Genomic DNA, 72,089 nt, shown 5'->3' on the forward strand with positions numbered 1-72,089 from the left:
GCCCCTGCCGAATGGCGGGGTTGATAAGAATGAGATACTCCTAGCTTTCAAATCACATTTCTGGTCATCTGCCATCAGGATTCAGGAAGTCATCTAGACATAATGTCTTTCCTGTCTCGCCAAATTTACATTCTTATCCAGAAGTGGCCTTGTAGCTCTGAGTAAAAACCACCGAATACAATAGGCAGAAGCTTTGACCTAGATCATTCAATTTTACAAGATTATACAAAAATATATTTCCAAAAGAGTAAGAAACTCACAAGAGGATATGAGTCACAAGCATATAATATGAGTCACAAGCATATTATGAACATTAGCAAAATCTATAATGATTATTTTCATTAGCATAGCACAAAACATATGTAAATAATAAAATAGCTATACACAAAAAAAAGAATAATTACGGTATTTTGAATAATAGTTTTTTTTTACATAAATGTCACAAAATAATTGTTGAGACCAATAAAACATAATTAAATTTTTTTTCTTTGCACATTTCACTGTGATAAATTAGACTGAGTCTCTACGAGGTGACCCAAGATGCGGCAGTCACAACCCTTCCCACACACGAAGGTCATAGTCACATGAATTTGAAGGTTAACGGAGATGTTACCTTCAAATTTGTGTGACCATTAGTCACCAGAGGGATGAGGAGGTGATGTGAAAACTCAGCCTGAGGCTACATGCACACGCAAACCGCGGATCCGCAAAAAACGGAAGCCGCCTGTGTGCCTTCCGCAATTTGCCAAACGGAACGGGCGGCCCATTGTAGAAATGCCTATTCTTGTCCGCAAAATGGACAAGAATAGGACATGTTATATTCTTTTTGCGGGGCCACGGAACGGAGCAAAGGATGCGGACAGCACAGTGAATGGGTCCGCACCTGAGCCGCAAAAACTGCGGCTTGGATGCGGACCCGAAAAAACGGTCGTGTGCATGAGACCTAAGGTTCTGTTCACATGGCCACTGTGTTCTGTTTGTTTTTGAAGTCAAGAAAAATTGCAGCATGCCTCTCAACCATCATGTATCCAGTGGAACAGTCCATGATTTCAGCATCTGTCCCACAATCCTGTGATGGAGGAGGTATGTCCTAATTTGGACTGTATTTGCATCCTGAGGACACAGATACAGTTGAATGCAATGGTGAAGCAGGCAGCCGTCAGCTCCCTGCTCCACCATTCACCGGCCAGTGCTTTTCCCTGCACAAGACATGATGCAGTAATTACTCTGTAAGGGAGGGAGACAGTAAGGGAGCATTCTACAGTGTGGGGGCACCAAAGGCTTATAACTACTGTGTAGGGGCACAAAGGGGGCATAGATACTGGGTAGGGGCTATAAGGTAATAACTACTATGTAGGGTCACTAAGGGGGCATAACTACTATGTGGGCTACAAAGGGGCATGACTACTGTGTGAGGGTACAAAGGGGCATTAATATTATGTGGGCAGGAAGGGAGCATCACTACTGTATGGGGGCACTAAGGGCTTATTAACTACTGTGTAGGACACTAAGGGAGCATAACTAATGTGCAGGGCACTAAGGGAGCATCACTAATTTGGGTTACAAAGATGGCATAACTACTGTGTGGGCACAAAGGGGGAATAACTACTTTGTGAGAGCACCAAGGGAGCATCCCTACTGTTCGGGGCCTTCAGGAAGCAATATACTGTATAGTGTGGAGGTGCAGCAAGCCCCTGAGAAGCTGGTTCAGAGGAGGAGTGTGGTAGTAGTTCTTATGAGGAGTTGTGTCACAGTGTACTCCTTCAGGCCATTGCTCCCTGGGGCCTAGTGCAGTGGAAAGGTGGTTGGAAAAATTAGGCCAGATGTAAACGTCTACAAGTCTCTCTTTACTTAGTTCAGAATACAACCTATGGCACATCCAGCAGTATTAAGTACAAAGTGCATTTTCTGGAACCAGATGATGAGGTATGGTGGCCCGCTGTGTGGCAATTAAATGGTACTTGCAGGCAATTGTGGATATAGGTGTCCACTGTGTGATAATGGTTTTAGGTTATTATGGCCTGGTGGTTCTATGTGATGGGTGTCTGAGCAGTAGTCCCTTACCAGCGGCAGGGTATGTAAAGCGGTGAATTTGCTGATCTAGGCACACTAAGGCTTCTTGTAAGCAGTGTTCTTGATTCTGTGAATATCTCTGGAGTAGTGGTCTCACAGGAGAACTGGTTATAGTCCCTTGGAGAAGGTGCTCAAGCATGTTCTTCCTTCTTCCACACTCTCTACTCTGGAATTTCCCCTCCTGCCAGGAAGTAGGACCAGCCCACTCCTACCGAGAGGGGAGGAACAGGGTGGTTAGCCCTGTTCCTGCCAACCATACCTTCTGTTGCTGAAATATTGGGTAAAAACATGGCGTAACATCACAATACATAATAAAACATCACAGATACCCCCAGGTGTGGTGTAATGCAGAGGCACTTTTCAAAACTACTTTTCAAAAGTTGGGAGGTATGATTCAGTCTGCAGTGTCATTCTTACCATCAAAAACACAGGAACCTTAATGGAGACCTCCAAAATATATAGAAATAGGAACTCACTCACACCAAATATGGACTCCTAAATATACCAATTGCAACAACCAGGCTTCTGTACCCCAGAGCCCATAAATGGAGTAAATGACACTAAGAAAATCAGTTAGCACTCAAGGTATATTAAACCTGGCAATATTTATTAGATAGACAAAAAGAATCGTAGATAGGTCCGACAACTTAGGACAAGGACAACCCTATGTAGTAGATGGAAGGCTCACACCTCAGCGTTGCACTAGAAGAGTAGTACATACACCACGGGCTGCTGCGCTGGAGAACTGGTGACCTAGACGTGGCTGACTGTATAGGATCAGTACAGAAGAAGCAAGAATCAGTGAACTGCTCATATCGGTGAACAGACTTCAGCAGAAGGTAGGTAAGTATACTGCAGGGGCAGACACAGGCAGCAGAGGGCCCCTGTGCAAAGAATGTGCCTGGGCCCCCTCCCCAAACCACACATACAGACGTAAATATATACAATAGATACAGTGACCCCTTTAAGGCTACACGGTACTTTTGGCCAACAAGGTGTCCTGCAACCAAGGATCACAGCAGACACAATGCTGCAATGCATCGAGTTAAAATGAATGGGGTCGCATTGTGAACTTGAAGTTTCTTGAAATCACAATTGAAAAGTTGCAAGAAATTCAGCAGGTTGGATTTTTTTGTGACCGTCAGGTCAAGACCTCCTTTACTTTTACTAGTTGTGATGTATCGTAGTATCGCTGCAATCTTTGTCTGCATAATGTGTGTTGCAGCCACAGCCACCTTGTGGTGCCAGCCTAAGGGCCCATTTCGACGGCTGTGCTTTACCGTCCGCAAATTGCGGATCCACAAAACACGGAGACTGGCCATGTGCGTCCTATGATAGAAAATGCCTATTCTTTTCGCCAATTGCAGACAAAAATAGGACATGTATCGTTTTTGCGGGGCTGCGGAAAGGACGTGGATGTGGACAACACACAATGTGACGCACGCATCTTCTGCGTACCCGTTGAAATGATTGAATCCACACCCATTCTGCAAAATTGCAGAACAGATGCGGACTCCTTCATACGGCCATCTGAATGAGCCCTAACACACATACTGGACTGCCATACATGCAACCGCTCTTTTTCACACATCCTCACACATACAGGCACTGTCATATACACGGTCACACATCCTCACACATGCAGGCACTGTCAAATATGCAGGCGCACACACACACACACACACACACACTTGTACACATGCAAGCACTGTCACATACACACGGTCATACATCCTCACACATGCAGGCACTGTCACATACACACTTGTACACATGCAGGCACTGTCACATACACATTGGTCATACATCCTAACACATACAGGCCCTCACATACACTTGTACACATGCAGGCACTGTCACATACACACACTGTCATACATGCAGGCACTCTCACATACACACTTGTACACATGCAGGCACTGTCACATACACACAGTCATACATCCTCACACATGCAGGCACTCACATACACACTTGTACACATGCAGGCATGGTCACATACACACACTGTCACACATGCAGGCACTGTCACATACACACTGTCATACATGCAGGCACTGTCACATTCACACACTGTCATACATGCAGGCACTGTCACATACACACACTGTCATACATGCAGGCACTGTCACATACACACACTGTCATACATGCAGGCACTGTCACATACACACACTGTCATACATGCAGGCACTCTTACACTACATTACATACAGATCCCTTCCTGGCTGTATTGCTGTTTCTCGTGTCCTCAGCCAGGCTCCTCCCCTTCTTGCAGCAGGGCTCGGTCTCCACACAGCAGCAGTGGGTCCTTCCTTCCTCACTGATTAGCAGTGCTGGCCCATTGGAGGAGAGCCTGTCAGTGCTTTTGAGTGACAGTTTTCAGACCAATCAGCTCTCCTGGTTAGTAAGCTTGGGTCCACAAGGTCCTATTTTCAAGAAAATCGCGTAAAAATGCTGTGTTTTTTTGCCGCGATTTTGTAAAAATCAGACCCTGTGGACACAGCCTTACTGACCAGGAGTGCTGATTACACTAAAACCTGTTAACTGTCCTATGAATTAGTCCTGAGCTGCACATTATCTTTTAGTCTGAAGTTCAGGAAGGGGGCCCCACTCACCAATAGACCAGTCCAAGCTGTATGGGCCCCCTCGCACGCTGGGCCCCTGTGCAGCTGAACCAGCTGCACAGGAGGTATGTCCGCCCCTGGTATACTGTATATACTTGTTATTTTATTGGTAGGGAATGACCAACAAAACAAAAAACATATACTTACCTACCTTCTGTTACCTACCTTCACACCAATTCTTGCTTCCTCTGTACTAAATATTTGCTAAAAATATATAAAAAGGATCAAAATAAAATAATCTCAACCAATGCTAGATCTAATTAACATGTAATATAAAACAGCATCTAAGAAGTCATAAAAGGCGCATGAATGTTATCTCACTATGAATGCTGTTTCAATATATAATGTCACGATAGACTTCAATGTATACAATAGTCCTGTTGATGTTAATTAAATTCTCAGATAGTGGACTTGGTAGGTCGTTCACTAGTGATGAGCGAAGCGAGCTTTGAATGCTACATCCGACGTCGCTTTGCTCAAAACTTTGGATTAAGGTTGGTTTCACACGGGCGTTGTGGATTGGGGCCGGATGCGTTCAGAGTGCGTTCAGTAAAACTCGCACTATTTTGCAAGTAAGTTCAGTCAGTTTTGTCTGCGATTGCGATCAGTTGTTCAGTTTTTTCCGCGCGGGTGCAATGCGTTTTGATGCGTTTTTCACGCGCGTGATAAAAAACGGAATGTTTACAAACAACATCTCTTAGCAACCATCAGTGAAAAACGCATCGCACTTGCTTGCGGATGCAATGCGTTTTTCACGCAGCCCCATTCACTTCTATGGGGCCAGGGCTGCGTGGAAAACGCAGAATATAGAACATGCTGCGATTTTCACGCAACGCAGAACTGATGCGTGAAAAACAACGCTCATGTACAAAGCACCATAGAAATGAATTGGTCAGGATTCAGTGCAGGTGCTATGCGTTCACGTCACGCATTGCACCCGCGCGGAAAACTCGCTCGTGTGAAAGGGACCTAATGCTGTATGGAGAGCCATCTCCATACAGTATTAGGCCGAGTTCACACGAACGTGTGTGACCCGTGCCTGTGCTGCGGCCCGCAAATAGCGGGCCGCAATGCACGTTCGCCGGCCGTAGGTCTGCCGCATCGGATCGCGGACCCATTCACTTTAATGGGTCCGCGATCCGGCCGTTCCGCTAAAAGATAGGACTTGTTCTATCTTTTTCCGGAACGGAAGTACGGGACGTAACCCCACGGAGGCACTCCGTAGTGCTTCCGAGGGGTCCCATCCCGTGCGGCCGTTCCGCGATTCCGGATTTGCGGACCCATTCAAGTGAATGAGTCCGCATCCGTGATGCGGAATTCACACGGAACTGTGGCCGTGTATTGCGGCCCGCGATTTGCGGGCCGCAATCCGGCCACGGATCACACACGTTCGTGTGAACTTAGCCTTAGAATGTGTGGGCTGCAATGAGCCGAAGTCACTTATTTGCGAACTCGCGCGAGACTTGTTTGAATAACTTTGGTAGTAGATTTTTAAAGTGGAAAACCACTTTAAAACTTGGAACCAAACTCACTCTCCTGGGACAACCAGACTTGTATCTCAGGCTAGCCCTGATCCGACACACCCCATGACGGTGGTATTGGTTACCTACCGTCCGACCCCTGTAATCCTCCCCTATTCCTCAACTTACCCCCTTCCCCCATTTCCCCGATAAATTACCTCCCCCCAGTGTTCTATCCCCAACATTCCTCAATGAAACTCAGACACCGGGTTTGGAATAAATCGGCCACAGCAGCCGTTTTTATTAACATACAAAACATATAAAAACCATGAACATATATTAAATAACAATTCCCTCCGAGGGGAGGTCCTTGAAGCCCCAAACAACTGCAAATACCCCACCGGGGTGAGCCATCTTGCCTCCAGCCGTTGCCCACCAGCTCAGAAGCACCACTGAATGGCCCCTTTTAAATCCGCCACCACTGGGAGTCCAGCCTCAACCATGGAGCCCTCCCAGCACCCTCCTCTGTGAATATAACCAACTTCAAGGACCTCCCCCCGCCACCGACGCAGAGACTTGACCCCTTAAGTCTGCGCGTCCCTCCATAACCTCAAAGCTACTTCGATACCCTCCTATATCGCTAGGTTCCACATATCCAAACCGACTGCATTTAAGTGCACACCGTCAGACCTCCAAAAACCCCCCACTCCTTTCTCAAGCTCCACGTGCCTCACCGCCACCGCCCCATTCCTGGCCATGAATCGACCCATTGCCCGGTTCACCTTGACTCTCGCCCTGTTCACGCCCTCCACTGAACGGGCACCCCTCCACACCATCCTCGGGACCTATGTCGGACCAGACTGTTACCATTCGTGGGAACAACGCCCATATCCTCAGCAGGTCAAATTTAATGTCCTGCAATAACTCGCGGAAAGGCCGTGCCGCCAGATCATTACCGCCCACATGCAGTACTAACACCTCGGGTGCCCTATCCTGCCTCACAAACCGGTGTATCTCTGGCAATACCCCTGCCCAAACCATGCCCCTGCGCCCCAGCCATCTTTCCACCGCCACGGACCTTGAAAACCCCAACTGCTGACCGTCCGGCCGAACCGCTGCCCGGACGGCCCCCAGAAGACATAAGAATGTCCGAGGATCCACACTAGAGCTGGCACAGCACCTGCAATGAGAAAAACAAAACCAAGAACAATCCAGCAATAACAACTCAGATGTCCCAACAAACCGCCCTTTTATTTGACCCTCGACTGTTCCCTTACAAACTATTCAAGCGAATGTAGGATTTAAAACGAATAGACTCCCATCGCCCAATCCGTTTTATGATCTTGTCGCCAAACCCCCACCTCGCTGCCTCCGTAGCCGCCCCAATTCTAAAGGAATGACTCGAGTACCCCTCATGACCCAACCCCAGTCGAACCAAACATTTTGAAAAAACTGCCGAAAACTGGAAACGAGACATAAAAGAGTCGTCCCTATGTACTAACAACGGCAATGCCCCGCTCCTCCTATCCCCCCAGTAATCCCGCAGACATTGAACCGGGCACATAGCACAACCCGGAACGCAAAGCAGCACTACTCTCCGCCCCCTTCCCTCTGCATCTGTCTTAGAGCGGCGAATGAGGAATTCCAACCTATCGTGGAACAACTCCACATCCCCCTTTTGTAACCCCCCTGCTCGCCGGACAAACCAACTCCCCCAAATGTAAAGCCCCAAAAAACGCCAATGAAAAGGCCAATCTAAATAACCGCTCCTCTGAGGCGGAACTACAAACCTCCCCTAACCGCTCCCCCAGCTTCAACAATAACCCAAAGGACACTGGTCTCCTGCTATCTTCCCCGGCCCGCGCCCGACGCCACCCTTTCAGCGCCTGCACCACCAAAAAGGACTTTGTCACATCTGGCTACTTCCTACACTTAAACCCAAAAGCCAGCCCGGCCATGCAACTGTTCATCTTCGCCACCGACCAACCCTCCTCTCTACAGTGGCCCACAAACAATAGCATCGGAACCTCCAACTCACCGTCCCCAACCCCCAACTTACTGCACCAATCCTCCCAGTACTGCCACGCTTTCAAGTACGTCGCCCACGTGCCGGGCGCCAGCGATGCCTGAATGAGACCCATTACGGTTCTTCCAGTACCTCCCATAGACAACTCGGGCACTCCCTCCAGAATTCTTCCGCCTCTGGGGCCAGCTGCCGGAAACGGTCCCACTGTGAACAAGAAAGAGCGTCAGCTATGCCGTTGTCAACCCCTGGCACACGAACCGCCACCACCCATGCATTGAGTGACAGACACTCCAACAACAGCCGTTGCAGTAACCGCACAAACAAAACAGACGAGGCTGACAACCTATTTATCGCCTGCACCACCCCCAGGTTATCACAGTGGAACCGCACCTTTTTGTCCCGTAAAACCTCTCCCCACAATATCACCGCCACTATTATGGGAAAAAGTTCCAACAATGCCAAATTTTTTACCCAACCTTTTTCAACCCAGGTGTCCGGCCACCTTCCCGCACACCATTGCCCCCCGCAGTAAACCCCAAAACCCCCACTCCCCACCGCATCTGAAAACACACCACATCACCCATGAATAGAGAGCGACCGTTATAATTTTCCAGAAATGAACTCCACACTTTCAAGTCTGCTCTCAATTCCTTCCCTAAACGAATGTAGTGATGTGGTGAAACAACTCCCGCCATTGCCATTGCCAACCTTCTACAAAATACCCTCCCCATGGGCATAATCCGGCCCGCGAAGTTGAGCTTTACAAGAAGTGACTGAAGCTCCCGCAACTGTAATTTTTTTAAACGACACGCCCTCGCTACGTCTCCTTTCAAATCAACTAATTTATCTAAGGGCAATCTACATTCCATCCTGTCTGTGTCAATCACTATTCCTAAAAAACTCAGCTCCGTAACCGGCCCAACCGTCTTATCTTTTGCCAACGGGACCCCAAAACCCCCAAACAGCGACTCCAACGTATGTAACAACAATGCGCACACTCTAGAAACCGGGGGACCAATCACAACCCGACGAATCCGCCACCGCCCACTCCAAGAACGAGCTAAACGCCTCGAAGTATGCGCACGACAGGGAACAACCCATTGGCAAACACCTATCCACGAAAAATACCCCAACAGATGTAAACAATCCGGATGTACCGGCAGTAACCGAAACGCTGCTTCAATGTCAGTCTTTGCTAGCAGCGCCCCTCTCCCAAACTTCTTAACCCACTTCACTGCCGCGTCAAATGAGGTATAAACCACCGAACACAAGGCCGGGTCTATACCGTCATTGACCGACGATCCCTTCGGAAGAGACAGATGATGAATAAGCTGAAACTTATTCATCTCCTTCTACTTGGTCAGTACAGAGAGAGATCTCTGTACTGACCACTTATATATTTATACATAGTTATTAGATCTCCCCTCAGTCATCTTTTTTTTTAAGTGAATAGCCCTAATTTTGATAATCTTTCTGGGTACTGTAGTCCACCCATTCCAGTTATGACTTTAGTTGCCCTCCTCTGAACCCTCTCCAGCTCTGCTATGTCTGCTTTGTTTACAGGAGCCCAGAACTGTACACAGTACTCCATGTGTGGTCTGACTAGCGATTTGTAAAGTGGTAGGACTATGTTCTTATCACGGGCATCTATGCCCCTTTTGAGGCAACCCATTATCTTATTGGCCTTGGCAGCAGCTGCCTGACACTGATTTCTACAGCTTAGTTTGCTGTTCACTAAACTTCCTAGGTCCTTTTCCATGTCAGTGTTACCCAGTGTTTTACCATTTAGTATGTACGGGTGACTTGCATCGTTCCTTCCCATGTGCATAACCTTACATTTGTCAGTGTTAAACCTCATCTGCCACTTCTCTGTCCAAGCCTCCAATCTATCCAGATCCATCTGTAGCCGTATACTGTCCTCTTCTGTGTTAATTATTTTACACAGTTTAGTGTCATCTGTAAAAATTAATATTTTACTGTGCAGCCGTTCTACAAGATCATTAATAAATATATTGAACAGAATAGGGCCCAATACTGACCCCTGTGGTACCCCACTAGTGACAGTGACCCAATCTGAGTGTGTACAGTAAAGTTAATAACCACCCTCTGTTTTCTATCACTTAGCAAGTTACTTACCCACATATAGACATTTTCCCCCAGTCCAAGCATTCTCATTTTATATACTAACCTTTTATGTGGTACAGTGTCAAATGCTTTGGAGAAGTCCAGATATACGACATCCATTGATTCGCGGTCAAGTCTAGAACTTACCTCCTTACAGAAACTGATTAAATTAGTTTGACATGACCGAACCCTCATGAAGCCATGCTGATATAGCCTTGTTCACTTATTTTCATTGAGGTTCTCCAAGATAGCATCTATTAGAAAACCTTCAAACAGTCTACCCACGATAGATGTTAAACTTACCAATCTATAGTTTCCGGGCTCTGTTTTTAGACCCTTTTTGAATATTGGCACTGCATTTGCTATGCGCCAATCCTGTGGAAGACTCCCTGTCAGTATAGAATCCTTAAATATCAGAAATAAGGGTCTGGCTATGACATTACTTAATTCTCTTAGGAGACGGGGGTGTATGCCATCTGGTCCCGGCGATTTGTCTATTTTAATCTTTTTAAGACGGTCTTTGTGACAGATCGCCCTATCTGTACCCCTAATAATTGAGTCTCCCACTACCAGCACCTGTCTGTCCTGCCCTGCTCTCCTGGTCCCCTGCTTACTGGAGCTGACATTCCCCTGACTGGCAGAGGAAGTGTCCGGCTTCAGCAGTGCTCTCCCTAAACTGACATCCCCCTTAACTGCCAACCTTGCAAACTTGTAGTTATGGCTGGACTGGGGGGCAGAGCCTTTAGAGGAGGCCATCATGACGGGGGGGTTTGGTTCAGGGAGACCCCAGGTAGAAAGTGATAGGCTGGGTTTAAAGGGGTGGGTTTTGAGGGGCTTTGGTAAAGGGGGGATTGGTTGCTTTAAGTTTAAGGGGAGTGGTCAAGGGGTTAAATAGTTATAGCCAAGGGAGAAAAGAGGCCATTTTAAGTTTTGGTAAAAGAGCTACGTGGTACCTGAGATGGAGCAGCTTGAAGCGACCATTAGCCAGCTGAGGGCAGCAGCGGAGGTCTGCGGTGCAGGATGGATCCAGGAGCAGGTGCAGCAGATGCTTCAGGGTGGCGGCTGAGGCTCCAGCCTTGCCTCAGCCCATATCAAACCGGCCGCGGCGGGCCAGGCCGCCGACACGCTACAGCCCACAGTCCTCACAGCCCCCACGGGCTCAGCGCCGCATACGTAGCCCCTCCAGGGACCCTCCATGCTGGGGGTCGGCGGGGACCGCTTCCTCCCGTACTCCCCGGCGTGGGAGTAATCCGAATTGTAGGCGGAGCCTGCGAGGTGGCCGGGCCAGGTCACCTCGGTCTTCAGAACGGACGGCGTGGGATCTGGACCAGTTGCTGGGGTCGCCAGCCCAGGACCGGAGGATAAGGCCCCCCAGCATGTACAGGACGTCGGGAGGAACGGGGCTGCTGCAGCTCCAGCGGTATCCGGCAGCAGGCCCCTGTCACCAGCATCCATGCTGCAGGGAAGAAGAAGCTCTGCCCCCTCAGAGCAAGCCCGGGAAGATAGAAGATCTAACGTCTCTAGCCTGGGCCTGGCTAGGGGACTGGATGAAGAGGCGGCGACGCGGAGGATCGGTCTGCTGGAGTGAGGATCTGCGGCTGATGGGGACACAGCACCCAGGCAGCCAAGTGAGACCTCATGGGGAACGTTAGCGCAGGTAGCGGGGGGGGGGGGGGGGGGTTTGGGGGGCCCCCGTTAGATCTTGGCAGGGGTTTAGGTCAATAATTGGGGGGGCTGGCGGGTTTGCTAGCAGGCTGGGGTATGGGGGGGACGTCCCGTTGCCTGCGTGGGGGGTGTCGGGGCCCTCGGGTGGATCGGACATGGTTGGGGGGGCCAGGTCGGGGGTAGGGTCCTCGGTTTCTTCGGTGCACACGCAGGCGGGGGGCGCGGCAGAAGAGGAGATGGTGCGACTGGACGATAGGGCGAGAGGAGAGGTCTATGTATGTTTTGAAGGCCCATTGGGGGCGCATTTAAAACAGGAGGTGAGGGAAAAGATTTGGAGGGGGGAATATGTTGAAATTTTTCAGTTTCTCCCTCTGGATAAATTTAACCTGGATAGGGTAAGAAGGGATGAGGGTAAGAAGGAAGAAGAGGAGAAGCGGAGGTATCGCTTGATACCGCGGACCTTTGCAAACTGGTTGCAGGCGTTCGCAATACTGGCAAGCGTGATAGGGGAGAAAGCGCCGGAGTGCTGTTCGGCGCTGTTCTGCTATTTAGATGCAATCGGCGAGGTGTATAGGGGGGGATAGCATGGTTGCGGTACGACAAACAGTTCAGGCAGCGGAAGGTGGTGTGTCCTGAAATAAAGTGGGACCATAAGGATATAGCCTTGTGGTTGAAGGTTACTGCGGCGGTTAGACAGGGCCAGTCCTTTCAGGGGGGATTCAGGAGGTGGAGGGCAGACCAACCTTGCATCAGCCTCAGCGAAGGGCCTTTGTTTTGCATTTAATGACGGAACCTGTAAATTCGGAGCTAAGTGTAAATTTAAACACGAGTGCTCGGTTTGTGGGGGGTGTCGCACGGAGCTGCACGGTGCTTTAGGGGCAACAGGCAAAGGCGGGGGGGAGACTTCAATAGCAAAGGGGGAGACGCCGGTACGTCTGGGAAGGATGGGCCCGTTTCTAGACAGATATCCGGATAGGGAAGCGGCAACGTTATTAAGGGAAGGGTTTTCAGTGGGGTTTAGAATCCCGTTTGTTCAGGGAGAGGCGATGTTGTTTAGAAGAAATTTGATGTCGGCGTTGGAGCATCAGGAGATAGTGGCAGAGAAACTTAGTAAAGAAGTCAGTCTAGGCAGGATGGCGGGCCCATTTTTGGACCCGCCATTGCCGAATTTGCAGGTGTCACCTTTGGGGGTGGCCTAAATAGCGACCATGTGTGGTCGCTAGTCAGACCACACTTGGAGTACTGTGTACAGTTCTGGGCTCCTGTAAACAAAGCAGACATAGCAGAGCTGGAGAGGGAGAAATGCGCAGACCTTTAAAAATGCGAAAAAATAAATACCGGATCCGTTTTTCCGAATGACACTGGAGAGACGGATCCGGAATTTCAATGCATTTGTCAGACGGATCCGCTTCTGGATCTGTCTACAAATGATATCCGTTTGCATACGGATTTCCAGATCCGGCAGGCAGTTCCGGCGAAGGAACTGCCTGCCGGATCCTCACAACGCAAGTATGAAAGTACCCTTACATCCGGATGCAATCTTGATGCAGTCTGGATGCAAAGCGTTTTTCACTAATGGTTGCTAGGAGATGTCTGTAAATCATCAGTGAAATATGCATCAAAACGGATAACCGCGTGAAAAAAAAAAACAACAACCACTGAACGCAATCGCAGACTTGCATGCAAAACCATCAGTTTTCTCCTGAACAGATCTGGACACAATCCATATAGTTCGTGTGAAAGAGGCTTAAGGGCTCATGCACATGACCGTTGCCAAGTTGCGGATCGATAAAACATGGATACCATCGGAATGTCCTGCCACCTATAAAACTGTCCTATCTTTGTCCGTAAAACTGACAAGAATAGGACATGTTCTATCACGATGTGCGGTCCGCACCTTTTGCAGCCCCATTGAAGTGAATGGGTCCACATCTAACCTGCAAAAAATGCGGATCGGATGCGGACCAAAAAGACGTTTGTGTGCATGAGCCCTAAGGCATAAGGATGAGGGGAGTGGCAGGCGGAGTGGTGGCTATATAAGGCACAATTGAAGCGGTGGGCACAATTTCTGGATAAAATACTGCTAATGTTGTATATCTTAAAGGGAATGTATCATCAGAAAAATGACCTATTGTTAAAATCAAGTTTTTATGTTAAACATTTATTTTTTTACAATTTTTGACGATTTTTTTCAACTTGTCTATGTTTTTAAAAAAATCTTAAAATCTTGATGTTTTTTCACAGGCCAGTCAGCATAATATATTGAGATTTCCTGTTTGGTTAGAAATCACTTTTAGTAGCCATCTCTTTATCATCACAAACAGGATTACAATGTCAGATAACATCTCTATAACACAGAATCCACCATTCACAATAGGTGATGGTCACAGGTTATCTACTCCCCCTCCCTGCATCTCTATATGGATTAGGGCTCATGCAGACGAACGTAAGGGCTCTGTGCCCATATTGCTGACGTCTGCAATATAAGGGCACTGGCTGCGTGCTCTCCATGCTACAGATTGGGAATGGAACTTGAAATGGGTCCATGATCTGCAAGATGCGACAAAAGATAGGACATGTCCTATCTTTTGTGGCACTGATTGGAAGCCCACAGAAGCACTATGAATACAAAGCGCATAGACATGTCCTATCTTTTGCTGTATTCGAGTCAATGGGTCCACATCCGCAGCACGTTGTACACACAGCCGGTGCCCGTGCATGGAACCCTTACGTTCGTGTGCATGAGCCCTATCATAGGATCCACCATTTCCAATAGGTAATGGCCACAGCTTATATACTACCCCTCCCTGCACAATGTAAAAGATTAAACCATACAGCGCTCCATAGTGGGACCATCAAACATACAAAAACACATATGCAGGGTAAGTATTCAGCTCACCGAAGGGCGGGCACAACTCTGCTCAGTGCAAAATCACTCCGCCTTCAATGTAATCCGCGGCTTCACCCACCGGTCATCCAGAGGATTCGAGATACTTGCACCACAGCAGAAACAGAAAAAGCAGGCATCCACCAGAGCAGGATAGCAATGTAGAAGAAAATAATTTATCAAAACAATAAAATCATGTATAACGCGTTTTGGAAGTATGCTGCCTCCTTCCTCCCTGCACAATGACCTTTGCCGAGGTCATAGCGCATGTCTAGAGAACTCTCCAATACAGGTCAAGGAAGTCCTCTTCAGTCTATTATGTCTGTGCCACATCATATCTCTAAGGTCGGGTTCACAGATTCTTACGCGGCAAATCCAGAGCGTTGTACAGTACTAGCAAAGTGAATGAAAATTTCTGGATTCTCATCCACACCGTTAAAAAAAAAAACTGAGTGGAAAAGGTGCGGCGTTGCGGATTTGAAATCCGCAGCATGTCAATTTATCCTGCAGACCTCTCCTGCGGATTTCAGCCTTTGCAATAGAGAGGGCGAAAGCTGCTGGATTGCAGTTTTGTTGCGTTTTTTTGATGCAGAAAAAACTCAGCACATTTTTTTTCTGCTGGAGGCTGCCCTAGGCTGAAGGTATAGATGGAGAAGAGTAGGGGTTCCTAAGGTGCTTCCTACCTACCCGGAGTACATTTTCTAGCCCAAGTTAGAGGTGAGTCTCTGGTTGCGCACATATATTTTTTGGTGTAGGGGCCTATCTGAATGAGGTCAACTTGTTGCGGCAGGTGGGCTCACACAACTGCATCATAATGTCAAGTAAATTCTGTGTATACTTCCATACGTTTGCTTTTGCATGACTTGAGTAAAGAAAACAGTACCGGTCAATGAACGCACTAATCTCTCTCCAGGATGTTAGATTCTTGAGAGTAGTACATGCTGTGGGACCTACGCTGGCTTGCAGTGTAAACACATAAATCATTCTGAAGTCAGCTTTGCTTCAGTCTGTATTGCCATTATTTGAACCACATTTATGAAACGTTGCAAGTTATTAAAGTGGCATTTATCATGTAGAGAATGTTAATACAAGGCACTTACTAATGTATTGTGATTGTCCATATTACTTCCTTTGCTGGCAGGATTCATTTTTCCATTGCATTATACAGTGCTAATTTCCATGGTTACAGACCACCCTGCAATCCATCAGTGGTGGTCGTGCTTGCACAACAGTGATGACCAGTTCGCATTGTTCGCCCGCGAACATATGCGGGCTGCCATCTTTTTTCACAAGTCCGGCGAGGCACAGGTAAGGCTACTTTCACACTTGCGTTCGGAGCGGATCCGTCTGATGTTTCATCAGACGGATCCGCTCCGATAATGCAGACGTTCGCATCCGTTCAGAACGGATGCGTCTGCATTAAAACTTAGAAAATTTTCTAAGTGTGAAAGTTGTCTGAGCGGATCCGTTCAGACTTTACATTGAAAGTCAATGGGGAACGGATCCGCTTGAAGATTGAGCCATATTGTGTCATCTTCAAGCGGATCCGTCCCCATTGACTTACATTGTAAGTCTGGACGGATCCGCTCGCCTCCGCACGGCCAGGCGGACACCCGAACGCTGCAAGCAGCGTTCAGGTGTCCGCTCACTGAGCGGAGCGGAGGCTGAACGCTGGCAGGCGGATGCATTCTCAGTGGATCCGCCTCCACTGAGAATGCATTGGGGCCAGACGGATGCGTTCGGGGCCGCTCGTGAGCCCCTTCAAACGGAGCGCACGAGCGGACACCCGAACGCTAGTGTGAAAGTAGCCTAAGCCCTTACCTGTGCCTGTGCCGCGAGCCGGTCTGAAAACAAGTGCGGCCAGCGGGAGCAGGCAGTTCCGAGAACAGCCACCAGGGGCCTTCATCGGGTTGTTCTCGGAACTGCCTGCTCCCGGTGACCGCATTTGTTTTCAGACCGGCTCGCGGCACAGGTAAGGGCTTACCTGTGCCTCGCCGGACTTGTGAAAAAAGATGGCAGCCCGCTTATGTTCGCGGGCGAACAATGCGAACTGGCCATCACTGTTGTGCAAGCACGACCACCACTGATGGATTGCAGGGTGGTCTGTAACCATGGAAACGACCAGTGTATAATGTGATGGAAAAATGAATCCTGCCAGCAAAGGAAGCAATATGGACATTCACAATACATTAGTAAGTGCCTTGTATTAACTTTGTCTACATGATAAATGCCACTTACTGAAGTGAGACAACCCCTTTAAGTTTGGCACATCTTTATATAGGTCTAGAGATGTAACTCCAGTTTTTATGTCACAAGTCATCTGTGTCACTCTTTAGGCTACCTGCACACTATGCATACAAACCACAATGTAATACAGTACCAGCAAAATGTATAAGATAAGACCAGGGATCTTAAACTCATCTGAAAAAATGTAGAGTTGACGGGCTCTGTTGATTTCAAAGATCAAACAATACGAAATTATTGATAATAGAATACTGCACCACAGACCCATTACATCCACTGATGTCTCCTATGATGTAGATGTTCTCTTTCCTCATCTTCTCCATTCACACCAGACTGCCTTGACGACTTCCTTCTGCCACTTCTTACTTCTGTAGAGTTTGGCACACAGACATCTTAGATTCCTCACTTTTACATCATCCTTCAACCTCTTTTGCTCCAACATTGTCATCCTGCTGCCACCCCAATACTGTGTCCCATGTGCTCCCCAATGCACACAAATACTGCACTGCAAAAAAAGTGTTATCCCCAACCTCAAGAGTAATAATGCTCCCAGGTGGCTCTCAGTAATAAAAGTGCCCTCTACAGTACCCCCAATAGCAATAATGTTTCCCAGTTGTGCCCCTATTAGTAGCAATTGTGTACATATTGAAAACAACAATAACAATGCCCCTACAGTAACCCCAGTATTACTAATGCCACCATAGTGCCCTCAGTAGAAATAAGGCCCACCATAGTGCCTCCAGTAGTAGTAAGACCTCTCTATAAGGCACCCTGATAGGGCCCACAGTAGTAATAAAGTCCCTCTCCTCAGTAGTGGCCCCTTGTAAGTTCTAATGCCCTCCTGCAGTTGTAACTTCCCAGTAGTGCCCCCTGTAGTTCAGTATGTATAATGCCCCCCTGTAGTGCTTAAGCCTATATTAAGACCCCCTTTTTGTGTCCCCTGTTTTATAATGCTCCTCTAGTAGAGCTCTGGCCTGTATTAATGCCCCCCTTGTAGTGCCCCCTGTATTATAATGGCCCCGTGTAGTGCTATGGTCTGTGTTAATGTCCCCCGTTCTGTAGTGACAACATAAAAAAAAATACTGTACCCCTACCATCCTGTGGTATGAGCTGCCACGTCCCAGCACTGGTGGTCGCGATGACATAATCACAACCTCTTGCACCAGGTCTCAGGCAGCGAGATGATGCAATCCCACTGCGATCCTCGACAGGTATCACACGTTCAAGATCGCTGTGTAGCCAAATCTTTGATGTGTTAACTAGTGTTGATCGCGAATATTCTAATCGCGGATTTTTATCGTGAATATTGGCACTTCGAGAATTTTTCGAATATCTAGCATATAGTGCTATATCTTCGCAATTGCGAATATTCTAGATTTTTTTCATCAGTACCCATGCTTGCTTGTGGGCCAATGAGAAGGCTGCAATATCTTTGACTTTAGGAGTAGTATTGATCGAAAAAATTTTATCGCAAATTTTCCGATTGCCGATTTTCGCAATCAAGAAAAAAATTACTGGAGATCGTGAATTCTTGAATTTGCGAATATGTGACGAATATTTGCCCAAATATTAGCAAAATATTGCGTATTCGAATATTCTCTCCTCTTTCTGCCTGAACAGAAAATGCCATCTAGGAGGTATGGTGGCTGGTTGGATGCTGTTGATTGGCACTAGCAGGCACTTGTGGATATAGATGTCAACTGTAAGATTCAGGATTGGTATTAGTCTGGCCTAGGGGTGGTATAGGTGATGGGTGTCTGAGCAGTTGTCCCTCACCTTGCAGCAGTGTCTGTAAGGGCTCATGCACACAAACTGTGTGTGCTGCCCATGCCGCACGTTGGGGACTGCAAATTGCGGTCTATGGATGCAGGCCCATTTAACTTGAATGGATCTGCGATCTGTCCGCAACGGAAAAAATAAAAAAAATAGAGCATGTTTTATTTTTTTGTGGTGCGGAGGAACAGACCGGAATGCCATGGAAGCGCTCCGTGCCTCCACTCCATTTATGTGCATGAGCCCTAAAGCTGTATTTCACGGCTAAGGGCTCATGCACACGAACATATTTTCTTTCCGTGCCCGTTCCCTCTTTTTTTGCGGACCGTATGCGGAACCATTCATTTCAATGGGTCCGCAAAAAACGGAATTATTTCCGTTCTGCAATAAAATAGAGCATGTTCTATTATTGTCCGCATAACGGACAAGGATAGGACTGTTCTATTAGGGGCCAGCTGTTCCGTTCTGCAAAATATGGAATGCACACGAACGTCATCCGTATTTTTTTCGGATCCGTTTTTTTCGGAACGCAAAATACATACGGTCGTGTGCATGAGCCCTAACTTTGTTTTCTTATCACGCTGATGTTTTCTGGAAGCAGTGTTCTTGATTTTTCTGATCTCTCTGGAGTGTTAGGGCTCATGCACACGACCGTATGTATTTTGCGGTCCGCAAAAAACGGATCCACAAACAATACAGATGACATCCATGTGCTTTCCGTATTTTGCGCAACAGAACAGCTGGCCCTTCATAGAACAGTCTTATCCTTGTCTGTAATGCGGACAATAATAGGACATGTTCTATTTTTTTGCGGAACGGAAATACGGACATACGGAAACGGAATGCACACGGAGTAACTTCCGTTGAAGTGAATGGTTCCACATACAGTCTGCAAAAAAAAAAACGGAACGGACATGGAAAGTAAATACGCTCGTGTGCGTGAGCCCCTAGGCTTACAGGGGAGTAAGATCTGGTTCCACAGAGTAGGAACTCTAGCATGTGCTTCCTGTCTTGTTTGCTCACTAGACTGGAACTCCAACTCTTGGTAGGGGGGCTAACCACCCTGTTCCTGCCAACCATAACCTCCTCTGCTGGAACATACGGCCAAAACGTGAAAAATACATAATATTACAATACACAATTTTTATTTGCAGATACCCCCAGGTCTGGAGTACTGCACATGGAAAAAACACTTGCAGGTAGGAAACACCAGAAAAACAACTTGTTACCCTTACTGCAGACTGCTAGTATTTTATTCATAACTTCTAGTAGAAATAATAAAGGAACAGCACAACATAGAGCCATAAGAATAGATGCTCCAGAATTGTTATTACATGGGGAATGCATGAAGCTATTATAACAGGCCTGTCAGGAGAGGTGAAAGGTCCTCTTTAAGTCTGTCTTAGCTTTGTGTGCCCGCAGCAGATTTATGAAATGGTCCACCTTAGTAATATATCTTGCATGAGTGAATTGTGTTTTATAGCTTTAGGTGTAAAAGTACGTAGAACAAGGGGCTGCCTGGCGTGGGTTGGGACTAGTGTTGAGCGAAGGGAGCTTTGGATGCTACATCTGAAGTCGCTTCGTTCAAAACTTCGGAATATTACTGTATAGAGATTTGTCCCCCTACAGTATTAGAATTAGGGACGAGCGAATCGACTTCGGATGGAACATCCGAAGTCGATTCGCATAAAACTTTGTTTCAATACTGTACGGAGCGAGCGCGCCGTACAGTATTAGAGTGTATTGGCTCTGATGAGTCAAAGTTATTACTTCGCGAAGTCTCACGAGACTTCAGAAATGTATTTATACTGTACAAAACCTTGTGGTACCTTGGAACCGAACCCGAGTTCAGGAAATGTTTTTTTACAGTATAAAGGCTCGTTCACACGAATGTGTGAAGCCCGTGCCCGTGCTGTGGATCGCAAATTGCAGTCCGCAATGCACGGGCACCATCCGTGGGGCAGCCGCATGGGGATCGTGGACCCATTCACTTGAATGGGTCCGTGATCCCTCCATTCTGCGAAAAGATAGAGCATGTTCTATCTTTTTGCGGTGCAGAGGCACGGAACGGAACCCCAGGAAGCACTCCGTAGTGTTCCTGTAGTGTTCCGTTCCGTGCTTCCGTTCCGCATCTCCGGATTTGCGGACCCATTGAAGTGAACGGGTCCGCATCCGTGATGCGGAATGGCCACGGAACGGTGCCCGTGTATTGCGGATCCGCAAATGCGGTCCGCAATATGGAAACAGGCAGCACACGTTCATGTGAACGAGCCCTAAGGTCTCTTGCACACGAAGGGCTCATGCACACTAACGTTTCCATATTTCCATTTTTCCGTTCAGTTCAAAGATAGAACATGTCCTGTTATTGCCCGCAAATCATTTTCGGTGGCTCCATTCAAATCAATGGGTCCGCAAGAAAAACAGAACACATACGGAATGTACTCCGTATGTCTTCCGTATGTGTTCCGTTTTTGCGGAACCATCTATTGGAAATTTTATGGCCAGCCCAATTTTTTCTATGTAATTACTGTATGCTGTACATGCCATACAGAAAAACGGAACGGAACCGGAAACACTACTGAAACAAAAAACTGAAAAACGGATCTGTTAAAAGCGGCCCACAAAACACTGAAAAAGCCATATGTTCGTGTGCATGAGCCCGAACTTTTTTTTTCCGTTTCCGTTCTGTTTTTTTTGCGTTCTGTATAAGGACCGTATACGGAACCATTCATTTCAATGGATCTGCAAAAAAACAGAAGGTACTCCGTATGCCTTCCATTTCCGTATTTCCGTTTTTCCGTTCCCTTCAAAGTTAGAACATGTCCTATTATTGTCTGCATAACGGACAAGGATAGTACTGTTCTATCAGGGGCCAGCTGTTCCGTTCCGCAAAAAACAGAATGCACACGGAGGTCATCCGTATTTTTTGTGGATCGTTTTTTTTCGGACCGCAAAATATTGAAAAAGCCATACGGTCGTGTGCAAGAGGCCTAAATCAATTTCTGAAGTTATTACGCAAAGTCTCGTAAGACTTCGTGAATTAATAACTTCGGCTCATCGGAGCCAATACATTCTAAGAGCTCATGCACACAAACGTTTTTTGTGTTCCGCATACGGACTGTATTTTGATTCCATATACGGTCCGTATACGAAAACATTCATTTCAATGGGTCCGCAAAAGATGCGGACAGCACTCTGTGTGCTGTCTGCATCCGTTGCTCCGTTCCGTGACCCCGCAAAAATTATGAGACGTGTCCTATTCTTGTCCGTTTTGTGGACAAGAATAGGCATCTCTATATTGAGCCTCCTGTTCCGTTCCCCAAATTGCGGAAGGCACACGGGCGACATCCGTTTTTTGCGGACCGCAAAAAATGGCACGGTCGTGTGCATGAGCCCTAATACTGTACAGAGACGGATCTCCGTACAGTATTATTCCAAAGCTTTGAACAAAGCGACTTCGGATGAACCATCCGAAGCTCGCTTCGCTCAACACTAGTTGTGACATTTGCATAGGTCACACATAGTAAATGAGCCATAATCCAGGTCTAATCTCAGTTTTAGCTCCTGTAAAAAGCGGAGAGGATCACGAAATTTCGCAAAAATTGACCAAATGTTGCAGAAAACAGCACAGTTGCCATTGCATTCGACTTTTTTAAGTCACAAAACTGAGATGTCTAATTTGGGAGATGCTCCCTTCTGTTTGAAAACCTGTACCCACGTGCAGATCTGTCTCTTTTTTCATGGGACCAGCGCTCCACCCACTCATCTCAGGTGCTTTGATTTCTAATTAGCAGGAGACTGCATAAAGGGTAACCCCACCTGAGTGCAGGTTGATGTTTTGAGGCTACATGGAAAGGTGAGTGTGTGGTCTTAGGGCTAAGTGTTGTCCTGATTCAGCAGTAGAAAGTGAGCTGGTTGTGCTGCCCTATCCACATTCACCAACCGTTGCCTCTTTCATACGGCTGTAGTGCTCCAGTAGCCGTATTGCGGGCCCGCAATACACGGACCATCAGCCGTGTGCATTCCTTATCACAGATGCGGATTTATTCACTTGAATTGGTCTGCAAATCTGGAGATGTGGTGCGGAATGGAAGCACTACGGAGTGCTTCTGTGGTGTTCTGTGCTTCCGTTCCGCAAAAATATAGAAACTTGTTCTATCTTTTTGTGGAACAGACAGATCGTGGACCCCATTCAAGTAAATGGGTCCATGATCCGCAAGCGGCTGCCCCACGGTCGGTGCCTGTGCATTGTGGACTGCAATTAGCGGTCTGCAGCATGGGACCGGCCAGCGCACGTCCGTGTGAAAGAGGACTTAATGTTGGTAACTCCACCTTCTGCACGCCGTGTAGAATGGTAGAGGGGTTTTTCAGTAACTGATTTGACAGGTTACTTCATTGAAACAGGTTTGAAGGTGTTTTTATTTTTGTATTTTATTTTTTGGACTTCAATGGCAAAGCAGAGAAACCTTAACCTAAAACTTTTCTAATACTCTTGTAAAAAGTCCTCTAAAACCTCCACCAAAAACGACTGGTTTTCAGCTACTAATCTGCTACTTTATTATAATTTTTTCTGTTGCTGATTTTGTTGTGTGAACTTGGCCTGAGTGTTTGCGATCCGTTTTATAGTATGGGGTGGGTTGCCATGTGCAGCTGTGCCACATTAATACGAGGACCTGCCTGAAAGAGGTCCCTGTGATGTGAGGAGTGGGCTTATGCACTTTTGATCAAAACTTAAGTTCCATCCACATGTCCCTATGTGTTTTGCGGATTCGCAAAACACGGACACCGGAAATGTCCCTGGCTCACTCATAGAAAATGCTCTTTGAATTTTATTTTTATTTTTGCGAATTTGGAAGTGCTGATCTGTGATTACGGACCCGTTTTGCAAATGTGTACTTTATTTATTGGTCCAATGTGCAGCTATCTCAATTGTGCTTGGCAGCAATAGCTCAAGGCCAGGGATGAGCGAACTTGTGTTTTCAAGTTCAGCGTACAAGGTTTGGGTTATCTAAGAATTCTATTTTGGATTCTGCTACCACGGACCACAAGTTATGGTCCGTGTTAGCGGAATCCATAACAGGATTCTTGGGGTACTTTCACACTTGCGTTAAACTTTTCCGATATGGAGTTCCGTCCTAGGGGCTCAATACCGGAAAAAACGGATCAGTTTCGAGGCTCCCACAAGCGGCCCCAAACGGATCAGTTCAGCCCCAATGCATTCTGAATGGATAAGGATCTGTTCAGAATGCATCAGTTTGGCTCCGTTCCGCTCTGGAGGCGGACACCAAAACGCTGCTTGCAGCGTTTTGGTGTCCGCCTGGCGATGCGGAGCCAAACGGATCCGTTCTGACTTACAATGTAAGTCAATGGGGACAGATCCGTTTACATTGACACAAATATGGTGCAATTGTAAACGGATCCGTCCCCTTTTGACTTTCAATGTAAGTCAGGACGGATCCGTTTGACTTGCACTTAGACTATTTTTTTTTTTTGGAGAGAATAATGCGGACGATCCGTTATGAACGGATACAAGCGTTTGCATTTATAGGTGCGGATCCGTCTGTGCAGATACCAGAGGGATCCGCACTTAACGCAGGTGTGAAAGTAGCCTTATCCTGATGCATTCTGAATGGAGAGCAATCCGTTCGGTATACCTCATGGCAATACATGGCACATGCTCGCAAAACACATAATATAATTTTTTTTTTTATATTATAAAACCTTAATGCAATAAAAACACAAGACTACAGAGTGGAGCTAAGCCGAGGCCTGTTTAATATATACTCAAAATATTAACCATATAAATACCATGAGCCTAGTCGTAAACTCACTCATTTAAACCATCAATACATCAGAGTCCATCCCATCCCGGGATGACTATCAACCACCCTGCACAGACCTTGACTGGTGGGGGGAGAGACAAACTGGTCCAAGCTCCCAGGGCAGGTGAGGCAAACAAACCAGCCCGCGGAGCCTGGACACTTATAGCCCCCCAACCCCACTAATCCACCAATGATTCACTGTCACCAGGGCTCGGGAAAACTTTGCCCGATCCCAGCGACATCATAGGTCATTAAGATGACCAATTAAGAACATCACCGGGCAGAATTAAAATTCTGCCCAGCGATCCTCAGAGGAGAGCGGGAAAATTTCCCTCCAAAACCTTATGACTAAAAATAGCCTCTAATCACTGGGCAGAGAACCGACCACTCAGTGACCAGAGCCCATACACAGGCAATGCCATGTGTACCCCTCCATAATGTCCGGGGTACCTTCAGGATGTCTTCAGTTCGGTCACAGTACGGTTTTTGGATGGAGAAAATACAGCAGCACGCATTTTCTCCGTCCAAAATGCCGGATCCATTTAAATGCATTAATGCCGGATCCAGCCCCAAGTGTTCTGGAAAAACGGATCCGGCTTTGCAGGTCTGCGCATGTGCAGACCTTTTAAAAATGTGAAAAAAAAAAATACCGGATCAGTTTTTCCGGATGACAACTGGAGAGACTGATCCGGTATTGCAATGCATTTGTGAGACGGATCAGTCTACAAATTGTATCCGGTGACGGACGGGCCTGCAGGAATCCAGCAACGCAAGTGTGAAAGTAATTAGATGACTCAAACCATGAACGGCGAACTTCTGAACGCAAGTTCGCTCATCCCTAATCAAGGCGTAACATGTTGAATTACAATCCATGGGGGTCCTTTATTAAGATAATCTAAAAGGCATCTAAAACGCTGATCCTAATAAAGCCCCTGCGCTGGCGGTGGATCGTTGAAGTTATGTATTGGGGCTGGTCTCTATATATCTTTAACACATCCAGCGCCAGTCTAAATGACACGCTGCAATCTGTGCCTGAAATATGCCCAATATAGGTGTATTTTTAGGTTTAATGACCCCCCACCCCCCCATGTATTTTTTTTTCTACAGCTGTGGCATGTTAATGGATTATCTATTACATGCTATGTAAAACGAGTAGACTGTAGCATGACTGTGTGGTGCAGCTGGCCCTTTAAAAGCCAGCGATGAGTCAATGCCTTCTGCTAGAACAGGCAAGTGCAGAAATGATCGGAGGATCGCCTTACTCCTTTGTTCTGCAGCAGTCCTGGAGGAAACAGGGTAAGGCTATCTCCCGTGTTCTGCTGGTAATGATGCATGTGCCACTGCTAAAGTATAACGTTTCGTTATCAGGATTATAGAGGGTTTACATCTACCATTGCTTTTTAGATCTGACTTGGTATGGTCCATTCTGCCAAATTTATGGACAACTTTTATGGTAATAAGTTGGCCTATAAAGTGTTGCAACATCGTTACACCTATTTCTTTGACATGAGGGTTATGTGGCGCAGCTTTGCAACTTTTTCAGCAAATCTATGAAAGGCTATAGATGATGCAGTTTAACCCCTTCTACCCCAAGCCTGTTTTCGCCTTCCTGCCCAGGGCAATCTAACATGTCACTTTGTGATAATTTTGGGCTTTTTTTTTACTTATCCAAGCCATTCTGAGACTTTCTTGTGGCACATTGTACTTCATGACAGTTGTAAGTTTGAGTTGATATTTCACCTTGATTTGTAAAAAAAAAAAAAAAATCCCAAATTTACCAAAAATTGGGAAATTCAGTTTTCAAAATTTGAATTTGATCTACTTTTAAGACAGATGGGCAATACCTCATAAAATGGTTAACAATCAACATTCCCCATATGTCTACTTCATGTTGGGATCATTTTAATTTTTGATTTTAGGACTACACTTAGAATTTTAGAAAAGATTTTAACAAAATTTTCAAGTTTCCTTAACCATTATTTATTTTTCTTTTAGCACCATTTCATGTATAAAGTGATTTTATTTGGCTTGTGTAATAGAAACCCCCCATAAATGACCCCATTTTATAAACTACACCCCTCAAATTATTCAAAACTAGTGTTACAAACTGTTAACCCTTGGTGTTCCACAAGAATGGAGGTGAAAATTTACTTCAAAATTTATTTTTTACTGATTTTTTTTTTTAATTTTTTTGCAACATGGCAGGGGTTAACAGCAAAATAAACCTATGTATTACTGATTTTGCAGTTTACATAAATGCTCCATATGTGGTAGCAAACTGCTGTAGTGGCGCATGGCAGTGGTCAGAATAAAGGGAGCACCTTATGTTTTTTGGAGGGCAGATTTTGCTAGAATGGTATTTGGGCACCATTTTGTATTTAAAGAGACCCTGACGTACCTCTAGAGTGGAAACCCTCAGTGACCCCATTTTGGAAACTACACCCCTCAAAGAATGAAAGGGGTGTACTGAGCAATTTGACCCCATGGGTGTTTTATGGAATTTAGTAACACCTGGCTGTGAAAATCAAATTTAATTTCTTAACATAAAATGTTGCTTTAGCCCCAAATGTTTCATTTTCCCAAGGGGTAAACATGAGTGCACCCCATAACTTGTTACCCATGTTGTCTGCTGTAGGAGCACGTGGCAGGACTCTGAAGGGAAGGAGCACCATATGACTTTTGCAGCGCAGATTGTAATGGATTGATTTACAGGCACTATTCATTTATTTTTTGGGCAATTATGTGGGGGTTCATTTTTTTTTTTGCAGGAGGAGTTTGTTTTCATTGGTACCACTTTGGGGAAACGTATGACTTTCTGATCACTCAAAATTACGCATTTTGTAAGGCAAGGTGAAAAAAAACCTGTTCCGGCACTGCTTTTATTTTTATTTTTTTCAGCGTTCACCTGACATGGAAGATTATGTGATATTTATTTTTATAGAGCTGGTTGTTACAGATGTGAAATTGCCTATTTTTTTTTTTTAGTTTTACTCAGTAAAAGCATTTTTTTTAAGAGTATCTGGTCTTTGTTGCCCTTTTTCTGAGAACTATATATTTTTTTTATTTTTAGGGTTTAGGTAGGGGCTAATTTTTTTTTTTTTGCAGCAGAATGAGATGGATTGGTACTATTTTGGGGTATTTAAAACTTTGCCACTGTTTTTATAGAGCCGGTCGATACGGATGTGGCCATACCTACTATGTAAATTTTTAGCTCCGATTTACAATTTTATATAACTTTATAGGAAGGCCTTTTTTTTTTTTTTTTTTTTTTTTTTTTTTTTTTTTTTTTTTTTTTTTTTTTTTTTCTTTCATTCCACTATGGGACTTCACCTTCTGGGGGTCTGATCCCCTCTGCAATGCATTACAATACATGGGTATTATAATTCATTGTATTACCCGTGTAATACACTAACTACCTTCTTGCCTGTGAGACCCAGCCTGTAGAAGGAAGGCATCGGGCTGCCTTCACAGCCATCAGGTTCCTGTCACCGCAGGACAGGGACCGAATGGGAATGGAGCACCATCCCTTCACTAACCCCATACATGCCACGGTCAGCAGTGACTGCAGCATACAGAGTTAAAGTATCGGCATCTGTGTTTTCACCGATGCTGGCGTTTACAGCAGAGGCTTGGCTGTCGGCTCCAGCCCTTGCACGATCAGCGCATCATACTTCTATGGTGCTGGGGCGTAAGTCGCGTCCTGCAGTACCACGGTCCACCCCCTCCTTTCTAGCTCTTTCTACAATGTAACACAGACAAGAGTAGGACATGTCCTATTCTGCGGGGCCGTGGAACGGACATAAAGATGTGGCCAGCACGTGGTAAACTATCGGCATCTTTTGCCAGTGGGATAGCGAAGCCCAGTGGCATGCACAAATCAGTAGGCCGAGAAGCCCCATTGTAGGAATGGCAGTAGAGGCGGCAGGTGGGTGGCAGCAGGACGTGGCCAGAAGTAACAGCCCATTTTGCAGAGTATTCTGTTGCGGCAGCACACTACAGTATAATCAGTGGCAGCATGATCTATTATGTTGCATCAGGCACCAACTTCTGGAAATCCTGGTTGATCCATGCCTGATTCATCTTTATGAAGGTTAGTCTCCTCATAGGGAGGAAAGGACCGTTCTCTCAATGGGTTTCTGTCAACTGAGAAATGGATATTAAGCTGGTTGACATTAGCAATGTGCTAATGTCAGCTGAACATAACTATTAGTGCCATCGCCGAGCGTCCTTCCCTCACTGTGCCGAATACTGAACGGTGCGAGATTTACACTGCAGACATGGCCTGCGGGAGGAGAGCAGCGCTGCCTGGCCCTGTCAATGAAGAGAAGGGGGTAAAGAGGTGAGCAAATGGAGCCTCTAAGAGCAGGTGCAACGCCCCCCCTGCTCCCAGAGGCTAATTAGCATATTATGAAAATTAGTTTTTCTCAAAGGCCTTAGGCAGTGAGATGGCACTAATATAGTTATGTTCAGCTAACATTAGCACACTGCTAATGTCAGCCAGCTTAATACCTATTTTTCAGGTGACAGAAACCCTTTAAGCGGGGTTGGGGGGGACAGACTGGGCAATTGCCTAGGGCCCCCATTGTCTACGGGGCCCCCTGCTTCAGTGCTGCTGTTCAGCTGAACGTCTGAGGAAGCAAACAGGCAGACAGCTGCACTTTACAATGCAGTGTAAGGTCCCCTCCCTCACATATAAGATAAATCATTACTCTAGTGCTGACAGGACCTGCCATAATGACAGAAGGAGGAGGCGGAGCTAAGCAGAGAAGAGGGGATAAAGGACCTGCGATGACCTCACCATGGGACCAGAACAGGAGGTAGAGCTCAGTCAGCAGTGCAGTAAAGTAATGAAGACCATCCATGCATGTGAAGTATGGATTCAATGTCCTCCTTTTATACCTCCTGTTATGTAATATCAGAGTACATTACTAGAAAAGGTATAAGATCACTACAACTCTCAGCATGTCCAGGCCATTATATAATCTGGGTACATTAAACACACTGGATATGCTGGGAGTTGTATTCCTTATAATGTACTAATATTGGATAACTGCTTGGACATGCTGGGAGTTAGTCTTCTCTTATACCTCCTCTTGTAATGTGCTTTGATATTAAATAATGGCTTAGACATGCTGGGAGTTATAGTCCTCTCCTGTTATACCTCATGCAGTAATGTGCTCTGAATTAGGGCTGGGACGATGGATAGGGGAGGGTAGTAATCTGCCTAGGGTGCCATTTCGCTACCCATAAAGGGGGTGCACTCATGGCGGTCTAACTTCATAAGCCTCAGGTTGCTAGGCCTCAAGCCTGTGAGGCGTTGTACAGCGCAAAAAGCCGAAATGACATAACTGCAACCTCCTGCTCTGGGTCTTGCATGAGGACATTATGGGGGGGAAGCATTATATATTGGAACTAGTGGAGGGCACTACAGGGGGACATTAGAGCCACTCGGAGCATTATGGTTATACTGTTGATTGACTCAATCTGGAGGACATTGCTACTATGGGGGGGGGGGGGGCATCTTGGGGAGTGTTATCACTATTGGGGGCACCATTACTAATTAGGGCAGTCTGGGTGTATAGTGTTTGTAGACATGGAGGGGGGGGGGGGAGGGAGAGCACAACAGGCACAGTATTGGTGGTAGCTTCAAGAGGTTCTCTGGGTTTTACCCTTAGGATAGGTCATCAATATTAGATCGGTGGGGGTTTAACACCCAGCGCACACCGTCTCCCTTCTCTCTTCCTGCTCTGCTGGTGTAGGTCTATGGGACAGCAGCAATGAACATAACGCGCCGTCTCCTCAAACAGCTGATTGGCGGTTTCGGACTGTTTTTAGCACATTGCAAGATGTGGGCCCCCTCTTGATTTTTGCCCATGGCCACATTTTGTCTAAAACCAGCCCTGCTCCTAAGGGTAACTATTCCCCCCGCCGCACTGAACAACCACTCTGATGCCACACTACGGGCTGGGAAAGAAAGCACACTGCCTTCATTCTGCCTGAGGCAAAAATTGAAACTGCACCCCATGCCAAATAATTCTCAACCTAGCCCCATCCCTCCAGCCAGAGGTGTAACTGGATCAGTATGCACTTTCTATATTACCAGTGTCTTATGTGGGACAAGTCTTTGGGTCCCCTCAGGCTCCTGGTCCCAGTAGTGACTGCTACCTCTGCACCCCTTATAGCTATGCCCCTGGGTCTAATGTGGGTAGCCAGTAGTCACCCCCCCCCCCCCCCCCCTAACGAATCCTGACAATGCGGCTGTCACTACACAAACATGACAGCATGCATCTGGCCATTTTCTCAAGGGACTTGGAGGTCCTCCCTGCCTCCATCTCCACTGCATACTGCCATGGTCTGTTGGGGTAATCTTCATCTTCATTGTTGCCCTCTAATTCCCACTGATTCTCCTGCTCTTGTCGCTTTGGTGTGACCTCATTCACCCCGTAGTACTGCTGATTGACAATGTGGCCTCCTCAAAGGGCCTCGGCAAATGGCTTGTGTCGTGGATGAGCTGTCACTGGCTAATGTGAAAGTTAGGGAGTAGACCTGTCTGCAGCATTAAGGAAGCATAGACCTACTATATAAGCAGAAGAAGGTGGTCACACATATGGGGCCAGATTTAGCATTACTCTGACAGCTCACTCCACTTTCACATATGGCTAAAGTCAGTTTTAGCCAAGTCAGATTTATGATCGGCCCTTTAAGGCCTATTGCACACGGACGTTTTTTTTTCCCCATTTACTGGCCGTTTTTTGCGTTCCGTATACGGAACCATTCATTTCAATGGGTCCGCAAAAAAATGGAATGTACTCCGTATGCATTCCGTTTCCGTATTTCCGTTCCGTTTTAACATAGAACATGTCCTATTTTTGCCCGCAAATCACAGTCCGTGGCTCCATTCAAGTCAATGAGTCCGCAAAAAAATGGAACACATACGGAAATGCATCCATATGTCTTCCGTTTCCGTTCCGTTTTTTGCTGAACCATCTATTGAAAATGTTATGCCCAGCCCAATTTTATCTATGTAATTACTGTATATGCCATACGGAAAAACGGAACAAAAACTAAACGGAAACACAACGGAAACAAAAAACGGAACAACGGATCTGTGAAAAACGGACCGCAAAACACTGAAAAAGCCATACGGTCGTGTGCAATAGGCCTAAGACGGTAATAAATGTGGTTTGACGGTAGCAGTTTATCCGTCAGTAAGCAGCTTTACAAAAGTCGCACGTCTTTAAGAAAGTCGCACATTCTATTAAAAAGTCTCATAAGATAAGCATGGTCCTCACTGGAGGGAAATTGTGAATTTTTTTTGTGACTTGAGGAACTGGGTGGCAACAAGATTGAAGACTTTTGCGATGCTGGGTGCATGGATCAGACCTTCCTGATGCAGCACAGACAAAATGTTCTTCCTGTTATCGGTAACCATGGTTCCTATGTCCATTTGGCAATTGAACAGCCAGGGTTAGATTTCTTTATTGATGACGCTGAGCAGTTCCTCCCCGGTGTGGCTCTGTTCGCCAAGGCTAACCAGGTGCAGAACTACATGGCAACACCTGGTTTTGATTGGGTCATATGCTGGATGACTACTGTGCCTAGAGGGGAGGGTAAAGATGAGGACATTGGCACAGAAATCCCAGCATTACAGGCCAAGGCCCAGCAGGCCAAGGCCCTGCTGCTGCTTTTTATGAATGCACTGCTAGTGGGTTCCTCACAGGTAGTCTCCGAAGTGGCAGACAGTATACCCCTCCAGCGTTTGGCTGCAGGTCTCCCACTGCTTCCACTCTGCTGTCGCACAGGCACGCTTCCATTCTCGCCTGGAGTATGATGCCCCCCTCTTCACTTGGCTACCATGTGGGATTGGCTACATCTAAATCTCAACCATTCCAGTACAGCTCGAAACAGGACCACAGGTTGACGGTGGCAACTTTTCGCCACTGTCTATATTCCTTTTGAGGGCACAGGCAATGGTCTGTTGGCCATAGTGCTTGTCACCTCTCCCTAAGGCTACTTTCACACTCTCGTTTGGTGCGGATCCGTCTTGTATCTGCACGGACTGATAATGCAAACACTTGTATCCGTTCATAACGGATCAGTTTGCATTACTCATTAAAAAAAGTCTAAACGGATCCGTCAATTGCACCGTATTGTCAGTGAAAACGGATCTGTCCCTATTGACCTACATTGTAAGTCATGACTGATCCGTTTGGCTCCGCGTTGTGAGGCTGACACAAACGCTGCAAGCTGCGTTCCAGTGACCGTCTAATGAAAACGCAACGGAGACCAAACGCAGCCAAACTGATGCATTCTAAACGGATCATTATCGATTCAGAATGCATTGGGGCTGAACTGATCCATTTTGGGCCGCTTGTGAGAGCCCTGAAACGGATCTCGCAGGCGGACCCAGAAACACCAGTGTGAAAGTAGGCCTAAGCTCGGCTCACAGTGAAATGGCAGAGACCGTGCGGGATGAGGCTTTTATTGGTCTGTGAAAACACCGGGGATGGCCATCTACGAATTGGCCGGCTGCGCAGCGTTTTGGGTCCTATGGCGTTCCTGGGCTTCTTACTTTCACTTTGTAACATGTGCAGCAGTGATTTTTTTTAGGGGGGAAAAAAGCGTGCGGAATTTCCGGTTTGCGGTGAAATTTTCCTGAACTTTGGATAGAATTCCACTTTGGATGCTTTGATTCTCTCAACACTAGTATAGAACATACTGAGGCTACTCCACCCTTTTGTTGGTCCCTGTTCATATTCATCATACATCACATTGACCACTAAGTGAAATCTAATTTCTTGCTTGTGCGTTTTTTTTTTTCAGGGTTATAGCAGTGGATTTTAATTCTATGTATTACTGACCACTTGCCTATTTATGCTGCCATTTAATGTGTATCTGAGCAAGAACCACCTTTTGAAATTAGTCATACTGCATATTTTTATTTTAAATAGTTTTTTCTTCATGTTTTAATTTTTGTTTTTGTTTAACAATATCTTTTTTTTTTTTTTTTTTTTTTTTCTGCTGTCCATTACCAAAAAAATCAGAAGAGGCACGCCTTTTTCCCATTACATTTTATGTAGGTTCTGGTTATGGCCTACGAACACGCATGTGAAATAGACCTGAACGCTATGTGGTGAGGGCCTATCATGAACGGAAGAGTTGCAGTAAATCTGCCATGCGATTGTAGTCCTGTTAGATGGAGGAGACGGGGCCTCTACCACCCACAGGACGGTTGGGGAAAAAAAACCTGAAGCAGAAGGCCTAGATAAGCAGCTGCCAGGGGTGGTTTACATAGCTGAGCTCTGCTGTATGCCAGGGATCAGGTTTCCACATCTAGTTAGAAATGAAAGCTGCATCTTAACCCTTTCAGGACCAAGCCATTTTTCACCTTTCTGCCCAGGCCATTCTGAGATTGTTTTCTCGTCACATATTGTACTTCATGACCGTGGTAAAACGGAGTAAAATATACCAAATTTACAAAAAAATGCAAATTTCAATTTCTTTACTTTTATAATGGATAGTAACTACAACAGTTATTACTTTACATTCCCCATACTTCTACTTCATGTTTGGTTAATTTTGTGAACTACATATTTTTTGGGGACGTTAGAAGGATTAGTTTAGAAGCAAATCTTGAAATTTTTAAGAATTTTCAAAACCCACTTTTTAAGGACCAGTTCAGGTCTGAAGTCACTTTGTGAGGCTTACATAATAGAAATCACCCAAAAATGGCAATTTTAGAAACCACACCCCTCAAGGTATTCAAAACTGATTTTACAAACTTTAACCCTTTAGGTGTTCCACAAGAATTAATGGAGATGGAATTTCACTTTTTTGGCAGATTTTCCATTTTAATCATTTTTCTACTAAGAAAGCAAGGGTTAACAGCAAAACAAAAAATTCTTTATTACCCTCATTCTGTAGTTTTCAGAAACATGCCGTATGTAATCGTAAACTGCTGTATGGGCACTCGGCAGGGCGCAGAAGGAAAGGAACGCCATATGGTTTTTGGAGGGCAAATTTCACTGGTATAATTTTAAGTTGCCATGTCACATTGGCCAGGTCACCTGATGCACCCTAGAGTAGAAACTCCAAAAAAATGACCCCTCTATTTGGAAACTATGGGATAAAGTGGCAGTTTTGTTGGTACTATTTTAGGGTACATATGATTTTTGGTTGTTCCATATTACACTTTTTGTGAGGCAAGGTAACATAAATAGCTGTTTTGGCACAGTTTATTTTATTTACAATGTTCATCTGACAAGTTAGATCATGTATTTTTATAGAGCAGGTTGTTACAGACGCGACAATGCCAAATATGACTACTTTTTTGGGTTGTTTCAGTTTTACATAATAAAGCAATTTTGAAAGGCATTTTTGAAACAAAAAAAATCATGTTAGTATTTTTTGGTCTATTCTTAGGTGAGGGGGTAATTTTCTTTTTCAGGATAAGGGGATGGTTAGATTGGTACTATTTTGGGGATATACATCTTTGTGATCGCTTGGTGTTGCACATTTAGGCCACTTTCACATGGGCGAGTATTCCGCGCGGATGCGATGCGTGAGTTGAACGCATTGCACCCGCACTGAATACCGACCCATTCATTTCTATGGGGCTGTTCACATGAGCGGTGATTTTCACGCATCACTTGTGCGTTGCGTGAAAATCGCAGCATGCTCTATATTCTGTGTTTTTCACGCAACGCAGGCCCCATAGAAGTGAATGGGGTTGCATGAAAATCGCAAGCATCCGCAAGTGCGGATGCGGTGCAATTTTCACGCACGGTTGCTAGGAGACGATCGGGATGGGGACCCGATCATTATTATTTTCCCTTATAACATGGTTATAAGGGAAAATAATAGCATTCTGAATACAGAATGCATAGTACAATAGCGCTGGAGGGGTTAAATAAAAAAAAAATAATTAACTCCTTAATCCACTTGATCGCCGAGCCGGCATCCTCTCATTCTGTCTTCATCTTAGCTGTGTGGAGCAACAGGACCTGTGGTGACGTCACTCCGGTCATTACATGATCCATCACCATGGTAAAAGATCATGTGATGGCCGGAGTGACGTCACCACAGGTCCTGTTGCTGCACAGCTAAGATGAAGACAGAAGGAGATGCCGGGCTTCGCGATCAAATAGATCAAGGGGAGTTAAATTATTTTTTTTAACCCCTCCAGCGCTGTTTTTATTATGCATTCTGTATTAAGAATGCTATTTTCCCTTATAACATGTAATAAGGGAAAATAATAGCAATCTACAGAACACCGATCCCAAGCCCGAACTTCTGTTTTGCACTCGCGCGGAAAAATCACTGTTGTTCCCGTAATGCACCCGCACATTTTCCCGCAACACCCGTGTGAACTCCATTCACACGTCCGCAAAATGTGTCCGCATCCGTTCCGCAATTTTGCGGAACGGGTGCGGCCCCGATTTTGGGTCCGCAGCTCCGCAAAAAGAGCATGTCCTATTCTTGTCCGCAGCTTGCGGACAAGAATAGGCATTTCTATGGGGGTGACGGGCTGGTGTGTTGCAGACCCTCAATTTGCGGGTCCGCAACACACCACGGACGTGTGAATGTAGCCTTAGTGTTTTTAAGGTGACAAATGTTTAGCTTTTTTTTTTAAACGGTGTTCACCCTGAGGGTTGTGATACTTTTATAGAGCTGGTCGATACAGATGCGGCTAATGTCAAATTTTCTTTTTTACCTATTAATGTAACTTTTTATGAAAAATATATTTTTAATTTTTTATTTTAATTTTTTTTTTTTTACACTTTTGGAGTCTGATCCCTTTTACAATACATTACAATACTTCTGTATTGTAGTGCAATGGCTGTAAGTGTATTAGTGAGTGTAAAACAGTTACATTTCACAGGCTCTCCCAGAAGGCTGCTATGATGCCTAAGGAAGGCATCAGGCTGCCATCGGGTCCCCGTCACGGCAGCGCGGGGACCCGGTGGACATCCTGCACACGTCTGAAATCCGCACGTGCCACGGTCAGCGCTGACCATGGCCGTGCAGGGGTTAATGCGCCAGCATCAGTGATTTCACTGATGCTGGCGCATGCAGCAGTGGTCCGGCTATCAGTGACTGCTGGACCCCTGTTGCAGATCGGGCGGGCGCAGCTCCTGCACCCACCCGATCAGCGGCCTGTTCATGTACGGTGCTGGGCGTTAAGGGGTTAAAGGAATACTCTGGGGAAAAAGTGATGCACTGTAAAGTCTATTGCAGGGCCTGAGGAGCTATGCCAGGCACAGATCCATCCTCTGTTCCTGCACTAGGCTTAAAGGGGACCTTTCACCACAAAATGGAGTGCAATCTGCAGACTACATGTTATAGAGCAGGAGGAGCTGAGCAGACTGATACAGTTGTGGGAAAACCACCTCTTTTTGAGTGCACTTGTACATGTGGCTGTCATGGTAGTGTTAGCTATCTTTGTATACATACTTGAAGAGAACGCTGTAAGTCACTGAGATAAGCCCCCATGTTCAACTGAAGTCAGAGCAGAGGTTTAAATTTAAGTTTTTTTACAGATTTTTTTTTTCTCCCTTCCCAAGAAAATGTATCAATCTGCTCAGCTCCTCCTGTTCTATATTCTGCTGCCTGCAGGTTGCATTTTCATAGTGTTGTGCTCCCTTTAAGGCTTCTTTCACACTAGCGTTTTTGCTGGATCCAGCAGGGCTTTGCAAAAGCGCTTCCATTATTGAATACAACCATCTGCATCCGTTATGAATGGATCCATTCAGATTATCTTTAACATAGCCAAGACGGATCCGTAATGAACTCTGTTAAAGAAAACTGATCTGTCCCCATTGACTTGCATTGTGGGTCATGACTGATCCATCTTTCTCCATATCCCATGATGGAAAGAGAACCGCAGCATACTGTGGCTTGCTCTCAGGTATGGGAACGCAACCAAACAGAATGGAATGCATTTCGGAGCACTCCGTACTGTTCCGTTTTGTCCCCATTGACATTGAATGGGGACAAAACCGAAGTTTTTTTTTTTCTGGTATTGAGTCGACCCTATGAGGGATCTCGATACCAGAAAAATAAAAACACTAGTGTGAAAGTAGCCTAAGGTCTAACTCCAGATTGATATTCCTTAGGGTAGGTTTACAGACTTTCCTGTTTTTTTTTTTTTTTTTTTCTCAATGGGAAAACTGATTAGAGATGAGTGAATTTCTCAAATTTGGTCGGTTCGCCAAATTTTCCAAAACTATTTGGTCCGAATAAATTTGTGGCGAATGGCGTTAAACAGCTATTTCCTGGCTGCAGAGAGCCTTTATTGTGGTGAACACTGTACCTTGCAGTAACATGCATAGTGAGTCTTCTGTGGTAGTGAAACAATACTGTGAGTCAGTATGACATGTAGATGACAGGCGTCTCTCTTTGAATCACTGCACATTTCACTTCTTTTGGCAGTTTCGGGGCCAAAACTGACCAAATAACTCAAGTGTGAACTCAGCCTTACACGTCAATGTTAGCGTCGGGTATAAAGAACCTTGCAGAGGCCCAAGATCCTACTATAGCGTGAAAGAGCACTTTTATAGTCAGCTGATTCCACATAGCTGTCTACAGAATCTGTTGTATTAAACGCTTATACAAGTAGAGCCCCCCGACAGAGTGAAGAGGGTGTCAGCAGTAAGTTAATGTTGAGGTCACTGATTATTTTGCCCTTCCTCTGATCCGACAGAACAATAACCCACAAAAACTGTCCTGTCTGTTGAACATCCACCTTCACTCGGTCAGCATTTGCTAAGTGATCCATCAGTATTGCTAATGCCAAAAAACAGGAGTGGATCAAAAACAGAGATGACACGTGAATGGAATATTTTCATGTCTTCTGTATTTTGTACCCACGCCTGCTTTTGGCTACCAAATCATAAGCCAATTCTGATGGGACCATACAGGCCTTACAGCTGCTACACAGACAGGATCCGTTGTCTCATTTCCCTTCCTTCTGACAGATCAGAAGAAGGGTCAAATAAATGTCAACTAGGCCAAAAAGGCAAACTAGTGGCCCAATCATGGATTGGGGAGGGTGGGAACAGCATGAGGTCCACACAGTGGCCCAATTAGTGTGGCAGCAGCATCAGGAGACCAGAGTGGCAAGGTGACTGGGGAGGTGGGTGGCACTAACAGTACCAGCTGATGATGGGTGTAACAAGGAGCTCTTGGAATCAGATGTGGCATCAGGCTGGTGGCAACATCAGAATAGTAGCTGAGGCAGGTAGCCAGAAGAAACCAGTCTCTTTTGTCAAGGGTTAGGTGAGGCAGCATGGATAATCTAATCTGATGTATCAGGCATTGGTGGGTAGAAATCCTGTCTGATCCACACCTGAATTATTTGGGACCTCCTTGGGGTAACTATGGCCCTCTGCTCATCAACTGCACTACTGGCCAGGCAGGACAGCTTTTCCAGGGAAAACTCTGCCAGTTGAGCCCACAAATCCAGTTTGGCTGCCAAGTAGTCCAGCAGATCTTCAATGACAGCTGGCAGGGTGCACTCCAATTATGCCACCACCTGCTGGTTCAGGTTCTGCTGTCTAGCTGCTGGTGAGTAGTTTCTTTACTATGCGGGTAAAGAAAGCAGCGCATCAGCGACTCTAGACTCTAGCTGCTGCTGATGGAGCTTGTACTGCTCCTGCCACCACCCCCCCTCCTCCCTGGAGCAGCCATGGAAGTAGAACATGAGCGCAGAGGTCCCCCTGGTCAGACCTGCGAGAGGATGGATGATGGTGCAGGAAGATGGGCAGCGGCCAACTGACTAGTATGTCTCTATAGTAGTTCAGTTTGTCCTCCCTCTCAGTGGGTGTAAAAAAAAAAAAAAAAAAGCCACTATTTTGTACCAGTAGCGGGGGTCTAACATGGTGGAGAGCCAGTAGTCATCCCTCTGGCGAATGGTGACAATTCGGCTCACTACACAAACAAGTGAGCGAGTCACTTATGCAAATTGCCCGATGCATGGAGGGACTCCCTGCCTCCATCTCCACTGCATCTCCACTGTCACATTGTGTCTGGGTCATATGCCTCATCTTCCTCTTGCTCCTGCTCCTTCTCTTCTGTCACCTGTGTAGAAAAACCACCCATTTCACTACACATTGCTTGTGCTCCAATGTCCTCCTCCAGTTCAGACCCCACAGGGCTCATGTGGCTGTGAGATGTAGGCGCCACGTCTCCAGTCCTCTGACCAGCCAGATTTACCAGCATCTTTTCCAGGATATGAATCAGTGGAATGACTTTGTTCATCCCGTAGTCCTGGCGACTGAAAAAGTGGCCTTCTCAAAGGGCACGAGCAAACGGCAGGTGTCGCGCAAAAGCTGCCACTGGCTAACATCGAAGTTACACAGGGGAGCATCTCTGTCCACCTGTATCAAGAAATCGTTTATGGCCTTTCTCTATTCGTACAGTTGGTCCAACATATGGAGGGTGTAATTCCAACGGGTCGAAATGTCTCATATCGGCCTGCTGGGGGAAGGGGGGGGGGGATGCTGTTCTGCCACTGTAGCTCAGAAGGGTGTGCTGGGTGGTGTACGAGTGGCTGAAGTGCATGCAAAATTTCCTGTCCATTTTTAGGAGGTCTTGCAGATGGGTGGAAGACTTAAGTAACCGCTTGACAACCAGATTGAACACTTGTGCCATGCAGGGCGCATGGCTCAGCCCTCCTTGACGCAGCACCTACACAAAGTTCTTCCTGTTGTCGGTCACCATGGTTCTGTTCTTGAGTTGTCACGGAGAAAGTCAGGATTCTATTTCTTGCTGAAGGACACGGCGTAGTTCCTCCCCTGTGACTCCGTTCGCCCAGGCAAACCAGGTGCAGAACGGCGTTAAAGGGGTCGCACATGGCTTGCTTACACTACATGCCTCTAACATAATTCTTGGATCTCTACATGAAAATATATTTGATGTAAATCGTGAGAGGCATAGTTGGGGACATTGAACTCCACTGTTTTGTATCTCTTGTGAAGTTAGCCACCTCTATTTGCTTCCTGCTGTTTACTGCTCCTGAATTAAAATTGGAGCAACCAACTTCAGGTTCCTCTGTTGTATGCCTACGAGCAAGAATGTTGCACATAATTCTGATGGAACTCCTGATCTTCAGAAACTGGACTTGGACTCTAAATCAGAGGCTCTCCTGCCATGGAGAAAGCCAGCATTCGACTTCTTGATGGACTCAGAGCAGTTCCTCCCCTGTGACTTCGATCGCCCAGGCAAACTAGGTACAGAACAGCGTGACACCGCTGTGCCCTGCAAATGTGGTATGCTGGTGAGGCACTGTGAATTGTCCCTTCAGTGGAAGCTGAGGATGAGGAGGCAGAGGCGGACATTGTCACAGGACCAACGGCGTGACATCGTGGAGGCGGAAGTGGCGTCACCTGGACAAGTTGCTGGTTTGGCTGCGCAGGAACCACATTTTACCCAGTGGGCCGTAAAGGACATATATTGTCCTTGACTATAGTTACAGCTCCACACATTGGCACTGCTGTGCACTTTGGCAGACAGGCTCAAGGACTGGCCCACCTTCCGTTCTACATGTGTGCAGGGCTGGTACTGCCTTTTTGCCAAAGAAATGACTGTTTGGGACTATCCACCTTGGCTCGGCACAAGCAATCAGTTCTCTGAAAGGTGCAGAGTCCACCACTTGGAAATGGAGGAACTGCAGTACCAGCAACTTGGCCAGGAGCACTTTCAGCTTCTGCACCATTGGATGAGTGCACACATACTATTCTCTTTGCAATCCCTTCGGTGATCGCTTGCTGACGGAATGACTGACTAGTAGGAGCAGGAGCATCATGACCAGCAAAAGATGGGAATGACAGTCGGCTCCCTTCAGCTGAGGTGGTTGAGCCTTGACTAGCTGAAACCGGGTGCCGCTGTTTGATGCAGGCTGGACCACCACATCGGAGCCACAGTTCTCCCAGGCCACTTAATGGTGATGCTGCATATGATGACGCAGGGCCGTAGTGCCAACATTGGGACCCTGGCCACGCTTCACCTTCTGCCCACAGAGGTTCACCTTCCCGGCGGCTTGACAAAAAACTGCCACACCACTAAGTAGGTGATCTTTACCCCCAAAATTCTGCACTGACTGCTGCCTCCATGAACCCCCTCCGTGCTTCTCACTGGTCTGTGCAGGGGGTGGGGCCGGCAGTCCACTATGCTCCTCCTACTACTACTACACAGGCCAGCAGCTCAGTGTGGATGCTGCTGGGGAATGAGGGGTATGTGGAGTTTTATTTATTTATTTTTCTTCCTGTGAAGGGGGCGCTTAACCAGGCATATTACTGTGAGGGGGCACTTATCTTTGCATAACTACTTTGAGGGGGGAAAATATCTGGGCATAGTTACTGTGAGGGGCACATGTGGGCATAAATACTGTGGTGACATAAAGGAGAATTGTAGCAGCATTTAGGAGACTGGGTAGGATTAGGTGTATAGTTTTGAACAGTTAGAGGAATGGCCTAGTGCAGGTAATATGCTGTTGTCACTCTTTTTTTAAAAGTTTGGCGTGAGATGGGGAAACCGGCTGTCTGAACACTTTTTAAATTGAATGTTCTGGACTGACGTTCTGCTGTTCGGCCAGAAGATGCTGCTGTTTCCTAACACAGCTACAGACTGCACATACATCTCCATATTCATGAGGTGGGGTTTACAGTCTGGAGGGGAGGGAAGGCAGCAGCTATCTTAGACTGAGAGACACTGAGGAACTGTGTGAGCAGTGAATCTGACTGCATCCAGGTGTGGGAGTGACCAGAGATGAAGCTGATGGTGTCCAAGACCCTGATTCTGTCCAGAGGAATTGCAGCCAAGAACGCTGAGCAGAGGAACAAAGAAAAACTGCAGTACTGCATGCTTTTTGGAGAGAAGTTCGTTCTGTTCGGAGTCACCAGCGAATGCAAAGCAGACCCGGGTCGGTAAGATCGTGCACGCGCCTAGAGACTGAGACCAGGGTTAGGGTTAGTTTGTCAGGCCACAAATGTTAATACTGTTCATTGGAAGGACTCTAACTTGAAGGGACACTTCACCTTGGAGAGCTGATAAATCCCCACAAACTCAAGCCGGGCTGATGTTTTGCACAGAAGGAATACTCGGGCACGTGCTACAGGACCAGTTATGGGAGGGGGAATAGTGTAGATTTGTGTAAGATGGTAAGCTGTTGTGCTGCACTGCAGGCTAGCCTGTACCACACACCCATACAGTGATTCTTGTTCTTTTAGGGTAATGACAGGTAAGGTGTGGCAGTTTAGTTGTGCCCACCAGTAGGTAAATTACTGCCATTTTTTCCTCTCCTGCATCCATCAGAGGGGGCCGTGCTGTGCAGCACAAGAGTCTCAGGCTTTATGTAAATTGATTGTATGCTCTCAGCATTTGTGGCTGTATTTATTGCCAGATTTATGTAAAATTCTGTTTTGGCAAAAGCTGGTGTTGGGGTTGCTTTCCTCATTCGTGACTTCACTGTATCCTGGGGAGCCCACCCCTGTACACCGCTTAGAGGTATAGTGAACGCAGTGCCAAAAGAACATTACTATCTAGTCCTTAAATACTAAGCATTTCCTAAATTTACCAGATAGCGAGGATGTAGATGAATGGCGAATATTGGACACTAACAGTGTGTTCCAGTAATTTCAAAGAAAATAAAATTGGGGTTCAGTCAGTACATCCCAGTGCACATTACCATTGCTGAAAGCGCAAAAGCAAAATACAGCAGCACTCTGCAAACACAAAACAAAGTACAATAGGGCCATACTCGCTATAAAAATGTAATGTGCTAATTCTGTGTTATGAGATTCTTGGCAAATACATTCTGTACAAAATTATTTGTGCCTGTTCACCAGCATCGAGGTGATCTCTTTAGGATAGGAACCCAATACTTAATACCACAGTCCTTGGTGCCATACTGGCCTCCATTAAATTCAGGGAATGCAAGTTCCACATGCATGCTGAACCCACACTTTAATGTACCTCTTTGGTTCCACACTGGCCTCCATTATACTTGGGGAATGCAGGTTCCACAGGTATGCTGAGCCCACTCTGTATTCCACCTCTCCTGGTGCCAAATGACCTCCAATTTAATACAGGGAGTCTGCATCCCCTGAATTTCATGGAGGCCATTATAGCACCAGAAGAGATAATAGTGTGGGCTTGCCATGCATGTGGGACCTGCATTCCCTGAATTTAATGGAGGCCGGTATGGCACCAGTTAATGTGGTACTTGGTTTTGGGTTCCTATCCTACAGAAATTGGTTTGATGTTGGTGGACAGGCACAAATGTTGGCGAATACATTTTGTGCAAAATCTCTTTTCTTTTTTTTAATGCAGATTTAGCATTTTACACTTTCTATAGTGAGTATTGTACAAATAACAAAAAGTACAATTTGTGCTGTTTGCTTTTGTTCCCGGTAACTACCTGACTACCAGAGGAGGGACGAGTAATCTCTGTTCTCCATACAGACCTTTGGACAGCAGATTGCTGTTCGCACAGGGAGATGTGCTGCCTAGAACTTTTTTTTTTTTTGCAGCTCTGATGCAGACTTGTGTTGATCGCAAATATTCTAATCAAGTTTTTATCCCGACTATCTAGAATATAATGCTATATCTCCGTAATCACAAATATCACTGCTTCTTGCTTGTGGGCCCATGAGAAGGCTGCAATAGCTTTATCTGAGCTTGGCAACATCCCTAGCAACCAATAGGAAAGTTGCCTACCCCTTACTGTAGAAGTACCTCCCCAGCATCTGTTTTCTGCAGTTTTTTGCAGTTCTGAAAGAACAGGGTCATTGCTGTCCATACATACAGTACAGACAAAGTTTGGACACACCTTCTCATTCAAAGTTTTCTTTATTTTCATGACTATGAAAATTGTAGATTCACACTGAAGGCATCAAAACTATGAATTAACACATGTGGAATTATATACATAACAAACAAGTGGGAAATAACTGAAAATATGTCATATTCTAGGTTCTTCAAAGTAGCCACCTTTTTGCTTTGATTACTGCTTTGCACACTCTTGGCATTCTCTTGATGAGCTTCAAGAGGTAGTCCCCTGAAATGGTTTTCACTTCACAGATGTGCCCTGTCAGGTTTAATAAGTAGGATTTCTTGCCTCATAAATGGGGTTGGGACCATCAGTTGCGTTGAGAAGTCAGGTGGATACACAGCTGATAATCCTACTGAATAGAATGTTAGAATTTGTATTATGGCAAGAAAAAAGCAGCTAAGTAAAGAAAAACGAGTGGCCATCATTACTTTAAGAAATGAAGGTCAGTCAGCCGAAAAATTGGGAAAACTTTGAAAGTAAGGGCTATTTGACCATGAAGGAGAGTGATGGGGTGCTGCACCAGATGACCTGGCCTCCAGTCACCAGACCTGAACCCAATCGAGATGGTTTGGGGTGAGCTGGACCGCAGAGTGAAGGCAAAAGGGCCAACAAGTGCTAAGCATCTCTGGGAACTCCTTCAAGACTGTTGGAAGACCATTTCAGGGGACTACCTCTTGAAGCTCATCAAGAGAATGCCAAGAGTGTGCGAAGCAGTAATCAAAGCAAAAGGTGGCTACTTTGAAGAACCTAGAATATGACATATTTTCAGTTGTTTCACACTTGTTTGTTATGTATATAATTCCACATGTGTTAATTCATAGTTTTGATGCCTTCATAGTCCTGAAAATAAAGAAAACTCTTTGAATGAGAAGGTGTGTCCAAACTTTTGGTCTGTACTGTACATGCTACAGACATAGTGTTGTGATGTCACAACAATACTTACTGCAGCAATCAGTAATCTACTCAGACAAGAGAAAATGTGAAGTTTTATGTATTGCTCAACAAAATATGCATGCTTAGTGCCAATTTGCACAATTGCGACTATTGGAGCACTCTATTTGCATAAAGATATTATTCTGCCATGTATGCAAAATGTAATCAAACAGTGCTGTAATGTAAAATTACTTGGTGATCAGGAGTTCTCGGCCACTAAAGTTGCTGCCAACCATTTTTTCCAGTCTCGAAACTTCTAGCAGCTTGAAAAATGTAGTATAAGTGAGCCACGCCTGTATTGCATGCGCACGTTACATTGCTGGTTTTCGCCATCAATCACAAACTCTAGAACTGGCAAATTTATGGCGCATATTAGGCCAAAAATTCACGAAAAACAAATATTGCCTATGCTGCTCATCACTAATGCAGACCCATTCATTCCAATGGGGCTGCAACAGCATGCAGACAGCACATCATGTGCTATCAGCACGTTCCGCGGCCCTGCAAAAAAGATGGAGCATGTTCTATTGTCCGTTTTGCGGACAGGCAGCATAAAGGACATGTGCTTCTCTGCCCCTGGGCACAAAGCACTAAGGAAAGGGGGGGGGGGGGGGGGGGGTCCAAGCAGAACTCTTGCACCAGGGCCCATGAGCGTAGCTATAGGGGGTGCAGAGGTAGCAGTCGCTACCGGGCCCAGAAGCTTGATGGGGCCCAAAAACCCTTGTGCCACATAAGGCACACAACGCACTGAGGGAACGGGGGCCCAAGCTGAACTCTTGCACCAGGGCCCATGAGCTGTTAGCTACGCCCCTGCATGCTCAGCTCTAGTAGGGTTGGCACCTTGTCGGTCCGATCTGGTTTAAGTGCCAGAGTTGAAAAATCAGTTCCCATTCATTGTTTAGTATGACCTCTTTTTCATATGTATTCTGTAAATTACAATACACATTTAGAAAAAAATTAAAGGGCATAAGAAACCAAAAACTTAAAATTTTAATATACACAGTCACACTTTGGTACCGTAAGAGTCTGATCTATACTGCAATAAATTGGGCATAGTTATAGTTAATACAGTTGAAAAGACATAAGTCCATCAAGTTTAGCCAAGGCATCAGATAAGACAGTGTTTTGAAAAGGTGTAATTTCCATGTGGACCTTTCAGCACTGAATGCCCTTGGGTATGAGGGGGTTAACCTTATTCATTACTAGCCTATTCGGTTGCTCATTTCCAGTAACTTTTTTTTTTTTTTTTTTTTTCAACATTTCTGTGCCCCTCTAACTCCCTCCTTTCTTCAACAGAACAAAGCTGTTTGGCTGAATGTGTAGGGAGGAAACGAAACTGAGCCTCTCTGAAACACACAGCTCCCTCCTCCTTTCCCCCTCATCATATAACAGGATACTTTTCTCTCTCCCCCCTCATACAGATCCTCTCCAGTCTCTTTGAGAAGACTCCTAGACCTACATTTCAGGAATCATGGAAAATGTTAATTATGGACGGGAACTTAATGCTCCCCCTCGATATGAATCCCCATCCTATGAACCCCTAAAGGAAGAAGTGGAGTTTCGGAGTTATCCAGGCCAGAACGTGCAGTCCACAGTGGTGACAATCATGCCTGACGGTCCCCCTGTCCGTGATCACCTCATCTGGTCCCTTTTCAACACCATGTACTTGAATTTCTGCTGCCTGGGACTTCTTGCCCTTGTGTTCTCCGTCAAGGTAAGGCTGTGCTACTGATCTTAAATACCTAATATAAGGTTGTCCCATCTGTTTTTGATCTTTGTCCCTTTTTCATGGACAATAGATATCTGTATTACATCTGTATCATTCCTGAGCTTACTGTAAGAGCTTTTTGCAGCTACTACGACCAAAGTAATTCTTAAATTACGAGAGTTTTTTTTGGTTTATTTTTCAGAGCACAATCTGTGTAAACAGTTATACTGTGGTTAGTGCCGGAAGTTTCTTGACATGTTTGTCATAAAAGGACACAAAAAGGGAAAGTACCAAGTACATGAAATCCATGCAGCTAAACCATTTGCTCTTTCTATGTGATTGTGTTAATAATTTCCAGATGTTGAGGTTTAACTTGTAAAGGGGCCAGCTATGGGGACATGGTGGTTTGAGGGAGAGCTCATACGTTCCTCTGACCACCCCTTCCTCTTTCTTGATACGGTCAGGTTTATGCATAGTCATCTCGCCTGGACCTGTCAATCAAGGGGAGGTAGGGGCTAGATGCAGGAGAAGCAAGGGTATACAGTGACTTAGGCCAACCCTCGGTGCCCTTTACTTTTATTTCACAAGCAAACTATCAGTTCTTGCTCCAGAACGAAGTTGCTTATTAAGTGAAAGTTGTTGCTTTATTAATAAGCGCTATTCATTCCATAGCACTGTACATATGAAAAGGGGTATAGGTACATAATACAGACAATTGCACTAAGCAATTATCATGAAGACACATTTTCTGCCATAATTATGGTGTAATTTTGGTCCTAAGTGTCGCATCTTAGGTCATGCCCACTTTGCTGTGAAGCCACATGACTTTTTTTGGACTAGGCACAGGAACTTTCCCTAAAGCTGTATTGGATGTGCTGGATTGAGCCGCCACTTGATGAAACTTACACCAAAATCTAGGTGTGCTCACATTAGTGCGGACCATTATGCCTGGTTTTAAGGGGTTTTCCTGATGACCAACCTTCTGGATTGAGCTACAATGAAGATCTGGGAACTACTTACCTGCCAGGTCCTGTGCTACCTCTCAAGTTCCCCCAGCCGGCCTCTACATACCCAGCTGCAGTACCCTAGAAGGACTACTGTAAAGTGATTATCATTTTCAAAGTTACCATATTTTTTGCATTGAGACACTTGTCTTCTCAGGGCCACACTGTACAGTTTCAGGATGTAGTGTGCGCACAATGACCCAACACTGCACGAGTCAGGGCCGAGGAAGAAAATAATTTTTTTCTTATATCAGGTGTGCCTTATAAAGCAAAAAATACGGTAATGCAATATTTGAGTTAAATGTTGTAATTATGTACATACACTTAATAGCAATGTATAGACATCACATGGTTACAAACTAGGCAAATTGTGTTAGGTTGTCAGGAGATGGAGTAGGTCTGCCCCCTAACTTGTTAGTCTTGAGGGAGTCTAGTCGGAGTAGTGCAAATTAGAAAGTGTTACAGCTCTTGCACAACTAGGCCCAAGTTCAGAGAACATAATCTCTGACCCTACAACTGACCAGAAAGCAGCCATACTACAAAAGTCCTCGAGAGGGGAGACCAGACATCGAAGAAGGTCTAGAACTCACAAGGCTGCAAGCTTCAGACTAAAATATTGTGCTGGTTTAAGGCAGGAAAGCTTTGCTGCTGTGGAAGGATTATTGCCGAGACACTCCATATGTTTCTAAAATTTCTGGAACCATCCTTCTAGGAACTGCAGAAGGACGTAATAGGAAATGTAATGCAGAATCTTCAGAGGCACTGCAAAGTGTTCTAAGAGAAGGAATACTAGAACAACCATCATTACAGCTGTCTATATGCTGCTAGAGAGACTATTGTACTGAAATATACTGTGGAGCTGTGCCTTGCTAGTTGTCCTACTATCCCCATCATCCACTTAGTAAAGAGACTTTATTGCATCCAACGGTCCTGCTCATTGTCTGTACTATTAATCGATCCTGCCTTGCATCCAGCAAATCATCCAACAAGGATACCTCAACAATACCAAACAGGAACCCCAATACCAGGGTGTGCCCTAAGCAGAGGAGTAGCTATAGGAGAAATGGGGGGAAGCGGCTGCTTTGGGGTCTGAACTCAGAAGGGGCCCCCCCCAGGATGAGGACTAAAAGATTTTTGTCCGAGGCCCCTGAACAGGATTAGGCTCCATTCACACGTCCGCAAAATGGGTCCGCATCCTTTCCGCAATTTTGCGGAATGGGTGCGGACCCATTCATTCTCTATGGGGACGGAATGGATGCGGACAGCACACAGTGTGCTGTCTGCAGCCGCAATTGCGGAGCGCGACCCCGATTTTGGGTTTGCAGCTCCGCAAAAAGAGAGAGCATGTCCTATTCTTGTCCGCAGCTTGCGGACAAGAATAGGCATTTCTATATGGGTGCCGGGCTGGTGTGTTGCGGACCCGCAATTTGCGGATCCGCAACACACCACGGACGTGTGAATGGAGCCTTATACAGTGACACTGTAGGAAATGGACTGAGTGGATGCCGGGTCTCGTCTGAGAGACCAATCTTGATTAGCCACAGGAGTGGGGTTTGCATGGGAGAAGGTTGAGAAGCAGTTTTGGCGGGGTGGGGTGGCCCGTTCAAAAAGTTGCTGTGGAGCCCAGTCATTTCTAGTTATGCCACTGGCCCAGAGGGAAGAAAGGGTGCATCCTCCAATCACTGCATGGCCCTAGGGAGCCAAAAGCTATTACTCCCATCCTTCACTCATTTCTCCTGGGCAACTGCACAGCGATGGTTGGCCGCAGTGGTCACGTGTTCTGGACATGACCTCACCACTGCAGCCAGGTGACTAAAGCCCAGCTGGGAAAACTGTTGTGGATGGTAAATACTTACCAGTTCTTCATTTTTAGCTTGATCCCGAGGTTTTCGGGGTTCATCCTGAAACCAGACAGCCACTTTAACAGTGAATTTCCTGGCCATGGACTTATCTCTGCTGTGCTTTTACTCGCAAAACGTAAAACTATTGATAAGGCATGAAAGCATGACGACTCGTAGCATGCTGAATTTATTATTTGGGATGTCTTGTATATGGTTTGTCAACCAGGGTCAAATGTTGAGCTTTAAAAAATGTATTTCAAGGCAAAAACAATTTAACTTTACAAAAACTGTTTAGCAGTTCAACCCTTTCCTCTTCCTGAGCACAGATCTCGCTCTTTCCTCCATATGGCTGCTCTGCTCTCGACGGTTGTCTGGAAACCTCTGTACTGCTGACAAATAAATGAATGCTTCGAAAGGGGGAGGAAGGGTGAAGGTCTGTGGTGGCTTATAGAATTCCATAAACAAGAAATAACCTGCAATCTGTGACAGCCTAAGCTTTTCATTATGTATGCCAGGTTTTTTTTTAAGCTGCAGAAAAACAATGGAGGTCTATGGGAGAAAATCTGCATGTAATGAGGGGGGTGAATGCCAGACCCACAATATACCAATATTTAAAAAACAAATACAAAATTCACCAAAAAAACCAGACAGCACGATTGCTACAGTACACTAGCTTTTGTCAGACTAGGGAGTAAATCCGCACTCTCCAGTGCTATTCCAAAAGTGTGGATTGTCAGGGATTCTGCAGTGACCCATTGGTTCATCGTTAAAGGGTTAATGCAAAAGTTAACATTTAAGTAAACCACTTTAACAGTTAACAATGCACCATCTGTGATACAAGTGGTTTATGTAACTTTGCTGTGCACTGTGTATTCGGGAAGGAAATGGTTAACTGGCAGTTCTGCTACAGTTGATGGATAGTAGGCTGGTCCCAATTTTCCTATGGTTGGTGAGCCTTCTAGTAGGCAAGAACTGTCGTGTGTGTGCTGCTGCCAGGTAGGTAAAGAAATAATCCTCCAGGAAGACTCTCTTCATGTTGGTAAAATCTGCCAGAAAAGGAACTTTTGCTGGGAACTAACCTCTGAAGAAAAAGGTGGTGAATTAGCAGAAGGTTGAGGGTCATTGAAAGGCTGTGCTTAGTCGTTAAAAGCAATGCACGCCTATGGCTTCAGACATTACTGCCTGTGGTTTGGATTGTATTGCTTCTGGCACCCACCACACTTCTGAGATGGACTGCACCCTGCAACTGGGTGTAGCAGAGAAATACTGAGAGCAATTGTGGTCATTTGGAAAGGTTGCATAGATCTTTAGAAGCTCAGGGTGGACCATCATAGCCATGCATTATACATCGTTTTTGGAAAAGCCTTCTGTGAAATACTTGAACTGTGCCTACTACTTGTATCTGCACTGTAACACCCATTTATTTAGCGAGAGACTTCATTTTACTATAATCGAGCTGGCCTGGTCATCGGTCTCCACATCTGAATACGCTTCCTTCTCTTCTGCCTTGCATCCTGCTACATTCACCCAACATCAAGAGCATCCCAACTACCACCAGGCAGTAGACCCCAAAATCCAGGGAGTGTTTCAAAGGGACAGGGTTGTCCCTCCATGCACTGCATGCCTGGCCTGGGAGCGCACTGGAGCAGGGTGGACCATTACACTGGGTGATGGTTGTCCAGATCATCTCTAATGAGCGTTCAAAGGAATTGTTTGCCGATTTTGCTTTCTAATCACGCTCTGCTGCCAGCAAATGATTCTTAAGGCGTATGAGATGGCATTAGTGATCACTCCTCATACTGTGGAGGGGATCGCTGCATGTAATGGCAGCGGTCTCCTTCACTGATGAGCAGGTGACTGTCGGCAAGGAATGCTTTCTTCCTCCTACTCTTTTAATGGGGATTACCTTACTTTGCTTTTCAGATAATTCAAACTGAGATTAATTTCCTCTCCTATTGCAAACTCCTTTTTGTTAGATGGATGATCTTTTGTACAATTTTTCAATGGCCTAGTACCGATGAAACTTTAAAATGGACAAATTAAAAAAAGTGACTATTCAGCTTGAAAGCTATTAAGCTTAAAGGGATTCTGTGACCAGGTTTCACCCGTCAGCTAAACATATGCTGATGTTCAGGGCCTCATCACGATTCCTAATGTGGGCTTATAAATGTGATCTGTAGCCTTATTTTGCTAAAAAACAGCTTTTACTAACCTGTCACTCAAAGAAATAAGGTGCCCAAGGGGATGTCAAGTGATGCAAGATGCCCGCCGCACCCACCGCCGTTCGTGCTCAGCGCCGCCTTTCCAGACTTCTGCGCCGCCTCCTAATCCTCTGTGCCGCCCCTCCCTCCTCCTGCTGCAAGATCTCGTGCGTGCGCACAGGGCTTTGCCTGTGCGGACTTCTCCATTTGGCTTCTTACAGCGAAGTGCGCATGCGCCGGCACTTCGCTCAACCCCCTGTATGACCTGCACTCTGGCGCCAGCCTCTGAGCCCTGTGCGCACGCGCGAGATCTTACAGCAGGAGGAGGGGGGAGGGAGAGCGAGAGGCGGCACAGAGGATTAGGAGGCGGTGCAGAAGTCTGGAAAGGCGGCGCTGGGCACGAACGGCGGCGGGCACCTTGCATCGCTTGACATCCCATTGGGCACCTTATTTCTTTGAGTGACAGGTTAGTAAAAGCAGTTTTTTAGCAAAATAAGGCTACAGATCACATTTATAAGCCCACATTAGGAATCGTGATGAGGCCCTGAACATCAGCATATGTTTAGCTGACAGGGGTCAAACCTGGTGACAGAATCCCTTTTTTAATATTGCATTTGGGAAAACATGCCTTTTTAAGATTCGGCAAATTGAGTCCTAGTTAATCGGTCCTAGTTAACCAGGTTCAGGTCGAAACACAGAATAAGTGCAAAGTAAAGATGAGTGAACCCATTCTTATCAGCAAGCCTTCACCTATGAGGGGCTGCCCCCACAGATGTGTCCACCTGACTGGCCCTGACGATATCCTGCCTGCACCGCTAGGACAGGGGCGCTGTGCTTTGGAGCAGTGACTACTCGTGCAGTCACAGCTGAGGCCAAGCCTCTTCCCTTGCTCTAAGCGGAGCAGGCAGGAAAGGATCATCGATGGTCAACAGTTGGTCACAGGTGAAGGCCCGCTGATGATCAATTGATTTGCTCATCTCTAGTGCAAAGCTGTTCATTATACCTAATCTGTGTAGGCTCTCCTCCTGGTTTTAGCTCACAATAAGGGTACATTCACAAGACCGTAAAATTTTATCCGATTTGCATCCTTCCGCGTTTTACGGAATAGATGCGGATCCATGCACTCCTATGGGTGAATAACATTTAGTATGTTGTCCGCATCCGTGTTTCAGCATTTCTAGTCCGCAAAAATATGAAGCTTGTACTACTATTGTCCCCACAGATCTGCCCGCAGCCCCATTCAAGTCGATAGATCCACAAATTGCAGATGACATGTGGAATGGTTTCCGTAGGTCATCCGTTTTTTGCTGATCAGTTTCCGCATTATTGAAGGCCCTGTTTTTTTTGTGGACTGTAAACAGAAGACATATGGAACACAAACTGAAGTCATTCGTCTGCAAAATGCAGACACGCGGTTCCATCATTTATGGACTGCAGAACGGAAAGGGTTACGCGCGTTTGTGTGAATGTACCCTAAGGCAAACCACTGATCAAACACGTCAGTTTTATCTAATGGTTTATTTTTTTTATTTTTTCCCCCTACAGTCCAGAGACCGAAAGTTGTACGGGGATAAGAATGGTGCCGCCAGCTATGGTTCCACCGCCCGCTCTCTGAACATTGCCTCAACTGTATTGGCCATCCTTTCTGTTATAATCCTGATTACAATTGCCATCGTACAAATCACTCAAGTTCAGCAATGGGCAGCGAATTCCAGACAATATGAGGAGAACAACCCATTTGGAAAGTGAAGCAACAATTGGAGCAGTTTGCCTTTAACTTTTTTTTTCTTTCCTGTTTTCTCATTGTGATGGTCCAAGGACAAGTGTCAACACTAGGTGCCTTCTAGCCTTCATTAGTTTCTTATTGCTGGGATGTAAGTTTTCTGTCTGTAATGGCACAGTATTTTACAGTGAGCAGTACGTTATAATACAGTAAAATAGAAGTCACTCAACCTCTTGGTAAAAACTAATTCCATAAAGCCAAAATAATTTCTACCAAAGCTTTTCTTATAAAATTTATCTGGGGAAGAGGGGATTTTCTAACCTTTTTGTATAACCATATAAAACCAAGTAGTGCAACATATCGGCACATGGAGCCAAATAAGTTGTGTTTTTATGGCGAGTGATTAATCTGTGCATGAAAACTATTTCACACAATGTTCTGATAATATTTGATGTATTTCTGAGGTTTACTTTGTATCTTTCGTGCCTGTGATCACATGCTTTGCTTGGTGTATTTAAAATTAAGGAAATTTACCATTAGGTTGAGCACTGCTGTTAAAATAAAAAGAAAATTTGTAACCCTTTGGTCTTCAAAAGTCCTTCCTATGAGATATTTTTGTTAATTCCAAGAAAATGTAACGCATGAACAAGTTACCTCGTGTAGAAGCATCGCACACACATTTCTATAATTTGACTTTTTGTGGAGGCCATAAACGGGTATTAGACTATGTCAGGGATGCCCAACCTGTGGCCTTCCAGCTGTTGGAAAACAAACTAACTCCCACCATATCTTGTTGTCCTTTTCGCAATAGCTGAAGGTCGTGCAGCCCTTATTTTAGGCTGCCTGCAGAAATTCCACACCTAGAACCACATGGTTGCAGTTTTTGGTGTGGATTTCATGGTTTTTGCTGCATTTCCTTGCATTGAAAAGGGGGAAATCTGCACAAAGAATTAGCAGCATGTCCCTGAGACAAAATACAGATATGTGAAGCCCGGGCACCGGCCATGGGGCAGGCGCAAGGGGCTCGCAGACCCATTTACTTGAATGGGTCCACGATCCTTCCGTTCCGCAAAAAGAGAGGGCAAGTTCTATCTTTTTGTGGTGCGCAAGCACGGAACGGAACCCCAGAAATCACTCAAGTGCTTCTGTAGTGTTTTGTTGCGGAACCGAAGAACAAATCTTCGGATTTGCGGACCCATTGAAATGAATGGCCATGGAACGGTGCCTGTGTATTGCGGGTCTGCACGTTTGTGTGAACAAGCCCTTATGGAGCTCTTCAGGATTTGAAGGTACAGCTACCAGCCAATTATCTCATAGCAAACAATGAGATCCAGGCCACAACACATGGTGTCATGTCCATGGTCTTTATGCACCTCTTCCGAGTCAATGGTGCCTGACTGCAATATCACACTTGGGTCAATAGTTATTGACTTGGGGTGAATTTGCCCTCAATGCATCTTTTAATAAAAATAAAAGCACTTTATACCCTATCCATCTTGTCCTCGATCAAGTTCCTGTGCCATTGCTGCTGAAGTTCTTGTTTGTTTTTATACTTAATGATTAAAAAAAAAAATACCCCAAAGGTGTCTGTCTTGATTATAAATTATTACTACTATGAGGGCAAACCTATTTCTGATCCAGTTGTGGAACACTATACTTGGTCTCAAGCCTGAAAGGATTATGTGAACATAAACTATTAAATTCATCCACACCTTTGGCAACCCCCTTCAAACTTTATTTAAAGGGATTCTGTCACCTCGTTTTAGCCTATAGAGCTGCGGACATGCACGGCTAGATCGCTGCTAGCATGTCTGCAATATACCTGTACCATAGCTGTGTGCTTTTTATTGTGTTTAAAAAATGACTTTATAGATATGGATGGATTGACATGTTGCAGGTTTAACCACTTCAGGACCACAGGTTTATACCCCCCTAGTGACCAGGCCCTTTTTTTTACAAATCTGCACTACACTACTTTCACGGTTTATTGCTCAGTCATGCAACTTGCCACCCAAATGAATTTTACCTCCTTTTCTTCTCACAAATACAGCTTTCTTTTGGTGGTATTTGATTGCTGCTGAGATTTTTAGTTTTTGATATGAATCAAAATAGAACACCACCTTTTTTGAGAAAATTGCGGATTTTTAACTTTTTCTGGTAAAATTGTTCAAATATAATTACATTTCTATACAAGTTTGTGTCAGAATTTATTGTGCTACATGTCTTTGATAAAAAAAAATCCAATAAGTGTATATTTATTGGTTTGCGCAAAAGTTATAGCGTTTACAAACAATGGTACAAAAATGTGAATTTCCGCATTTTGAAGCAGCTCTGACTTTCTGAGCACCTGTCCTGTTTCTTGAGGTGCTAGAATGCCAGGATAGTATAAATGACCCATTTTAGAAAGACACCCCAAAGTATTTGCGGAGAGGCATGGTGAGTTCATGTATGATAATTTTTTTTCACAAGTTAGCGGAAAATGACACTTCTGAGGGAAAAAAATAAAGTTTCCATTTCTGCTAACTTCTGGCAAAAAAATAAAAAATCTCCCACAGACTCACTATGCCCCTCAGTGAATACCTTGGGGTGTCTACTTTCCAAAATGGGATCATTTGTGGGGTGTGTTTACTGTTCTGGCATTTTGGGCGGGGCTAAATTGTGAGCAACCCTGTAAAGCCTAAAGGTACTCGTTGGACTTTCGGCCCCTTTACGCACCTAGGCTGCAAAAGTGTCACATGTGGTATCGCCGTACTCAGAAGAAGTTTTGGGGTGTATTTTTACATATACCCATGCTGGGTGAGAGAAATATCTCTGTAAATTGACAACTTTGTATGTGACACTTTTTTTTTGCAGCCCAGGTGCGCAAAGGGGCCCAAATTCCAATGAGTACCTTTATGATTTCACAGGGCATTTTTACGCATTTGGATTCCAAACTACTTCTCGTGCTTTAGGGCCCCTAAAATGCCAGGGCAGTATAAATACCCCACAAGTGACCCCATTTTGGAAAGAAGACACCCCAAGGTATTCTGTGAGGGGCATGGAGAGTTCATAGTTTGTTTTGTGTTTTGGCACAAGTTAGCGGAAAATTGTGTTTTTTTTTTTCCCCTTAAGTCTCATATTCCACTAACTTGTGGCAAAAAATATTTTACATGAACTCACCATGCCCCTCACGGAATACCTTGGTGTCTTCTTTCTAAAATGGGGTCACTTGAGGGGTATTTATACTGCCCTGGCATTTTAGGGGCCCTAAAGCGTGAAGTCTGGAATCCAAATGTCTAAAAATGCCCTCCTAAAAGGTACTCATTGGAATTTGGCTCCTTTGCGCACCTAGCCTCCAAAAAAGTGTCACACGTGTGGTATCGCCGTACTCAGGAGAAGTAGGGCAATGTGTTTTGGTGTCTTTTCACACATTCCCATCCTGTGTGTGAGAATTCTCTGTAAATGACAACTTTTTAAAAAAAAAAATTATTTAGATATTTCTCACACACAGTATGGGTATATGTAAAAATACACCCCAAAACACATTGCCCTACTTCTCCTGAGTACGGCGATACCACATGTGACACTTTTTTGCAGCCAAGATGCGCAAAGGGGCCCAAATTCCAATGAGTACCTTTTTAAGATTTCACAGGGCATTTTTACGCATTTGGATTCCGTGAGGGGTATGGTGAGTTCATGTAAGATTTTATTTTTTGGCACAAGTTAGTGGAATATGAGACTTTGTAAGAAAAAAAAAAATCTATTTCCGTTAACTTGTGGCAAAAAAAATCATCTTCTATGAACTCTCCATGCTGCTCAAAAGTGACCTTTATAGCGCCGCAACGATTTTACAGTGTTTTTGCAGTGATCAGAAAAATATATATATATTTCTGTCACTGCGGTGGGGCAGATAAGTGTGCGCACAAGATCAGCCCTGATCGGGCGAACAGTTTTTTTTGTGGAGCCTAAGGTGACCCTAATGTACTGATATAGATCTGATTGCGATCAGTCTTGATCACTTACAGATACTATATAGTACTAGTGCTGATTAGCGTCATCGCTGTCGCTAATCAGTGACTGTGGTGGGCTGGGCGCTTACTACCTAACAAGTAGTTAACTGGCGGTGATAAGGGACCCTTAGGCCCCATTCACACGTCCGCAATTCTGTTCCGCATTTTGCGGAATGGAATTGCGGACCCATTCATTTCTATGGGGACAGACTTTGTCCCGCTCGGATCCGGAATTGCGGATCTGCACTTCCGGGTCCGCGCTTCCGTTCCGCAAAAATATAGAACATGTCCTATTGTCCGCAATTTAACCTCTCAGCTGTGCGTTCACGCAAAATATCGGGTCTCACGAGATGACGCCAATAGGCGTCATTGAGAGCTGACTCCTTTCGGCGTTAATGTGATGGCAGGAGGTTAAAATCTGCACAGGAAGTCAATTTATGTTGTAGAGTTTTCTGGAAGTGTGGTGATGAAGTCTTAAAATTTTAAGCCATGTTGCTCATAATGCATTTTAATTTATGCTGTTGTAAATTTCACCCTTTTTCCAGTTGGTTTCGCTGTGGAATTTCACCTTGGGTGGCTGTATCCTTTTGGGTTCTACTTTACCTATGGTTACTGCTAATTTCCAGGTTGCACCTGTACACGCTGCAATGAAAACCAAAGCAAGTGCAGACCAGCAGTTGGGGTACAGGGACACTCAGGTTTCTGAAATGTAATTTTGGAAGTAAAAAACTAAGGGTGAATTCAAAAAGACGTTGTCTGTTGTCTCTCATTTTATGATCCTTTCCTGATTTTGGCTTCCAAAACCATGTCAGGAACCATGGCTGTACATTTAGTGGTGTGGTTACTGAGGCTTGGCTGCAGGTATATAATAGCTCCCCAAAGGCCCCAACACTTTTTTTTTTTTAACTGTCAAAGAGCTGTAGGAATTGCTTCTTTTTGTGTGGCTTTTTTTCTGCTTTATTTCCCATGGATAAGATGTGAAAACACCAGCGCTTTCACATACTGGTTAAAAAAGTCTCCCAAGTCTCATTTCCTATACACTTTCAGCTACCACCTGGAACTTCCATTTTATAGCAGGGAAAACAAAATGCTACAAGAACTACAAAAGTGCACACCATTAAAAACTTGTGTAAGCTAGAGATGAGTGAATTTCTTGAAATACATATTTCTACCTGAATACAAATATGCTCCAATTGCCCTGAAAGTTGGTATATGACACTCTTTGGTCTCCTAGAACTTTTTTTCCCAGGACATTCCCCATGACAGCCCATGGGAGGTTGTCCTTATAGGCCTCTGTAGGGACAGGAAGCAAGAGTTTAAAAGGACCTTCCCCACCCCACCCTATCCAGTGTTCTTCCTGTCCCTACAGGGAGTTCCAAGAGGGCTCTCAGGGTAAAGAAAATGGATGTAGCCGCATGCTACTAGGGCTGGAACTGGGTCGGCTGGTGTCATGCCATTCCGCCCAGTTTCCTCATGGCCCTGCTACCTCTTTGCGAGGTTCCCTAGCCGTTCCAGCCTACCTGTCTCCCACTTGGCCACGGGAGCTGAAGCCGCTCTGGTCTCTGCAACACGCATCCTCCTCGTGGGGCACATAGCGGGGACGTCCCTTCCGGAAATGTGGCGTGTACAGGAAGTGATACTGCTCTGCCAGAATCCAAGAGGGCGGCACCCAGCGTTCCATGCTGGAGGCCTGGATCGGGTCTCGCATGAGGGGTAGACTTTCTCCGAGGGGATAGAGTTCCCAGAGGAAAGGAGGAGCGCAGGCGGTGGACCCTTATGTTAAGACCACATGGGAACCAGCAAGCAGTCGGTCTTGTCTGCTGTTCCAGATGGAGTCCTAGATGTCTACCAAGCTTGAAATTGCTGGTGATACCCCTATTCAGGGCTATGTAAGTTTTTACCATGCCCTGCTTTCACACTCTATTCTGCTTTGTGTACAAAGGGAGAGTCCTTTGTTTCATTTTAGGGGGAAAAGCAGGCATGCTCAACCTGCGGCCCTCCAGCTGTTGTAAAACTACAACTCCCACAATGCCCTGCTGCAGGCTAATAGCTGTAGGCTCTTCAGGCATGCTGGGAGTTGTAGTTTTGCAACAGCTGGAGGGCTGCAGGTTGAGCATGCCTGGGGAAAACAAAAGTGTATTTCCTGTGCTGGAAAGTTACAGGAATCATACAACAGCTGTGCCTTGATTTGTATTACAAAACTCCTGAAGGAGGAACAGCCGCCCTTCCTCTCTGATCTCAGGGTCTATCATAGGAGGAAGTACAGGCTTCAGTTTCTAGCTTGATTCCTCCTCCACCAGTTTCCCCACCAGTATCAAAGAAACCCAGAATTCAGCTGAAATCAGATTCAGATGAACCGGGCAATAATACTTCTTATTCGGACGGGGAGTTAGAAGAAGAAGAGCTAATCTGTCCCTCATGTTCTTCTGAAGACCAGAAAAAAAAAAAATCTCTTTTCTTTAGAAGATTTGGATTCGTTACTATTGGCAGTGAGGGAAACGATGGAGTTGGAGGAGGTTCAGCAACCCAGAGCAACTCAAGACGAGATGTTTGGAATTAACCAAAAACAGCTTCCTTTTTTATTCGCCCTTAATCCTCCAATCTGAGAGAAATGATATGATACTGGAGGAGTGGGAAGATGCAGAAAATAAACTTTCCATTCCTTGAGAATTCAGAAGCCGCCTTCTATTTAATCCGAAGGACACTAAATTATGGGAGGAAGTTCCAAATATAGATGTCCAGGTAGCAAAAGTGGCAAAAAAGACGACTATCCTATTTGAGGACTCGTCCCAGCTGAAAGAAGAACAAACAGACAGTCCCAGTACTCATCGAGTAGAGGGAAAGGAAAGTGGTAGATGGAGCTACCTGAAAGGAGGCAGAGAAAGAGGGTTCCTTCTCAACCCAAACAACTCAAATAATCCCGGTAAACAATGACGCCATCCCGGTGGGAGGAAGACTTCATTTTTTCAGCCAGGAATGAGTTTCCATTACAAAAAATCCCTGGGTAATCCGAACCATTCAGGAGGGTTACAAACTAGAATTCAAGTAGTCTCCACCACAGCGTTTTCAGATAACAAATCCTTATTCAGAAACACTACGGAATGAACTTTTTCTGGATATTCAGTCTCTGTGCAAGATGACTGCCATTGTTCCAGTGCCCTTGCATCAACATTTCAAGGGTCATTATTCCAAACTGTTCATTGTAAAAAAAAACAACTAATGGATCATTCAGGACAATTCTAAACCTCAAATTCCTGAACAGGTGGATCTCCTATTGGAAATTCAAGATGGAATCCATTCGATCAGCCATTCCACTCATCACCCCAGCAGCCTTTATGTGCACAATAGACTTAAAGGATGCATATTATCATACCCCTATTCATCCTCATTATCAAAAATATCTGAGCTTTGCAATAAAAGTGAACAGCCACATACATAATTTCCAATTTCAGTGTCTGCCATTCGGAATCTCGTCAGCTCCGAGGATTTTCACAAAACTGATAGGTGAGCCATCACTTCTACTAAAACATTTCAAAATAATTATAATCCCATACTTGGATGATTTCTTATTAACAGCCAAATATCAGGAGATATTAAAAGATCATCTTCAATTAACACTGGATGTGCTGACCAGACTGGGTTGGATTATCAACTTCAACAAATTGGATCTGCGAAACCAGAAAGATTTTCTTGGGCACACTCCTAGATTCAGTGAAAGAAAGATCCTTTCTACCGATAACCAAACAAAATACCATGGTAATAAAATTCCAACACTTCAAAAAGAATAAAAGTTGCATGATCAGAGAGGCAATGAGGATTCTGGGCATCATGACCTCTTGCATATCCATGATTTCCTGGGCCCATTTTCATTCAAGACCCTTACAGAATCTAATACTATGACAAGATTTAAAAAAAATCTAGACAAAAGGATTTTCATTACCACATGAGTAAAGAACTCCCTGAACTGGTGGCTAACGCCAGCAAAACCTAGTCAAGGGAGTTCCCTGGAAGCTGGATCCAGTGGCGTAACTACCGGCGAAGCACCTGCTTCAGGGCCCGGGTCGACAAAGGGCCCGTCCTCCCGGGAGCAGTGTCTCAGTGTCAGACAACATGAGGATTATCTCACTTACAGTGCGGTCACATCACCATCCGTCCCTGACTGCCGACAGCCAATCCCCCCTCCCTTTGTCAGCCCTATAAACAAGGCCGGCGCTTCCATTAAGGCAATTGCCCCCGAGTCCTTAGGGGCCCCCCGTGCCAGCCCGCAACTAACTATATTTTCGTGGGGGCAGCGGCGGACAGTCACACGGAGATGAGCGCTTCTATTGGCTGTGCAGCAGGGCAGGGAAGGGAGAGGTGTGTCCCTTCCCCTTCCTCTGATAGGCACTAGGCCTGCAGCCTATCAGAGGCCGGTGCAGGCGGCGCGATGACGCCATCGCGCGGCCTGAGCCGTACAGCGCGGGACACAGGCCAGAAGAGGCCTGCATCGCATCGCTGACATGGAGGTAAGTATAAGTGTTTTTTTTTTGTGAAATTGTGTACAATACTGGTGGCTACTGGCACATTATGGGGGGGCTCTGGCTACTGGCACATGTTGATGAGGGAGCTTTGGCTACTGGCACATGTTGATGGGGGGGCTCAGGCTACTGGCACATGTTGATGGGGGGGCTCAGGCTACTGACACATTGTTGATGGGGAAGGTCAGGCTACTGGCACATTATCGGGGGGGGGGCCTATGGCTACTGGTACATGATAGGGGCCTATGGCTACTGGCACATGATAGGGGGGGCTCTGGCTACTGGCACATGATATGGGGGGGGGCTCTTGTTACTGGCACATGATTGTGGGCATCTATGAGGGCACATTTTACTGGAACATTATTGGGGAACATCTATGGGGGCACTTATTACTGGCACATTATTGGTGGGCACTATAGGGGCATCTACTGAGGCCACAAAGAACGGTTATTGTATATGAGGGCTCTGTATAGGGGCATTTTATACTGGGACTCATTATGGTGGGCACTAGGAGGGAGGGGGGAGAGGAGCACTCTGGGGCCATTTACTGGGGGCACTATGTAGGGGTATTTTATACTGGCACATTATGGGGACATTAGCTCAACTGGAGACATTACAAGAGGGTATTTTTTGCACTGTCACATTATAAGGATAATTATTTCTACTGGGGGGGGGGGGGCATTATGGTGGGCTTTATTACTCCCCATGGTATGACCCCCTAGTAGCAGCACCAGCCTCTCTCTGCTCTGCTATCCCTCTGCCCATTCTACAAATCCTTATTATGAAATCTTTCTCATTAGGATAAAACACAACATCAGCTCCGCAGAGCCCCCGGCCAAAGTGTGGAAGTGTCGTCCGAGATCCCCAAGGGCCAAGCCAAGTAATTGTACGTTTTCATATGAAATATGTTTGTCATACACATTTAGCATACACTGTGCCACACAATATACAGTGTTTCTTCTGTAAAATTTATCAAGTGTCATGAGGGGGGTCCTTATTGTTTTTCGCTCCAGGGCCCCATTTCAACCTAGAACCGGCCCTGCCTATAAAGAGAGCTGTTTATATGTATGTGTCCGGACTCACTTAGGCGTGCAGGCGCAGGAGGACCGCAGGGCTGCAGAATTACACGTCAGCAGGCACGTTGAGCCAATGAGGAGTCGTCTCTACACACGTGCCTGCTGACTTTGATTGATGCTGCCCAGTGGTCCGCGAAGAAAAAACCTCTCTGCATGCTATCAGCGGTGCTCCCCCTCCTCCTCCACCATGCCTCCTGACTGCTCCTCTCCTGCAGTCTCCAAGTAGAAAGATAAGTGACCAATCTGTGTTTGTGTGTGTATAGATAGATATGAATACTAGGAGATGAGATATATATATATATATATATATATATATATATATTTATATCTCCTAGTATGTATAGGTGTCCAAATTTATCTATGCATGTATGCTTATGTATGTGTGTGTGTGTGTGTGTGTGTGTGTGTATATACACTCACCTAAAGAATTATTAGGAATTATTAGGAATTATTTGGACCCCCTTTTGCCTTCAGAACTGCCTTAATTCTACGTGCCATTGATTCAACAAGGTGCTGATAGCATTCTTTAGAAATGTTGGCCCATATTGATAGGATAGCATCTTGCAGTTGATGGAGATTTGAGGGATGCACATCCAGGGCACGAAGCTCCCGTTCCACCACATCCCAAAGAGGGTTGAGATCTGGTGACTGTGGGGGCCATTTTACAGTGAACTCATTGTCATGTTCAAGAAACCAATTTGAAATGATTCGAGCTTTGTGACATGGTGCATTATCCTGCTGGAAGTAGCCATCAGAGGATGGATACATGTTCTCATTCTGTTTACGCCAAATTCGGACTCTACCATTTGAATGTCTCAACAGAAATTGAGACTCATCAGACCAGGCAACATTTTTCCAGTCTTCAACAGTCCAATTTTGGTGAGCTCGTGCAAATTGTAGCCTCTTTTTCCTATTTGTAGTGGAGATGAGTGGTACCCTGTGGGGTCTTCTGCTGTTGTAGCCCATCCGCCTCAAGGTTGTCGTGTTGTGGCTTTGCTGCATACCTCGGTTGTAACGAGTGGTTATTTCAGTCAACGTTGCTCTTCTATCAGCTTGAATCAGTCGGCCAATTCTCCTCTGACCTCTAGCATCCACAAGGCATTTTTGCCCACAGGACTGCCGCATACTGGATGTTTTTCCCTTTTCACACCATTCTTTGTAAACCCTAGAAATGGTTGTGCGTGAAAATCCCAGTAACTGAGCAGATTGTGAAATACTCAGACCGGCCCGTCAGGCACCAACAACCATGCCACGCTCAAAATTGCTTAAATCACCTTTCTTTCCCATTCTGACATTCAGTTTGGAGTTCAGGAGATTGTTTTGACCAGGACCACCCCCCTAAATGCTTTGAAGCAACTGCCATGTGATTGGTTGACTAGATAATTGCATTAATGAGAAATAGAACAGGTGTTCCTAATAATTCTTTAGGTGAGTGTATATATCTATGTATGCATGTATGTGTGTATATATGTGTCTATATTTATCTGTGCATGCATGTGTGTGTCTATGTATCTGTATGAATGTATGCATATACAGTACAGACCAAAAGTTTGGACACACCTCATTCAAAGAGTTTTCTTTATTTTCATGACTATGAAGGCATCAAAACTATGAATTAACACGTGTGGAGTTATACAGGGAGTACAGAATTATTAGGCAAATGAGTATTTTGACCACATCATCCTCTTTATGCATGTTGTCTTACTCCGAGCTGTATAGGCTCGAAAGCCTACTACCAATTAAGCATATTAGGTGATGTGCATCTCTGTAATGAGAAGGGGTGTGGTCTAATGACATCAACACCCTATATCAGGTGTGCATAATTATTAGGCAATTTCCTTTCCTTTGGCAAAATGGGTCAAAAGAAGGACTTGACAGGCTCAGAAAAGTTAAAAATAGTGAGATATCTTGCAGAGGGATGCAGCACTCTTAAAATTGCAAAGCTTCTGAAGCGTGATCATCGAACAATCAAGCGTTTCATTCAAAATAGTCAACAGGGTCGCAAGAAGCGTGTGGAAAAACCAAGGCGCAAAATAACTGCCCATGAACTGAGAAAAGTCAAGCGTGCAGCTGCCAAGATGCCACTTGCCACCAGTTTGGCCATATTTCAGAGCTGCAACATCACTGGAGTGCCCAAAAGCACAAGGTGTGCAATACTCAGAGACATGGCCAAGGTAAGAAAGGCTGAAAGACGACCACCACTGAACAAGACACACAAGCTGAAACGTCAAGACTGGGCCAAGAAATATCTCAAGACTGATTTTTCTAAGGTTTTATGGACTGATGAAATGAGAGTGAGTCTTGATGGGCCAGATGGATGGGCCCGTGGCTGGATTGGTAAAGGGCAGAGAGCTCCAGTCCGACTCAGACGCCAGCAAGGTGGAGGTGGAGTACTGGTTTAGGCTGGTATCATCAAAGATGAGATTGTGGGGCCTTTTCGGGTTGAGGATGGAGTCAAGCTCAACTCCCAGTCCTACTGCCAGTTTCTGGAAGACACCTTCTTCAAGCAGTGGTACAGGAAGAAGTCTGCATCCTTCAAGAAAAACATGATTTTCATGCAGGACAATGCTCCATCACACGCGTCCAAGTACTCCACAGCGTGGCTGGTAAGAAAGGGTATAAAAGAAGAAAATCTAATGACATGGCCTCCTTGTTCACCTGATCTGAACCCCATTGAGAACCTGTGGTCCATCATCAAATGTGAGATTTACAAGGAGGGAAAACAGTACACCTCTCTGAACAGTGTCTGGGAGGCTGTGGTTGCTGCTGCACGCAATGTTGATGGTGAACAGATCAAAACACTGACAGAATCCATGGATGGCAGGCTTTTGAGTGTCCTTGCAAAGAAAGGTGGCTATATTGGTCACTGATTTGTTTTTGTTTTGTTTTTGAATGTCAGAAATGTATATTTGTGAATGTTGTATTGGTTTCACTGGTAAAAATAAATAATTGAAATGGGTATATATTTGTTTTTTTGTTAAGTTGCCTAATAATTATGCACAGTAATAGTCACCTGCACACACAGATATCCCCCTAAAATAGCTAAAACTAAAAACAAACTAAAAACTACTTCCAAAAATATTCAGCTTTGATATTAATGAGTTTTTTGGGTTCATTGAGAACATGGTTGTTGTTCAATAATAAAATTAATCCTCAAAAATACAACTTGCCTAATAATTCTGCACTCCCTGTATACATAACAAACATGTGTGAAACAAATGAAAATATGTCATAGTCTAGGTTCTTCAAAGTAGCCACCTTTTGCTTTGATTACTGCTTTGCACACTCTTGGCATTCTCTTGATGAGCTTCAAGAGGTAGTCCCCTGAAATGGTCTTCCAACAGTCTTGAAGGAGTTCCCAGAGATGCTTAGCACTTATTGGCCCTTTTGCCTTCACTTGTCGGTTTTGGCCGTGACTCCTTGGGAGCCGCATACAGTTGCCCGCGGTTTGGGTTGTAGTGTCAACCGCAGCTGGAGGCATAATGTTGTTGGCCTCAGGTGCGGTTGCCGCGGACAACAGCTATGTGTGCGGTTCCCTTGGAGTTTGCGTGTATGTATGCACGGTCGTTTGTCTGTGTGCACTCTGTGTAGTGTGTGGTGTGCACGGACACCTTTCCTGCACTGTGGTTGCCCGTGGCAACGTTTGTCGTTGTGTACATGTGGTGGCAGTGTCCCGGCCTTGGGGCTGACTCCCAGGACACGGTTGCCACCCATGTCGTTGCCTGCGGCAACAACCACAGTGTGTTTGTTGTGTCGGTCACTTTCCCTTTTAGTTGGTGTTTTCCCTTTCCTGTGGTTCTGGAAGGGTTAACTCCCTTCCCAGTGTGTGTGATGTCACTGGGTGTGTCTGACCGTTGGGTGTGGCCTCTTAGGCCTATATAGCCTTGGTGTTTGGCAGGGCTCAGTAGGTTGCTTCAGCCATGCTTAGCTGATAGCAGCCTCCTGTGTTTACCAACTGCCAGTGAGAGCCACCCTTGTGGTTCATAAACCATATGTCACATTTTAGTTTATGTTAAGTTTATGTGTGATGTCTATTTGATGTTTTCCTGTCCTATGTTGTTTAGTGCAGCTTATGGATCTGGATTCCTGTTTGCACAGGGATCCAGTCAGCAGGGCTGTGGCAGGTAGGTGGAACTCGGATAGTTCACCTGCCATATCCGTAAGTTTGTTTGTGTCCCCTTTTTCCCTGCAGCTTGGCCAGTGAGACCCCTGTTCCTCCGTGTACAGTAGGAACAGGCCGTCTTACCTTGACTCCTAGTCCAAGGATCGGTCGGAGGGTGAGTTAGGGATCCGAGGTTCCGGAGCATGGGTCCTCCTACCTTAAAGGTCGCCCCATGCAGCTAGGAGTTAGGGTCAGGTTAGGGACGCTTTAGGAGGTGTCCTGCTCCCTAATCCTGCTGTCCTGGCCGAGCAGCCAAAACATCAACTGACATCGCACGGCTGAGGATTTCCCCCATCCTCAGCCGTGACATCACTCTGCGGTCCAGCTCACCCCAAACCATCTTGATTGGGCTCAGGTCCGGTGACTGTGGAGGCCAGGTCATCTGGCGCAGCACCCCATCACTCTCCTTCATGGTCAAATAGCCCTTACTTTCAACGTTTTCCCAATTTTTCGACTGACTGACTGACCTTTATTTCTTAAAGTAATGATGGCCACTCGTTTTTCTTTACTTAGCTGCTTTTTTCTTGCCATAATACAAATTCTAACAGTCTATTCAGTAGGACTATCAGCTGTGTATCCACCTGACTTCTCCTCAACGCAACTTATGGTCCCAACCCCATTTATAAGGCAAGAAATCCCACTTATTAAACCTGACAGGGCACACCTGTGAAGTGAAAACCATTTCAGGGGACTACCTCTTGAAGCTCATCAAGAGAATGCCAAGAGTGTGCAAAGCAGTAATCAAAGCAAAAGGTGGCTACTTTGAAGAACCTAGAATATAACATATTTTCAGTTGTTTCCCACTTGTTTGTTATGTATATAATTCCATATGTGTTAATTCATAGTTTTGATGCCTTCAGTGTGAATCTACAATTTTCATAGTCATGAAAATAAAGAAAACTCTTTGAATGAGAAGGTGTGTCCAAACTTTTGGTCTGTACTGTATGTGTGTGTGTATATATATATATATATATATATATATATATATATTCTCTTTCTCATATATATTTGAGGAAATCTGTTGGTGATCATATTTATTGTGTTTTCACCCAATAAGATGCACTTTTTCCCCCCACCAAAAGTGGTCATCAGTATGCAGGAGGTGCAGAGAGCAATGAGTCTAGTGCTCCACAAGCTGTACTCGCCTCTCCTTGGTCTGCTTCCGGGCAACGTCCATTCACAGTGCAGCACGGACCAGAAAAATATCAGAGCCTAGCTGTGTGTGTCTGTCCCTGTATGTGTGTGTCTGTCCCTGTGTGTATTTCACTATCACTGTGTGTCTGTCCCTGGCCAACTGTTGTGAAGGGTGTTTTCTTCACCAGGGAAAGAATTCTTCGGTCATCCACCACAGTTGTTTTTCGTGGTCTTCCGGGTCTTTTGGTGTTGCTGAGCTCACCGGTGCGTTCCTTCCTTTTAAGAATGTTCCAAACAGTTGTTTTGACCACGCCTAATATTTTTGCTTTCTCTGTGATGAGTTTGTTTAGTTTTTTCAGCCTAATGATGGCTTGCTTCACTGACAGTGACAGCTCTTTGGATCTCATCTTGAGAGTTGACAGCAACAGATTCCAAATGCAAATAGCAGACTGGAAATGAACTCTGGACCTTTGATCTGCTCATTGTAATTGTATGAGGGAATAACACATACTTGGCCATGGAACAGCCAATTGTCCCATTACACCATTCACCTGATTTGGATGTAAATACCCTCAAATTAAAGCTGACAGTCTGCAGTTAAAGCGCATCTTGTTTGTTTCATTTCAAATCCATTGTGGTGGTGTATAGAGCCAAAAAATTTAGAATTGTGTCGATGTCCCAATAGTTATGGACCTGACTGTATATGTTTGTAGGAAAAGAATCAGTAAAACTTGCAATTTGTATATTTAAACCTCTGCTCTTTTTATGCATCAGAGTTATGTGGGCGGAAGGCTGTCAGTCACTGAACAGGAATGCCCACATGACATATGTGATGCATAAAAAGAGCACAGGTTTAAAAGTATAAATTGTACATTGTACTGAATATTTTCCCATAAAACTATATATCAATCTGTTCAGCTTCCCCTGCTCTATAACATACCCGCATGTCTGTTTTAAAAGCGCCATGCATTCCCTATGTAATAACAATTATAGAGCATCTATTCTTATGGCTCTATGTTGTGCCATTCCTTTATTATTTCTACTAGAAGTTATGAATGAATTGCTAGCAGTCTGCAGTAAGGGTACAGACATATGGTAAACAATTGGGGGGGGGGGGGTGGTACCTGCACAGACTCACTCTATCCAATCATTGCTGCCATTTTTAGACTGTGCAGGTACACACCCCAAAGTGGTTAACACCCCTCTGTACCCTTACTGCAGACTGCTAGTACAAATAATTGAGGAATGGCACAACATAGAGCCATAAGAATAGATGCTCCAGAATTGTTATCACATGGGGAATGCATGAAGCTATTAAAACAGGCATGTCAGGAGAGGTGAGAGAGGTCCTCTTTAATATCACACTGAGAGAAGTAACTAGCTTCACCTACTATTTTAGTTTTAATAGAACTGAATAAAGCTGGCGGCTGGGGACAGGACTGTATGACGGAAATGCACTTTAACAGCATCTATTCTCTGGTTTATTGTTACATAATAGCCTTGAAAACCAGATGGCCCTCATAATAACCTAATCAGATGATATATTACCTTGCTGTTCTCTAAAATTCAATAATAGAGATTTTATGCAATCTGTGTATATGCAATGGCCCCAGATTTATTATTATTTAGACAGGGTAAACATTAGGTCAATTTCACATAAGCATATTAAGTCTGGAAAACACACACTGTGTGATGGTTGTATTTCCCAGACTGAACACTGTTCCTCTGACGTGAACCCACAGCATCATAATACTGGTTGTTGTGTGTTCCTATCTGACTAAGGGTCTACTATATACCATACTCATGGAAGTATGCGAGTACCGTGCAATAGTACCACAATCAGGCAGGAACACACAGCATCATAAATCATAATGCTGCTGTGAGTTCACGTAAGAGTAGCCGCATTCAGTCTGGGAAATATGCCCATCCCACAGAGCATATCTTCCGGACTGAATGCGCTTACGTGAAATGGCTTTGAAATGTGCCAGATTTATCACGGTGGCTAAAAGTTGTATGATACATCTGGTGCATAATTTAAAGTCCTTTTTCATGTGCTGATTATCAGGCAAATTATCGGGGATAAGCATATGTATAAACACTCATTGCCGATAATCTGCCTGTGTGAAAGTACCAGGATTCACCCCATGAACAATAAAAGGGTGCTCGTGTTACACTGCTGGCACAGAAAATCATCATTCCTGCACAGAAGATCGTTCCGTCAAAAAAACAACCTGCTGCGTAGGAATAATGATTCTTTATGGGGCCAAGCAATCGTTATATCAATCACTTGTCCCTATGAGTTGCGAAAGCTACCAAAAGTGTGGGACATCTACATTTCTGCAGATACACCTGATTTTTTGGAACAACCCCCCCCCCCACTTTGTAAAAAGGGGTCGTCACACAAATAAAAAAAATAAAAAAATGGAGGCATCTGGCATAAAGGCCCCCGAAGGTGTATAACCAATTAAGATGTCACCACCTGATAATGCTGCTAAACTATCTCCCTTTACATATATTTATAGATAATGATTTACAAACAGTGCTCATTATACAGTGTGTATAAAGAAAGCTAAAATGCATAAATAACACAGCACCAAAAGAATACACTCGCACAGATGCACAAACTCTACTTGCATGTTCACACACATTACTAAATCAAACAATGTTACATGCACATTTGCACACTTACTACAAACATATAACACATGCTTGTGCAGTGGCCAGGTACGGGTGGATAATATTCTGTATTTGTTTGTGACGCCAATTGCAGCGTGCACAGGGTATTATCCAAGGGCCCAGATTAGGAATGCCAGAGTGGTGTAATGACCTATAATGTCTCTGTAGGATAGTGTTAATTGTGTCACGGTGTCTCCTACCTGGGTACAGCCGGACCTCTGGCTCCTGGCTCACTTGCAATAAATTTGAGTGTAGTGATAGTAGGAGTAATAGAGGAATTTTGCAGAAAAAATTATGTCCAGACCTTTAGATGAAGTTTAAACGTTGCTTTACTTGAAATAACTTGCATCGAAGCGGTATACAGCTTTGGTCTCTTGGTCCCAGCAGGTTTTGGCAATCATTGGCAGGATTGAGTACTTCTGCTTTAAATGTGGAGCTTGCAGGATGAAACGTCTGCTTGGTAGCTCTGTAACTGTGGCCGGATTAGCTTCTGCACTTATCTGTAAAATCTGCTTTGTGGGGACAGACTAGCTCAGGAGGAAATAGCTTCTCCTAGGTCTCTGGACTTATCTCACGGATTCTCAGGGGATGCT

At 45.3% G+C, this 72,089-nt stretch overlaps 1 protein-coding gene across 2 annotated transcripts; it reads left to right on the plus strand.

Annotated features, from left to right (window-relative positions):
- Positions 1–25,978: 25,978 nt before the first annotated feature.
- On the plus strand, positions 25,979–54,525 carry LOC120980161 (dispanin subfamily A member 2b-like). 2 transcript variants are annotated; one of them, XM_040409066.1, is made up of 3 exons: positions 25,979–25,997; positions 46,887–47,179; positions 53,765–54,525. In XM_040409066.1, the coding sequence occupies exons 2-3, from the start codon at positions 46,937–46,939 to the stop codon at positions 53,966–53,968; spliced, it is 447 nt and encodes a 148-aa protein (XP_040265000.1). In that variant the 5' UTR covers positions 25,979–25,997; positions 46,887–46,936; the 3' UTR covers positions 53,969–54,525. The 2 variants fall into 2 exon arrangements, with proteins under 2 accessions (XP_040265000.1, XP_040264999.1); XM_040409065.1 differs by lacking the exon at positions 25,979–25,997 and having other exon boundaries at positions 46,812–47,179.
- The last annotated feature ends 17,564 nt before the right edge of the window (positions 54,526–72,089 follow it).

Source organism: Bufo bufo, chromosome 10 (genome assembly GCF_905171765.1).
Source record: "Bufo bufo chromosome 10, aBufBuf1.1, whole genome shotgun sequence".
NCBI classification, from domain to species: domain Eukaryota; kingdom Metazoa; phylum Chordata; class Amphibia; order Anura; family Bufonidae; genus Bufo; species Bufo bufo.

Excerpts from the sequence above, each read along its gene's own strand:
- LOC120980161 (XM_040409066.1), top strand. The coding sequence starts at position 46,937 with ATGGAAAATGTTAATTATGGACGGGAACTTAATGCTCCCCCTCGATAT. Across the intron at positions 47,180-53,764 it reads CCCTTGTGTTCTCCGTCAAG|TCCAGAGACCGAAAGTTGTA; the intron begins GTAAGGCTGTGC and ends TTCCCCCTACAG.